Here is a 71,181-nt window from a genome sequence, read left to right as displayed (position 1 = left end):
AAGATGATTAAAATCCCAGGCCCTTCACGACTGAATGTTATCTATACTTAAATGCATTTCATCACCATATTGGGGGGTTATTCCTTTGTTTTACTGCAAATATATCCAACTGCTGTAAAAGGAAAAGGCAATTTGTTAATGAAGCTTCTTGGAGTGTCTCAACAGGCCTCCAGGCAGGATAAAAGGCAGGACCTCCTGGCAGAAACGCTCAGCTCTGTGGTCAGGTGGAGTTCTTGAGCACCAACCAAGGCAAAATAAGGTCGAAGACCACACCACACTTTCCTCAATCACATCTTCATTCCACCTTTCCTTCTATTTCTCACGACTTCACTGGCAGAAATTGTGCTGAAAGAAAATGGAAACACACACATACATAGGAGACCCTACAGATGCTGAGAATGGGTGCAGCCGTCACAGTCCGAATGTCCTTTCAGGGCCATCTGACCTGGCTGGGATCCAAGTATCCAAGTGCAAGATTGTATGTTAGACCCGTGAAGCCAGGATTAAAGCTACTGAACGGCAGTTTTCCATCCCACGGAAACCGGCCTTGCTAGGGGCTTCCTCGGGGACCACCGACCTCACGCCACCACCCCTCAACTACTTCAACTAACCTACATCATGGCAGAGGCCTCTCCAGGCAGATCAGCCCTGCCCAAGTCCTGCTTCACGGCAAACCCTCCAGACAAACGTCCTTGGCCTCCTCCGGGAGGCTGTGCTCGGAAGGTGCCCTCATTTACTTCTGTGGCTCTGAGACATTTAACTAGAGCCCAACACATTTCTTCCTGTTCACATAGTATTGAGTTAAAAGATTTTTAGGAGTAAACTTTCACTGGGAAAAATACCATTTCAGGAGCCCCAGTGACCACAATGAAAATGTTTTTACCTTCCCTTACGTGACATCGGCAACACCAGGTCCAGTAAACGTTCTGGATCTCAGATAATGACATATCCACTCATAGTAAGTCTTGGTCTTGTTTCACAAGCTATCAAATGCTGCCCAGAAGCAAGAAAAACCCCACAATGTGGCAGGGAGGGGCGACCAGCGTGAGTTCTAAGGCCAGACCACCCGGGTCTGCTGACAGCGTGGCGAGGGGCAAACAGTGCAGGGTCTAAGACCAGACCGCCCGGGTCCCGCTGACAGTGTGGCTTCAGGAATTTCCTAAACCCTCTGCTCTCCAAGTTTCATGTCAGAAAAATGCAGTGATAACCGTGTCCACCTCGTTTAAATATATATATATACACACACACATATATACACATACATACACACACACACACATATATATACTCCAAAACTACAGCCCTATAAAGGCCATTAATCCTAGTTATCCTCAAGGCATTGAGTGATCAATAATGAGCCGTCCTCCTGCTGCTGACCTGCCTCAGCCGCACCCTCCAGAAACCCCGCATCCACACCAGCCACACAGGATGAGGCCAGGGAAGGAGCAGGACTGTGTCTTGGGAACTTAAACTCTGGAAGCTGAGTTAAATCAGTGCCGCTCAAATCTTGTCACCAACTATCTTGTTAAATTGGGAGATTCCATCTCTGGGGATCCTGAAGGAACCTGAGGCTCTACATTGAGTGAGGTGAGCACTCGTGCTGCAATGAGACGGCAGGGAAAGCAACCGAATCTGGGGTCGCAGCTGCCTGAGGCTTGGGTCCCACCGGGAAAGTGGCACCAGGGCCCTCAGGACAGTGGCGGAGGTCCCAGGAGGCAAGTCCCGGCGCAGAGACTCATGGACCCAAAGATTGCTCCAGGGCCAGGAGGGGCTGCTGCGCTGACAGCCACGAGGCAGGCAGCCTTCAAGCTCCTCCAGCTGCCATCCTGCAGGCAGGGAGGACAGTGCCCAGACCACCCCGGGGCTCCCCCAGCCTGCCAGGCTGGTACTCTTACTCCAGGCCACTGACAAGGGTACCCATGTTGCAAGCTAGGTTGAAACAGTGCCTCAGGCCTCGGGGCACATGCACACCCCTGCAGGGCCACTCCTACCCAACACCTGGGGATGGCTATTCCCACACATCCTCAACTCACAGCAAAACTTAAAAATGAAAGTCGGAAGATACAGCCAGGAAACCAATGCTTAAGAAGCAACTCCACGGTGACTCTTCCTAGAGCTACTGCTATTGAACATCTTTAAAAACATTTCCAGGGTGACTTTCTAGAGCTATTGCTATTGAAAATCTTTAAAATTCTTCATTTCAAAATTAGTTTTTATTACACTGTCTTCCCTATTCCACCAAGACTCTAGAAAACAAAACCATTACAATTTCCAATTCTATCTTATAGCGGTTAGAAATACACGTTTCCTCAAAGGATTCTACGTGTTTCCTTGGCAATATCCTTTCCATGCCCCATACTACTGCCCGCAACAGGGAAGGCTTTTCCAAACAACCCAACCCAACCCAACCCAACCCAACCCAACCCAACTCAAGGGCCCTGAGACAGGCCCCTAACGAATCGTCTACAAACTCTTGAGACAGGCTTGCCCTGACAAATCATCTGCAAACTCCATCTTCCATTAAAAACAGTACCGACAATAAGCATATTACCACCTTTTAAAAATTACTGTAAAGTGGACAGTGTTCAGTTCTGTGAATTTCGGCACAAATATTCCCATAATCATCATCACACAAGCAGAACAGTCCAACAGCACCAAACACACTCACGGGGCCTCATAAGCATACCCTCCCATTCCCAGCAACCACCCTCTCTGTGTTCTCCCATCCCCCGGGTCTGTCTTTTGCGAGTGTTGTCGCAAAACACTCGCAAAATCACGATTTCCTGGGCATCGTGCTTGGAGGTGCACCCGGGGTGTCCTGTGATCAACAGCCAGGCCTCGGGGCTGCTGGGTATATATTATTCCACGTATGGCTGTGGCACTTTGTAACCTGTTTTGGGCAACTATAGACAGCGCTATTAACATCTGGGCACAGTTCTTCTTAAACATCAGATTCTGTTTCTCTAGGGTAAATACCCAGGATTGGGGTCACCGGGCCCCACGTTTGTGTGAGTTCAGTTTTGTAAGAAACCGCCAAGCTGTCTGCACCGTGCTGAACCCCAGCATCGCACAGGAGTCCCGGCTGCCTGTCCTCACCAGCACCTGGGGCTGTCGAAGACCTTAGTCAGGCGCTCCACAGGGGTGTGAACACATTCACTGCGGCTTCAGTGCACATCTCGGTGCAACCAGACACGCTGAAAGTCATTTCAGATGCTTTCGGGCCATCCTCCGTCCTTCTCAGCGAAGCATCTGTTCATGTCTCTTCCGCTTTTAAGTCAGGTGGTTTGTTCTCTGTCATGAGCCGTGGGAGTCCTGTGCATTCTGGATATGAGTCCTTTGCCGGCTGCATGGTTCACAGAAATCTTCTTCTCGTCTATCAAAAATGTGTCTCTTCAATTCCCTAGGGGTGTCTTTTATATTAGAAGTTTAATTTTGATGAGTCTTACCTACTTGTTTTCTTCCTTGATTATGGATCACGGTGTGGCTAAGAGCTCTCACCCTCGGTCTCCACAATTTCCCTTTCTTTTGTAGTTTGGTATTTTACATTCAGGGCTATGGTCCACCTTAATTTTCATACAGGAATTTCTCCCTGTTTTCACTCTTTTGCATATGGCTGTCCCATAATTCCAGCACCATTTGTTGAAAAGACTCAAATTCCACTGAACTGCTTTTGCGTCTTTGGATCTGTTCTGGACTCCACTCTGTCAGCTGACTCGTGTGTCCATCCTGAGCATAATTTGTGACTTTAGTGGCTGTCTCTGTGAAAAAAGGAATTCTGTCGGGAAGCAAAAACCACATTAGAAATGCTCTAAATAAGATTTTTCCTGTTGTCAGGAGAGCAAAGCCACTGCCCTAAGCAGAGGTGAGGCCTCAACAGCTCCCGGGCACAACCTTAACACACAATGGGGAAGGGAATTCATTTCAAGGGCCACAACGTGAGACCAGCATAGCCATGAAAACTGCAATAATTTCACAGCAGAATGAAATTCATAAAGAACTGCTGAGAAGCGTGTGATAAGTTACATAAATCACTGTTCCTTAAATTCTGACGGTTGACTAGAACAGAAATAGCTTCACGGTACAGTTCAAACAGGAGAAAGGTAGGTAGGGGTGGTTTCCACACCACACAGGGCCTGCAGGAAAGAGACACTCTTCCTCTAAACGGGAGATCCCGGGAGTGATGTGGTAAGCCATGGTGAGAGGCAAGGAACTGTGCAAGCCGGAGTCGCGGCCTTGGCCCCACCGCGGAGCCTGTGTCCTTGAATGACGAGGCTCAAATGTCAGGCCAGGGCAACCAAGGCAGTTATCAGGGGACAAGAAAACGAGCGCACGGTGGAGGCAAAGGTCTGAAATTGCGCAGCAACTTCGAGTCAAGTGGGACAAACTGACTCAAAATACAGGTTCCAAAAACCATCACAGAGAGCTGTTCCTCGGCTCTGGAAAGGCTAAGTGTCTAATGCCCACACTGAGCATCTGCTCCCAGAGACGACCCTGGTGACCTAAGGCCCAGCTCTTCCGAACCCGCGCCAAACCTCAGTGAGGAACTTTGTTGGTATCTTATGGCACATTGACATGTTCCCTTAAAATCTGGTATTTCATCAACAATGCAGGCGCCAGCTTTGACTCGTACACATTTCAATTAAACAAGATAATTTACACCCTGACCATGCCAGGTAAGAGGTTTACTACAATCTTTAAACAGAGCCAGAGGCTACAGTCTGCTCCTACACAACACCATGTCTCTACAAGTTCAATGGGTTTTTACTTTCCATGTCTTCACTTGCCTAGTGCTAGAAAGCAGATTAAAAACAGAAGGAACCCAGAAGCACTATTGAATGAGACTCAAATATCTTGCAGTCATCATCGTGATGAGACGTTTATTAAACAGAAATGTTCTCCCCTGTAGAAAGCAGCACATATCAACACACCGATAACTGTCGCCAGTATTCCAGATCATCTTCCCTCCCATGGCCACAGTGCAGGGCAATGGACCACGCACACCTGCAGACCCACGGAAAGCGGGGTGACACGGCCGATTCTTGTAGCGAGCAGGCCAGGGTGCACTCAAAGTGCATCTCTTTCCAGAGGTCCGCCATGGAAAGTTACACATTTATTCCACGAGTTAATGGCACTGCACTATACATTTCTGTAAGATTCTCTTAGCAAGCTTTTCCTTCTGCCTAAAATGTCCTGACACAAACTGAAAAAGCTCTTGGAGCTGCCAAAGACTTCAGTATCCCCTTAACTATTGTCATGCACGCCAGTGTGAAGAGACCACCAAACAGGCTTTGTGAGCGCAACATGTCTGTTTATTTCATCTGGGTGCAGGCGGGCTGAGTCCAAAGAGTCAGCGAAGGGAGGTAAGTGTGGGGCCGTCTTATAGGATTTGGATAGGTAAAGGAATATTACAGTCAAAGGGGGCTTGTTCTCTGTCGGGCAGCAGTGGGGGTCACAAGGTGCTCAGTGGGGGAGCTTTTTGAGCCAGGATGAGCCAGGAAAAGGAATTTCACACACAAACAAAATCATCGCTTAAGGCAAGGACCGGCCATTTTCACTTATTTCTGGTAGAATGTTATCAGTTAAGTCCAGGCAGGGCATTTGCACTTTAGTGATTCTTCAGTTACTTCAGGCCATCTGGGCGTATATACGTGCAAGTCACAGGGGATGCGATGGCTTGGCTTGGCCTCAGAGGTTTGACAACCATAGTCTTTACTTTTAAGGTGTGGGGTAAGATCATATAATCCCCAACTAAGCTCCTGATGCTGTGTGCGGCATCCAGCAACAGCACATTCCATTCCTGGATTACATTTGACTCAGGAGTGCACAGTGAGAATGATTTGTGGTGAATGAAACACCAGGCAGGAGGTTGATTCCGCTGGGCAGCTCTTCACACACAGCCCAGTCGCTGAGGGGAGAGGAAGAGGCCCACGCGCGTCCACCGTGCTCACGCTCCCTTGGAGTGCACCCCACTCCTAGAGACCTGGACCCAAGGGAAATCTCACCTAAAAATGGGCAAACCCTCACTTTGGCAGAGGGACAGGGACTCGGGGCCACAACTTGACCTCAGAGCAACACAAGTGCAGACACAGCACCCCAGGACACCCTCCCCACCCAAATTCAAGGAGGAAAACCAACCCCCGCCCCCTTGCAGAAACCCCCGGCTGCTGGAGCAGACGCCTGCCGGCGTGTGCAGCCTCTGCCGTCCCACATTCCGGGCTCAGCACCTGTGCCTCAGCCCTGGCACTGCTCGCCACACCCACAGGTGTGCCAGTAGGGGCAGGTCCTAAGGTCTCCACTGCACCAAAGCCCGCAAGGAAAAGGGGCAGCTCCCTCCAGCAGGAGTCCAGAAGCACACACTGCACCAGGGTCACAGCGTGAGAATTCTCCCCTCGGTCTCCGAGTCGCCAGTCTGTTGCCTGCCACGGTCTTCTGCCAATGGCAAGGCCCAAGCTGGGCGCCACGTTTGGTTCTCACCATTTCCCTTGTCAAGATCAATACTGCAAACATATCCAATTCATCCTGTCACTAAAAAGGAAATAATCCGCCATCTCCATCACAAATGACGCAACCAGGTTTCCATTACTGCGGTGTTTTTTTCCCCCGCCTCTATTTTGAGATGGAATTTCTGCTCTGTCTCCCAGGATGCAGTGCAGTGGCGCGATCTCGGCTCACTGCAACCTCTGCCTCCCGGATACATGTGATTCTCCTGCCTCAACCTCCCAAGTAGCTGGGATTACAAGGTGCCTGTCACCATGCCCGGCTAATTTTCATATTTTCAGTACAGACGGGGTTTCACCATGTTGACCAGGCTGGTCTGGAACTCCTAACCTCAGGGGATCCACCTGCCTCCTCCTCTCAAAGTGCTGGAGTTACAGGCGTAAGCCACCAGGCCCAACCATTACTGGTGTAATTTCTAAGCCACTCTCTCACACCCACTCCTTTTTTTTTTTTTTTTTTTTTTTTAAAGAACCAGCTTTATGCCTATATTTTTTCCCAGAGAACCAGTTACCCATTTCAAGTACAAATAAGACACCATGTTTAAAAACCAAAAATGCCAATTTGCACAGAAGTCTCCAAATACCTAGTTGATTTGAGCCTTGAGAATAACATCAAGCTGTTGGCTGAATACAACTTCCCTTTCCATCTGTCTGCTTGTGAGTTAGACACAAGGACGAAGCCACGAGCTTGGGACATAAAGGCAGGAACCACCAAGGCAGCCGAGACTCCAAATAAAAACTCGAAGGACCAACACAAATGCACCACACCCTGCACACCCTCTTCTCCTTCCTTTTCAGAATTTCCAGAGGATGAAACAGGGACCTCCTCAGACGTCCCACGGTGCAGGTGGCCAGAGGGGAAGGCGGCAGCAGCCTGAATGAGGTGACCAGGAAATCACATTCCACAGACAGAAATTCTCCATGTGCTTTACATCCTCTGTCTCTGAAGAACTATGCCAGCCTAACAGTTGCTAGAAAACCACCTTCAAGTATCATTTCCCATTTCAAGCAAAGAAAACAGTGGTGTGGCATGAGGGAAAAACATAGCCATATGTTCTGGGGTATTAAATAAGGTTTTTTCTGTTATAAACGTATAATTTTACATTCTCAGATTTCTGTATAATTGATATGCTTCCTAATTGGCAGACATAGTAATAAAAAGTGAATTCCAAGTGTAAGATCAGAGGACCCGTTCACATGGCTTCAAGTTCTGCTACTGTGTTTCAACTTAAGAAAATGGTTCTGTGCGTTGGTAACAAGGCCTGAGAGTCTGTGTGTGAGTCTGTGTGGCTGTAATCAGGGTTCGTGTTGGCTCTGTACCAGAGGATGTTACACTGTTACATTATCTTCTACAAAAAATCCTGAAAAAATGAAGGCTGAATAGACATACACACCCTCCCAAAACAATCCAAATGTCCACCGATATGAAAAACGGATGAATTACGGTTTCCATCATGGAATATTCCTCAGCAGTGAAAACAAACTATAGCCACAGGTGCCAACTAGGATAAAGAAAACCTTTTAAACACGTTTAAAGTGAACTGACTAGGTGGAATTCCTCGATTACAGGCATCTGCTCCAAAAGGGTACTGTTCTGAATCCTGTGATGTAGAATGATATTTAGCAATCCTGTTTTGGGGCACATCTAGAAAAAAAGCAAAATAATGACTACACAATTTTAAATTCTTTGTAAATTATAACTATTACTATGAAAATTCTAAAAATGTGAAAATCTTCCCAACTGTTGTTGGACAAGCTTCAAAATAAATACCCTGGCATTGCTTGCCACACCCACAGGTGTGCCAAAATAAATGAAAATATAGCCTAAGTTAGTAGAATCGAAACCTGAAGATGTACGAGCCGTCCCCCTGCCTCGCTATCTATACATCGTGTAGAAATTTAAGAGCAGGTAGTGACACTGCAATGCAAGGCTCAAACCAACTGGGTATTTGGAAACTTCTATGCAAATTAGCATTTTTGGTTTTTAAACACGGTGTTATTTGTACTTCAAACAGGTAACTTTTTGATTCCCTTGGAAAAAATATAGCCATAATCCTGGTCTAAAAAAAATAAATACGGGAGTGAGTATGAGAGAGAGTAGCTTAGAAATTTTAAAAGTATCAGCAGGGAGCAGTGGCTCATGCCTGTAATCCCAGCACTTTGAGAGGCAGGCCCAAGGGACCTTTGAGGACACTGGTCTCCTCTGCTGCCTTCCTGCTGGACTGACCCCAGGATATTCACTGGATTTCCACCCCTGTCTCATTTAACATCCCAAGGGTGGTCTTCATCCTCATCTGGGGCTCAGCTCTGCCCCAATTTCTTAAATCTCTGCCTTCAGAGCCTGAAAACACCCACGCCCAGGGTCACCCTAAGTCCATGTTTACCCCAGAGAGTCCCAATTTTATGTTTTCCCAGCATCGCCTTAGTGATAATTTATCCTGTCAATTCCAACTGCCTTCACACCTCACCCCTGCTGTCTCCCAGCAGACCCCACTCAGATGCACATGCCCCAGACCCCACACCCAGGTCTGTGCATGCTGCCCTGCTCTGCCCATGTGGGGACCACCTCTCTTTCTTGAGGAATCAGCTGGCGATCATCTCCTTGTGGAGGGCTGCCCTGACTTCCAACTCTCTCCAGCAAAGGCAGAAGCCATCCTCGGTACTTCCCCAAAACTCAGGCCAAGTATGAAGATGGCGCAGATGCTAGCTGTGCCTGGGATGCCATGGGCAGGGTCCCCAGATGCTCTGCACATGGCCCGGAGCACTGCCTGAACATAGCAAGTGCTGAAGAAACAAAACTGACATGCGCTGACCTCTGATAGGGCCTCCTTCACCATCCACATCTGTCTCCCCTCTGGACAGTAAAATCCACAAGACACGGAGGGCTTGTCTCACTCATCTTCAAACTCCCAGAGTCACCCTGGTAGGTAAAGGGGACTCAAATGTCTTCTGAAGGAAGCGGCTGGTTAGCTGCCAAGTTAAAGGGCCTCTGAAATTCAGAGCTCTGCATAGGAGTCCAGCACACTTTATTACGAATGACTCCAACCACGGCAGAAGTGGCCGTGGAACCAGTGCTAACCAATTCAGGGTTTGTTCACTGTTTCTCAGTTAATTATCACAACTCATTCTCACAGAGCAGCTGCGAACAGATCCTCAGACGTCTACACAGAGTGGGACGATGGCGCCGAGTCACGTGAACGTCCTGTTGCAGACTGGGAGACACCGGTCAGACATGGACCCAGGCAGAGCACAGACCTCACGTTAAATCTGCTCCCTGTAAACAGCGCTCCCTGCCAGGCCCTTTCCTATCCGCACAGCTTCTACAAATTCAACTCTCACACCTGACACCTAACAATACTGCACACCCCCATGTGAACGTGCCATTTACCTCCCAAAATGACCCGGCATGGCCGAGTACAAAAAATTTCAACATAAGGGAACTGGAGGGCATGTGGGGCTTTCTCGAGTACCTGCTGCCTCCTGATGGGAGGGTCCAATGCTTCACACCCCTAGTGAAGGGCGGGTCTCTTCGGCCCCCCGACTTTGACCTGGAGCTTAAATCAGCATTAACTAATTTCACTTTCCAGGACCAACTTCAGAGGCCTGCAAAGCCAGAGAAGGGAGAGGAGATGGAACACGCCCTCACCTCAGACCTGCCGCAAGCACGCACTTCTCAGATGCGTCCCAAGGTGCACAGCGTGTCCGATGCCTGTTTCACATCCACCGACCTGCAGGTCTTCTATGTGTCATCAGCCTCTTGGGCACTGGAACCAAGAGGTATAATGGCAAATCCCCTATGCAGCAAAGGTGAGGCAAAGGGACCCAACGCAATGGAACTGACCTTTTTCTGACAGTCTCAAAACAGAAGGAAAATACTGTACAGCCAACTTCCCCTCACACAGGTTTATTTATCTGTGACTCAGCGGCCATGACAGACAACTTCAGGTTCTTACCGATTCCCATTTTCCCCATCCAGGAAGCCTTGGTTTTTAATATCGTACGCACTTGCCATTTTGTAGGCCAAAAACAGCAAATACTGGCAGTTTCCTACAGTTCAACTGAATAAAATATGATCATGGCCTTTTGTGAAACCATGAAGAAGAGGTGGATATCTCAATATGTGTTTCCAGACTGGCTTTGTTCCTGAAGCGGTAACTCTGTTCACTCAGGATTTTAGACACTGAAGAATAAACATCAATATCCCACCAAGAAAATCAAAACAATGAAATAATTTTGCATCCACCTTGGAGCCGTTTTAGGATAAGGCAGGACACAAACTTTTAAAAAGCTGCAGTTGTCCCTCTGTATACACAGGGACATGGATTCCAGAACACCCCCCGAGTTTACCCAAATCTACGTATCCACAGGACTCCACGGCCACCCTATGGAACCGCATGTAGGAAACGTCGGCCCTCCACAAAGCCAGGTGTTTTCAGTAAGGGTTTGGTTGGAAAATAATTAACGTAAGTGATCCTTCGAAGCTCAAAACCTATGTGGTTCAGGGTCAGCTGCATTTATTACTTGTGTCATATCTGAGGCCTGAAAGCCATCATTCTCGATACCTTAACGTGATGGTTAACAAACTAACTGTTCTGATTAGAAAGAGGAAAAAGCTTATTTTTAAGCTGACAATGAGAGTGGATGCGGCTACGGTGAACGAAGAACAGACCTAAGCAAGCACCAAGGCTGGGGTGACTGCCTGTGCTCAGACCCACCAGGGCCTGTTCCTCCATCTCCCTCTGCTGAAAGGGATAACCGCTTCTCCCCCACGACTAAAGGGCCTTTTTTAAATACTCACACGAGAAGTGCTATGAAAAGCTAAAAGGTCACAGATAACATTTTTAAAATATGGTAATAAGTTCTTGGGTGTGGTGGCTCATGGCCGTAATCCCAGCACTTTGGGTGGCCGAGGTGGGTGCATCACCTGAGGTCAAGAGTTTAAGACTAGCCTGGCCAACATGGTGAAAACCCTTCTCTAACGAAAATACGAAAATTAGCCAGGCATGGTGGCAGACGCCTGTAGCCCCAGTTACTTGGGAGGCTGAGGGAGGAGAATCACTTGAACCCAGAAGGGAGAGTTTGCAATGAGCCAAGATCGTGCCATTGCACTTCAGCCTGGGCGTTGAGTGTGAAACTCCATCCCAAAAAGAAAAAAAGATTATAAAGTTTTCTTTCCAATGAACCTATCATTCAGCCACTGAGGTATCCTATAGCTACTTATTCAGCCATGAGATACACAACAGGAGATATAGGCGAACAGGACACAGTTCTTCCCTGAAAGGCGGCGGCACCCTCAACAGAAGGGAGGCACATACTCCGAATGGAATCGGCATAGGGAACAGATGCTGCTGCAGGTGGAACTGGCTGCACAGAGCACCCGCTCAAGTGTCTGAGAAACAAGGAGCCGTTGGTGCCATCACCTTTCATACCTGAGCTGGGTGGTGATGACATCACTACCACTACCACCCGGGACAAAGAGCCCCAGAACCACACAATGAGCTTACAAACTCACCAAGGCGACGACCGAGTAATGTGCGTGGAGTGATGCGAACACGCAGACGTCAGGGCCACGCGCGGAGTTGGTTTTGTGCATCAACCTGAGCGTGCCTAGGGTGCCCAGATGGCTGGTTCTGCATTATTTCTGTGTGAGATGCATGTTGGCCTCTGGACTGAGTGGAGACCCATCCTTGCCGGTGTGGGGGGCACCACCCTATCCACCCAGGGCCCGAGTAAAACAGCAAGGCGGGGAAAACTGGGTTCACTCCACCTGTCTGGCTGATGGGCCGGTGACATTTGTCTTCTGCAGCCCGTGCTCCTGGGTCTCAGCTCCTCAGACCCGGGTGGGATCTGCACCCTCCGCTTCTCAAGTCTTCAAGCCACACCCTCCCAGGACTCCAGCTTGCAGGCTGTGGGTCCTGGGGCTTCTTGGACACTGTAGCCCCTGCAACAAGCCTCGCCCTGGAGACACACGCACACCCGGCTGACTGTCTCTCTGGAAGCCCTGACTAAAAGCCGCCCCTGAAAGTGGTCTTCAGAGTTTCTTTCTAGCCCTAAGATCCCAGTGCCCCTCCTACAATTCTAGGCGGAAAGGTGAACGGAGACCAATGGACAGAGGTGTGTGCGAGGACACACCAGGCAGCAGCACTGGGCAGGAGGGCACTAACGCTCACTAAGCAAAGAATCAATGCTGCTTGCCACAAAAATGAGAGCAGTAAAGATTTCTTCAAACAGAAATGAGTTTGTTTCATGATTTGCTCTTAATACATAAGAAAGCATAAAATTAGGCCTATTAACAATTACGTAAGTCTTTAGAGGCCCTTGAACTACTTCTGTCCCTTTGTGTTTTTATAAAAAATAAGCCTGAGGTTAAAGAGAATAACGTCACTGGCCACAGCTGGGGCCACGAGAGGACACAGCTTATACCCCTGAGGTCCCTGGGTGCCCCTGAGTCCTTCCCTTGCTATTTATGGAAATATGGGAGAAACCAGGAGGTCTGAGCACAGACCTGGCTGTGCTCCTGGGGGCCGAGGAAAGCACCCATCTGTCCAGTCTTCCCTCCACACCCCAAGGTTCCCTCTTACCCAGACTCTTGGGCTGACGCGGCTCATGCACTCAACAGCGCCATCATTAAACGTTTAGCTTCGCATCACGAGGGCCTCCTCTGGCCTCCTCTGACCACTCCTGAACCTGCAGTCAGCACTAGTCTGCAGGACACGCGTGGAAAAAGTTCATGGATCACGGTCTCCAACGAGGAAGGTGCCAGGCAAGGAGTCGGAGAGCTGGGGATGGAACAGCACTCACCCAGGGAGGCGAAGGCCAACAGCGGCCACCACCGAGGGCCTCCCTTCCCACCTTGAGGGCAGCTCACCCAGGAAAGCGAAGGCCGACACCGGCCACCACTGAGGGCCTCAAGGGCTCTCCCCACCCTGAAGGCGGCTGCGATCACATTTCCCATCGCACCAAGAGACCCCTGTATTGAGCACAAACCTTTCCAACCTTTGAATCTATAAGGAATCACAACACAGACATTCCCTCAATCCAAATGGCCAGCCCACAAAACAGACACGCAATCATGCACATTTCCTGTGGGAAAATCAGTCAGTCCCTGGGGCCTCGCGCCAGGGGTGGGGGAGCATCATGGGGAGATGCCCCAGCCCCAGCCTGGCTCTTCTCTCTACAGCTCCTTGCCTTTTCCCTCCTCTTCCCCCCGCCCCTTCCCACCCCCTCCTAGCCTCAGAGGCTCCTTCCTCAAATTCTTTCCCCTTGATGAAGTCATTCATGCCCAAAATACAAGGCAAAGTCATGGGGGCTCAAGAGAAAATCCATACCGTGCCTCGCGTTTTAGATTCTCATAAGTTTGAGAATAACCAAGCAAGAATCTTTGGCATGTGAATGCGGTCTGAAGGCATCTGAGCACAATGCCCGGCACTGGCCCGGAGTGGATCATGGGTGTCTTGGACATCTTCGTAACTCTACGCCAATTATTTTGAAACATACCAGCAGAATAGAACCATGTGAATAGCTGCTTCTCAGTTAAAAGTAGGAAAAGACTTCAAAAGCTGCCCTCAAGGAACATCCTTCCCACCAGGAGTTTTCTGCATCGGGTCCTTCAGGCATAGTCAAGGCCCCTGGGCCCAACTCCCTCATCCCTGCGTCATAAAGCAGCAAAGACAGTGAGGAATAAAGCAAGTGAAGGAGTCAGTACCGCACAAAACGGGCTCCAGAAGCCACAGCCACTCTCCCAGTGTGGGAGCCAAGTTCAGAGACCTGGAAACACCAGCTTTCCCAGGGAGGAGGGCAGAACAATGCCATTTCCCCCTAGTTTAGGGAGACACCACCCCACGTCCTCTGGCCTTAATAGAAGAGACACTTCACATAAATGATTTCAATGACTCCACCACACACAGAAAGTGGGCTAAGGGCTAACACACCCAAATAAATGCCAGGCAAAAACACATTAAATGAACACACAGATAACCAAGGTTCTCCTGTTATCCACAAAATATTCAGAAACAAATCCAGTAAGCAATCTCTTTGCAATCAAAAGACCAATTCAGAGGTGCAGATTAAAAATAAACATACAACTGAACCCTTAATACACCAAGAACCAAATTCCACGGAAGTGTTATCACATCACCACCTCCCAGCTGAAGGAAGCAGCACTGGCCACTGACCAGCTGTTCACTCGTGGGTCAGTGAACGAAAGGCAGTGCTGTCCAGGACAACAATGAGATGTTAACCTGAAAAGGGCAAAATTGCAGAGGCTGGAGGGACCTTCCAGGTAACCCGGCCCCCTCAGTGGACAGAGGACCCCCGTGGGGCCACAGAGCCCAGAGCTCCAGTATGTTCGGGGCAAGGACTCAACTGCAACCCTGATGATGTCCGAACGCCTTCTGCCCTTCTGTATCTCTGCCCCACTAACGGAGAATCCGTGAATGCTAAGGAAATGTAACGCATTTTACAATACACGTAGATTTTTAGCAAATTAAAGATAAACAGCGACAAACTTTGAGAATTAACCAAAATATAGTTCAATGAATGCCCAAACTCAAAGCTAGTCTCCAAGAGGTGATAAGCTGTGTGTGGTGGTTAACGCCTGTAAATCCCAGCCGTTGGGGAGGCTGAGGCAGGAGAATCACTTGAGCCTAGAAGGTTGGGGTTGCAGTGAGCTGTCATTGTACTACTACACCCAGCCTGAGAAACAGAGTGAGACTGTCAAAAACAAACAAACAAAAACAAATTAAAGGAGTTCAAATGAACTCGCCCATACCCTTTAAATTTTCATTTGAGTACATGGGGTGATCTAGTTCCTTTTTCCCTTGCAATACATGAATAATCTAATAATTCAATATAATCTAACAATTACATGGGAAAATTTAATTATTTTCCCATTTCATTATTCCCTATCTCAGGGAAAAAGTTAAAAGTATTCCCTATTTTAGGGAAAAAGTTAAAAATCATTTTAAACCTTCCTTCCACAAAACAGTATACTCAGTCATCTCTATCTGCTTTATCATGTGGACTTCAGCTTCACATGTCTATAATACGGTTTTTGTTAAACAGCGTTTATGTAGACAGGCAAGAGAAAGAAACACTTGGTCTATGTAGAAGCAGCAGAAGACACGTTTTAACAGAAAAGGGAGAAGATACCACCGTGTGAATCTGGAAATTCTGTCCTCATCTTGTCCACACACACAGAAAACACCCAAGCACGTGCCTAGTGTCCAACAGGAGCACAGAAAGGACGAGGATCCCTCCAGTTGTTTGATGACCAGCCCCACTTGTCACCGCCACATAACAAAATCCGCACGGCAACTTCAGCAGGTTTCCTTCATGATTCCACAGAAATCAGGCTGAAGAACATACAGATGTTTTGCCCACATTTAAAAATCCAAGTGTGGGACTCATAGAAATAAAACACATTATGGGTTCACTTAACTTTTCCAAATTTTTACTTGGAGAAACCTATAAAGTTCTTGTCAGTTACATGCTTAAGTTTTTCAATAATTTTTAAATGCAAAGGTCGGGCAAGACTTGTAAAGAGGTACACACATACGGCCCGGCACGGTGGCTCACACCTATAATCCCAGCACTTTGGGAGGCCGAGGTGGGCAGATCACGAGGTCAGGAAACCGAGACCGTCCTGGCTAACACGGTGAAACCCCGTCTCTACTAAAAATACAAACAATTAGCCAGGCGTGGTGGCGGGTGCCTGTAGTCCCAGCTACTTGGGAGGCTGAGGCTGGAGAATTGCATGAACCCGGGAGGCAGAGCTTGCAGTGAGCTGAGATGGCACCACCGCACTCCAGCCTGGGTGACAGAGGGAAATAGTCTCAAAAAAAAAACACAAAGCAGGTACACACATACATGCCACGTTCTTCTCTCAAAGAGACAGGCCCTTTTTTAAGATTCCAGAAGTAAATGTGGTTGTCACCCTGCTTTTGAGAGGATGGGCTGTGTTTTAAGCATGAACACACTTTCCTCCATGCACCAAGGATGCACCATGGAGGCAGTGCTGCCGCCACCTCCCTAGTCTCTGCTCAGGGTGGGGCAAGGGGAGCTCAGTTGTCTCCCATATACACCGTTAACAGGCCAGGTGCTCAGAAGGAGGCTTCCAGGACTCGCTGTAGGCATTTGTCAGCAGGGCAGGCAGTGCCTCGTGCTGGTGGGCATCCAGCAGTAAGGGGGTCTTGCACTTCACTCCCTGGGCCCAGCCCCAGAGGAGAAAGAGACACCTGTATCATAACTCACATGTATTTATAGATACACAGAGACACTGCAGTGCAAGGTGCAGAACTAGAAGGAATCATGGAAATAAGAGGGAAGACATTTGGTTACGACTGGCAGAGCCACCTCAAGCCTCAGCACTTCCTGCCGGAGCCCTCCCTGACCAGACTCCTCCAGGGTCACTGCCACTGCCTTGCCCAGCTCATGACAGGGCAGACAGTGACAGAGCCTCAGAACAACCTCCCACTCCTTCCTCACCAGCCCAGGGGACGAGCTGTTCATGAGTGTCCCAAAGCCTGAATGCGGGAACACAGAGGTGACTGAGCAGAAAGGGGAACAGCCACAATGGCCGCGGGTGTGCAGATATTGCGGGGCACCCCAGCAGCCCTTTCCGTCTTAAAGAGGATGGCCACGGGTGTGCTGACGCTCCCGCGTGACCCAGCCGTCCTCTCCACCTTATAGGGGAATGGCCACGGGTGTGTGGACATTCCCGGGTGCCCCAGAGCCCTTTTCACCTTAAGGAGATTTTCACAGTCTCATATCAGTCTCCAAACTATTCAGTGAGGTTGGAAGAGTATCACTGTGGACCAACACTGATTGGCACCAAGTAAGGGCAATTTTATAACCATGTCTCAACCATGAAACAATCAGGTCTTTGGCTATCTGGTCTAAGCTTTTTCTGTAACAAAGTTGGATAATTAAGTTGAACTTTGGTTTTCCAAAGCTTGTTACAGAAACCACATCTTCCTAGGTGTGGCTCTGTGGTGTCACGTGCACACATCAGTAGCCAGGCTTGCCAAGACTCACGGCACGTTACACGTTCACCTGAGAAGGCTGCTCAGTCACTGAGGGCTCTGGCATGCTCTGAAATGAATTTGCCACTTCAGTCTACACTCTATTCCCTTGTTTGGTTAAAGAAACCCAAGCAGAATGTGTTTTGGCCAATCGCGTGCTGACCCAACTGCAGAGGTTTTAACTAGAGTACTTTCATTGCATCATAGAAAGCAAAGTCATATAGATCAACTCATTATTACCACTCCAAAGGTTTAGTAAATCTCTAGATAATCAGGCAAACATTTTAAGAAGCTACATTAAGGTTTACAGTACTCAAAATTTAAAACTACGTCCATGCTTCCAAAAACCACCATTCCCATTTTAGATGGCCAAATGCATATGAGAAAGAAAGAAACGTGCTGAGCACATTTTTTGGGTAATCTTATGGAGAAACTGCCACTTTAAAAATGGCTCTAGTTCCTGGCTCCAGATGGGTGTGGTGGGTTGCCTCACTCAATTTCAACTCCACCTGAAGCTGGGACACTAGAAATCCATTCCCAGACTCCAGGGCCCCAGAATTCCCAGTTCTGGAAACAGCCTGGAATGCAGACCTGTAGCAGAGAATTCTTTCCTGCCCACCCTAACTGTCGTCTGTGGAAGGCGACAGTCAAAGACAAGTCCACCCCCCTAGGCGCAACCGCACCACGAAGAACCATTTCAAGGTGGGAGGTGATTGATTAGTGGGAACAGGCAGTTTAGCTAATCACTCATAAGGCAGAGAAGGGGGGTTTGAAGGCCTGTATCTGGCCTTGCCCTCGGTAAATGGTCATCCGCCAGTCAGCCTAAGCCACATGGGAAGGGGCTTCTTGCAGTAAAAGTGGGGGCGCAGTTGTGGGGAGGGGGAGTGTCTTAACCATCACTGTTTTACAGGATCACAGGGCTCAGGCAATGTTCAGTATTGTCACACACCAAGGTTTTTATAGTCTGAAGAAAACTGCAGTCCTAAAGTGTCAGTTCTCAAAGCCCTTAAGTTCCTCCTGCTAAGATTCCCAGAGGGTCTCCACTTCTTGCACCGAACCCCAACTTGCACAGGCACCTGTGCCTTCCTCCTGCAGCAAATGCAGATAAGCAGCTGTGGCTCTGCTGCAGTAATGATGCCATGCAGCCCTAACACCACAGCAGAGCAATGGCTGTGGCCTGAATGTCCCCAAAACCTCATGCTGAAACCATCTCTGATGGGATACATTAAGAGGTGGGGCCCTTGGGAGGTCGTGCTCTCAGGACTGGGGTTGGTGTCCTTGTTGGGAGGCCTGGAGGAGCCCTCCTGCTCCTCCACCACGTGAGTTCTGACGAGACGACCGCTGCCATGCAAGACCCGGCAAGATGCTGCCCTCTGTGAGCCACAGGCCCTGGGGCACCAGATGTGCAGGTGCCTTGACCTTGGACTGCCTTGACCTTGGACTTTCCAGTTTCCAGAGCTGTGAGCAATAAATGTCTCTTTACAAATCACCCAATCAACAGCAACCGGACAGAGACAGTAATGTCACAACATGAGTCACTTTTCTCAGTGGGCCAGAGGACTCCCCATGAGCCACCACTGTGAAGCAAGAACTCCTTGGAGGTTGGAAAGGGGTTCACAAGGAATTCTACCCAGCACCAGGGTGTCTGTCCTTTCTTGCAGGAAGATAACTGAGCCATGGCAGGAAACTACAGGGTGGGTGGGGCTGGACAGTAATGTGTCACCTGCTCATCTAAGCCTCAGTCTCCTGCCTCTCATCACGACAGTAGGGATAACACCCCCCTCACCTGAGCTGTTGGGGGAGGTAAGAGTGCTGGGTGATTAACAATTGTTAGCTCCACAGAAATTAGGCAAAGAATCCACCCCATGTCTTATAAAACCAAACCAGCCCAGGAATTCCACATCACTACTAATTTGCATGGGAAAATGCCAGATTCTCCTAAGTTCTGGCATGTCTTTTGTATTAATAAAGTTTGCAGAGTTTTCACATACTAGTAAATAAAACAGGAAAATAAATCATACAATTTGGAGGCTGAAGCAGGAGAATCACTTGAGCACAGACAGTGGAGGTTGCAGTGAGCCAAGACCTCGCCACTGTACTCCAGTCTGGGTGACAGACTCCACCTCAAAAAATAAAAGATTTTGCTGCTTCATACTAGTAAAGTGGGCAGATTCTACATGCCAACTCTTATTCAAAGGTCGCCTAACACTGACTTAGGAACTCTGGCCCTGATGTGCTTGGAGTTTTAACCCTAACAGTGTTAAAGACCACCCCCCAAGGAGCTCTGAACAAGTACTCCAGGTATACACTGAACAAGACCACACACTCTCTGACCGAAATCTAACTTCACAGACCCAAACTACAGAACCGCAGAAGACACTACTTCTGTCCAACTTTTTGTTCTGCCATCGTTTGTGTCCATTATTTCCTACAAACCGTCTCATTAGAATTTAGGGCACACAAAAGGCCAATACAACAGGGTTACTTTTCAAAGGTTTGGAGGTGAAGAACAGATACAATGCATTAACTTCCTATTGCTGCTGCAACAAATTACCACAAATGCAAACCTCCCCTCAGCCCTGGAAGTCAGGAGTCCCAGGGCTGAAGTCAAGGGGTCAGTAGCTTGTATTCCTGCCTGGAGTCTCCCAATTCATAGAGGCCACCATGCAGCTTGACTCACAGCCCCACACCCCTCCTACCACTGCCCCAGCCTCAGCCCTGCACCCCTCCGGCCCCTGCCCCACACTCGCCCTCAGCCCCACAGCCCTCTGGCCTCTATCTCGTCCTCAGGTCTCCTCCTCTGAGGCAGACCCTCGTACTCCCTCTCATCAAGGCACATGTGAGAACACTGCACCCACCTGGACAACCCAGGGTCCTCCCCATCTCACTGTCCATTACACTCACATCTGCAAAGCCTCTTTTGCCATGGAAACTTCATTATACTAACAATCATTTAACAAGTGCATTATAATGATGTGAAAATTGGCATCGTTTTCCTCCTAATGAACAGATCAGTCACCCATGTACCCATGTAACCTATAAATATTTGACTATTAAATATACAATACTGTAGGAGACAGAGATGAGGAAGACGGTTCCTCCCTGAAAGACGACTGGACCTTAGACGGAGGGATGAACATTCTGAACAGGATCAACGTAACTCAACATTTGAGTCGGAGAGGCCAAGCAATGAGACTTTCAAAAAAGCAACCAGAAAGTATGTACTTTGCCTGTAGTTCACATCTGTGCCTGGCATCATGAGCACGAGCGTGCGGACACGCACACAGGGCCCAAGTTTAAGATCAAATATAAGGAGCTTTCCACTGTAGTATTTAACTAGATCTTGTTACAAAATAGCTTCCTGATTGCAGTTTTTATCCAAAAAGTTCTGTGTAATTAAGGAAATTAATTTTCCCCTAAAAGACATTTATCTACCTATCATCCCTTATAAACTAAATGGGCGTATTAAAGAAAAAAGGCAAATGTTTGACTTCGGGGGTTTGCCTACGACTTGGATAAGCATGATTTTCTTCTGGCCAACCAGGGAGCAGCTGGACCAGACTGGAGGGAAGGAAGAACAAATTTCCACTCTGACCTCAGTTGGGCACCAGAGTCTTCCCTGTCAGAATGTGGGTGTGGTGCTTCCCACACACCAGCCTCTGATGAAACTCAGCCCAAGGGTGTGGGAAAATGCTGTCTACTTCTGAAAAATCTATAAAGTACAGACACATCAAAAGCTTCAGAAGACTGTAAAGGGCCAAGGAGACCACTACACCCTTGGAAATTACAGAAAATGCTCAGCATCACACGTGCCTGAAGTCCAGGGTCAGCTCCCAGCTGCTGCAACAGCTTGAGCACAGTCCTGGCTTCCCCTCTGATGCAGAGAGCTGGTCACTCTGCCAGCAGCACTCAGAGCTCAGAACATTCTAGATGAAAGCAACGTGTTCCTTTTAAAATGGGGAACCAGGGCAGCACAACTGAAGCTCTACGACTGTCTCAACTACTGGGTTTCGGGGTAGCATTAGGAAATCGTGAGAATCCAAATCTCAATTTCATACAGATTCCAGATTCACTGCAGGTTCCAGAATTTCCTGAAACATTCTTCCAATTTATCACTCAGGATTCCCTTGCCAAAGCTAATAAAGTCTACATTCCTCACGGAAAACCCACCATAAGCACCACCACAAATAAGATCAACTGACGCCCGCCCTTCGCACCAAACATAGAAACTGTTACTCACACAAGACTGTGCTGGAGGCAGCTCTCAGCTGAAGCCGAATCCGTGAGACTTCATTATCCCCATTTTGGATTGAGTGTGAAGACTCTCAGCAAACCAAGGCCCTAGTGTGAAGCAGAGAACAGATCCTCTGATGCCTGCCTGAACATTTCCTTCCCACCTCTGTCTTGCATATTGAACACCCTCAGAGCTACTGAGTCACCCACATTTGCAGGTCATTTATCCAGCCACCAGGATAACACAATTATGCGATAAAAATGGTTCTCAGGGCTTTGTCATACTCAACAAGGAAGCTCAGAAGGCTAGGTAAGCGCAAGAAGGGGGGAAGCGTCCTCCAAACAGACAAAAACCAAGGAAAACCGTGCAGAGACTCAAGAGAGAGAGAGCAGAAACAGAGCCCGCTGCAGCCTTTCAGGTCCTGCTAGCCGCAGCCCTGCGTTAGGTGGCACCATTTCCACGGATGCATCCTACTGGGCCCATTTGAAAGGTCCCACTTGCGAGACATTCACCCCCACTTCCAGCTCCTGCAAGACCCGCTGCAGCCCCACTCCACCCTGGGGGCCGACTGTGCAAGTCTTCCCGGCGAGACCCCTCAGAGCCTGCTCAGTGTCTGAGACTGGGAAGCACCAACCATCCAGAAAGGCACAATCCCGTTCTCCTCGTGCTGCTTTCTGGGTTCCAAGTTGTCTAACGAGTGCTGCATAAACCCCGGGCTGGGGAGCCAGCCAGGGCCCAGCAGCACCCAGCTCATGCGCTCCACTCACCCCACAGAGGACCACGGAGGCCCCAGCACGCTCTGTCCGCGGGGCAAGACACCAGGAACAGCCACAGTTCAGGGTTCTGCCACCCACTCCGCTGCCGTAATTACCTGCTGGGATCTGAATTCTCATTGGTTGGAAAGGTGATCCTATAGCTCCGCTGCCTTAATTACCTGCTGGGATCTGAAATTGCATTGTTTGGAAAGGGGATCTCACTGCTTAAGCACTCCCTGCTGTCTCCTTGCAAACAACATAAAAAATCCAAAACCCTTCGTAAAGAACGTTTACTATAACCTCAAAACAAGACCCATCACGAGACCAAGGAAGATACACACGCACATCTGACAGCTGGTGGGTGTCAGTGACCGACGCCACGGCTTCCGTGTGGCGTGTGAAGCAGGAGGCCTGTCACGGTGACTCAGGTTTGGGTCTGAATAGGGGTCTTCCAAGCAACTAGGCAACCAGGACGCACACACCAAAACCCAAGTCCCCGCACTCATATACCTGGCAGAAATGCTGCGTGGCCATCGACACCAGTTGTGAACCAAGATCGATCTGTGTCCTGTGGCCCTCACAACGTCCGTACATGCCTGGGCCCAGCACAGGCCCGCACGGCACCCTGCTCGCCTCCAGTGGGGCTCTCTCCTGCCAAGGGGGATGGCCCTGAAGTCTGTTGAGATTTCCAAAGCTCTACAAAGTCGCCCTTCCTCCTGCTTGTTCAGAAGGCCTAAAGCCCTGAAGACACCAGTGAGAATTGACCTAGCCTCTTAAGGCAGCTCAAACACCTAAACACAGGAACGCTGGACCACTCTGCCCTCGAGAGCAGCCAATAACACACTGGGCTAAGCAGAAGGCACAGATGTCACATCCAGAGCCAGTGGCGCTCAGGATTGCATTCCAGGAACCGCCCATGTGGGTCCCTCCAAGGCTTCCAAGTCCCACTTGATTGTTTTCATCGTATCTCTATAACATCAGAGACATTATATCTCACGGTATCTATGAGATTGTCTCTACTTTTATGAGCACATATGCTCTCTGACTTACCACGGGATGAAACTGTTCCAATAAACCCAGCGTAAGCTGAAAATATCCTAAATAGAAAGTTCATTTGACATAATAGTTTCAACTTACAACGGGTTCATCCAGAGGCAGCCCATCTTGGGCCAAACAATGCATTGAGTGTGACTAGTTCACATCATCACAAGGTTGAAAAAAAACCACAAATGTAACCTTCGGGAGCCAGGGACCATCTGTATTACGGCTCCTGTCTTCAGAGACAACAAAAACCTCCTCTTAGACAAGAATCACAATTTATAATCCTCAAAATGTTAAACTTAGTTTAACAATCTACAGGTTCAAACAAAGCCAAAGTAGGCCCACAAGGCCGTTTGTGCCATTCACTAAGACACACGACTCTGTAATAACCCTCACCACAGCCCCTCAGGGTGGGTCCCAGAGGTGGCTGAGGCTTGTGGCTACGGACACTAACGAAACCAAAATCAGAGTACGCAGGTGCTGTCAAGTCATATGACTTCTCCACTAGCATATGCACAAATGTTCATCAGCAAATCTCATCTTTGCTTTACCTCCCTCCCATGACCTAAAAAGAAGTCCACCACACACACACACACACACACACACACACACACACCTCACTTCAAAAACATAATTAGTACTTGCATTCAATTCTGGGCATTCAGAATAGACCTAATGGGTGATTAAATCTCTCCTCCAACCCATTGCTTAGTCTTCTTAGAGGATGAAGGATTTTGCATAACACAAGTCAACATATAAAAGATCTGGTATAGAAACAGACTTTCAAGTGGTCCTCATTATAGTGATTCAACTAATATACAAAGGACCCAACACACAGCACAGTGTACATTAGAAGAATGATTAATTTGTTCCCCTAAAAATCCTAATATCTACATAGAAAAAATACCCAATACACATTTTATCATTCTTTACCAGTATAGTCATACAAAGGAGTATCACAAAAGCAAAGGAACACATTTGGTTTGACTTACAGTTCTAAGTTTAATATAAAATTGCTAAAACCACCAAGACAAACATGACTATGAAATATTTAATGATCCTAACCTAAATTCAAGTCACCATTCAACCACCAATACCTCTGCTCTACTTACGGGAACTTTCCAAAAGTAAATTCTGGAATTAACAGGACAAAATTTTCTGGTGATAGAAATTAGGAAGAAATTGGTTGAAGGCCATTCCTTGGCTGTCAAACTTTTTCTCAATAATATTTTGTAAAATAAAAGTGTCAAACAGATCTTTACATTAACTTACAATCTATCAAGCAATACTGGAGCAAGCTTTAAATATTACCCACATTCTGTCAGGGCTGACTAACATTAAATCAGTATCAGTCTCATGTCTTGCAGCATCCACAGCTCATCTTCTTAAAACCACTTAAGATTTCATAATTAACTCAATTAAACAATGTAAGTCATCTCCTTGATCTTTGACATGAAGGGGTAATTTTCCCCCAAAATAGTACCTCTTTCCTTGACACGATTTAATCTGTGGTTAGAGTATTTAACAGGATTTCTTTCTTTCTTAGAAAATAAAATATACACCTTTCCAATATAGAAAAACTCTAACTGATAATGCTATAGCTTAACCAGGTCAAAAGCATTTTTTTTTTTTAAGTTAAAAAAAGAACCTAACTGCATCTTTGGACCTTATGTGAGGTAGTGTCCAGGGTCACTGGGACCCCTGCTTGGCCAGTGTAGCTGGGTACCAATTAAAGACAGAAACCCAAGCATTCACTCAAAGCCGCTTCCCAGCTGTGCATCCTAGTGGAAGAAGCCATGGGTACAAACGAATGCAACATTCTACGGAGGGCTTTGGGGAATGGCTGCTTGAGAACATCAAAGTGGCTCACGTCCCCCGAATATAAAGCCAGTGACTGCTCTCAGCTCCCATCCACAGTAGCCAAGGTCTGGAATCACCTGAGTGCCCGTCAACAGTGGACGAAGGGAATGTGGCCCGAACATACACAGGAGCAATACTCCACCACACAGCAGAGAGCCCTGTCATCCGCGGCAGCATGGATGGAGTTGGATGACATTACGTTAAGCAAACGAGCCAAGCAAGGAATCGGCACATGTTCTCATAAGCAGGAGCTGAGAACAGATCTCGTGGAGGCCAAGAGTAGGTGGTCAACAGGGCCCAGCAGAGTCCACTCATAAACAGGATGGGCAGAGGCTGGTAACGGGCACAAACACACAGCCTAATGGGAACACGAGACCTACTATTGATATATCAGCAGGGGGGTGGCAGTGGGTCATCTACTGTGTAATTCAAAACAGCTAGGAGAGAATAACTTAACATAACCAGCACAAGGAAAAGAAACTATTTAAAGTGAAAGACATCCCAAGTACACAGATTTCATCAATATAGGGGTGAATCAAGGTATCACATGCACTCTGAAAATATGTATTTTTCAGATACAAAATAAAATATTATGTAACAACAGAGACAAAAACCAATGACAGAATCATTGGCAAAGCACGTGCAGGAGAAGAATGGGAAGCCTGACATGGTGTGGCTGTGTGTCCCCACCCAAATCTCATGCTGAACTCTAACTCTCTGTTGGAGGTGAGCCCTGGTGGGAAGTGATTGACTCATGGGGGTGGTTTCTAATGCTTTAGAACAATCCCCCAAGTGCTGTCCTCATGATAGTTCTGAGATCTGGTTGTTAGGAGGTGCATGGCACCTTCCCCTTCACTCTCTCTCCCCTTCCAGCCATGTGAAGACATGCCGGCTTCCCCTTCACCTTCCACTCTGATTGTAAGTTTCCCCAAATGTAGAAGCCTGTACAACCCACAGAACTGTATGCCGATTAAACCTTTTTTTCCTTATTACCCAGCCTCAGGTAGTTCTTTATAGCAGTGGAAGAACAGTACAGTCCTCAGGACCAGCAATGTTTTCCTTCTACCCAGCGGCCAACAAGGTCCCACACCCTAGCTGGTTTTCCAAAGCTTTGCCAGAATGCTGAAGCCGTTTTGGGGATACTAACTTTCCCCATCTCTGGCAAACCAGATGGGGCATCCTATTTGCTTCTTACCACCTTTCTTAGAGAAACCCCACCTCTGAAACAGCCTCCACCAGGGGCCTCCTTCAGCAGCAGCAAAGCTGAGTGTTCCTTGTACTTCCCTTCTTCTGAACAAGTAAACATCTTAAGCTTGTTTTTCCATCTTCCCAGCTCATTGAAAAAAATATCTTGTGCTTTCTATTTTCCTCACACACACACATGGAAGAGAAGTGCCGTGAGGGCAGGAGCTCTTGTTTTCCCGGATCTGAGCCTGGACCTCAAACGCTAGCTGAATACTAACACGATATCCAGAGGCAGAAATGCAAATATCCACATGACTTCAAATACCCTAAGGATCTAACAGGCCGAGTGGCCCATGTAACTATGGCGTGCTGGGCCATTCAACTGGTGTCCAAATCCCTGTCCAAGTGAGCTCTTTAATTTCGAGACTTTTCAGACAGCTGTTTTGTTGTTGTTGTTGTTGTTCTGTTTTGTTTTTATTAAAGGGATATGTTACAGTTATAATCAAGAATATCCCAGGCCGAGTGTGGTGGCTCGTGCCTGTAATCCCAGCACTTTGGGAGGCCAAGGTGAGCGAATCACCTGATGTCAGGAGTTCAAGACCAGCCTGGCCAACATGTTGAAACCCCATCTCTAATAATACAAAAATGAACCAGCCATGGTGGCAGGCACTTATAATCCCAGCTACTCAGGAGGCTGAGGCAGGAGAATGGCGTGAACCAAGAGGTGAGGCTGCAGTGAGCCAAGATCGTGCCACTGCATTCCAGCCTGGGCAACACAGCAAGACTGTCTCAAAAAAATAAAAATAAACCAATACTCCCAGTTAGTTCTTCACCAATGTCAGATACATCAGTTTAAAGAAAAATATGAAAGCATGTTTTTAAATTTCAGTGTTGAATTTAACCATATCTTTTAAGAAGATATGAAGATAGAAGTTCCCTAAGGATCAGGGGAGAAAAAAAGCAGTTAAGAAAATTTTAGAACCACAGGAGAAAAGCAAATATGGGTTAAGACCTCAAGGCAAAACTTTTTCTTTGCACTTTGATTTCAAAAGAACAGAGATGCCCAAATTATGAACTCTCCCATCTGCATTTTATATTTGTCTGTGTCCTTTGAAAGGCTGGAGATGGGATCCCGGGTTCCAAAGTGCCTGGCCATGGCTCACATCAGGCGGCATCTTTCACAGCCGTTTACTCCCCTGACTGTGCCTAGAGAGCTCTGTGGCCCAATTTCCAAAAAAAAAAAAAGGTCCTAATTTACTCACATTCATCACTTTGAGCAGTCTCAAGAAATGAGACAAATATTGACACTCCACAGAAGCAAGTACTCTCTTCCAAAAAGTCAAGTGCCAGGTTCCCATGAGCCAGGCAGCTTGCTTACAGAAAGCACTGGCTGACTTGCTGGTTTAATGTTAAATGCATTTAAAATGTTAAGTGATCAAATCCCCCTCCTAGTGGGTGTACGCGTTGAGCTGGCTGCAGTAGTGATGCAGACCACGTTCTTTCCTTTGGTTTGGCTTCAAGCAGAGCACCCCACACCCAGGAAGAGGCCAAAGGACAGCATCGAGGTCTAGGACAGATCTAAGGAGAGCTGCAGGCTGACTGCCTCATCTGCAAATAGTCTCTCATTTCAGAGAAAATCACTGAACAGAGTTCATAACACATGAATTTTTAAAATTTGTATTTCTAATTTCATCCCATTAGAACTTTTGAACCTCCACCTCCCACCTAGAGAACGTCAGCTCAAGCCGATCACAGCGCATTGCGATTTTCTATAAATAATGCGCACGCCTGCATCTGAGCGGAGATGTGAATGTCTGGAATGTGCCTGCCAGGCCCAGGAGGAATTGCAGCAAGTGTGGGGACACAAGCCGCTAAGGAATCTGATTTGGAGGGAACTGGAGGCAACTAAAACTAGGTCCACTGGTTTTTCTTGGTAAGGTTTGACCAGGCAAACTGTTATCACTGTTGCTAATTTATGGTAATTGGGATGGGGACTTAACAGTTAGTAATTAGAGCAACTACAGAATTTGCTACTCAATTACAATGGCACAGATTCCTGAGAATGGAAGAACTGTTGCCCAGGAATAGAGTTCAAGAGGTCCTCCCCATGCTCTGAGGAACATGGCATTTCCACGCACCCCTGCTTTTGTCCCTGGCCACCACCATCCTGATCTCGGCCATCTGATGGCATCAGTCCCCAAAGCTGGAAACACCTGACACCTCTTGTCACCCTCCCATCTGCCCTGCCTTCCTCCAGTCCGGGATATTCAGGGATGCCCACATACAGGATCAGGAAACCAGGGTTATCCCAAACCAGTGCCTGCATTCAAAGTCCTCCATGGCAGCACAATCACCAATGGCCAATACTCCCAGAACCTTCCACCTCAAAACGGGAGCACATCTGGATTCAAGCTGACAATGCTGCCTTCTCTTTGCATTGTACACATGGAGGCATGTCAGGTTCCACCTAAAGGTATCAGGTTCCACGCTGGTCAGAAGCCCAAACCTAGTCACTCTGCATGATCTCAATTCACCATCCACAGAGAAGCCTGCAGTTTTCCTCTGGTGCACGGTGTGGATGGTGGATGGTAGATGCATTTCCCCTGAAGACTCGGAGACAGGAGCCTGGCCAAGGAGGCCAGTCACCCCAGCCCCTGCAAGGCCCGGATGTGACCCTCTGCTGTCTGCACAGAGTACCACAAGTCTAGCAGTGCTGGCTCTGTGGTGGGATCCATCTGGGTCTGCAGAGGACCCGGGGCACAGGAACCGTGCAGCCTGGCTGCAGCCAGAGGCCTAAGGGATCCCCACGAGGCTCTCCAGCCTAGGTGCCCTCACCACAGGCAGAGCCATGCAAGAGAGTTGCCTGCTGAACTGGAAATGCCCCAATCTGCTCAGCCAACACAGAAAGACAACAGCCACCTACACCTGCTGAGCCCCAAAACGTGGCCACTGGCCTGAAGGGTTGAATCTGGAATTTAATCTGTGAAGTTCTTTTCAAATGTGTTTAGCTATATAATCAAATCTTTATTCTAATTAAATTTAAAGAAGCCTCTGGCTATGGGCTCCCTTGTCGGGCATCACAGCTTCAGGGAGTAAGAACGGGAGAGAGAGGCCCAGAGCCTCTCTGCATTCTCCACGTTAATTCAACAAGTCATCATAAGGAAAGGCACTCCAGCAGGAGAGGTACACACGGGAAGAACTGGGTTGGCCCTGACAAGCATGACCCCCATGACATCACAGCTCCCTCAGGCAACAGGCAAAAGACAATGATGCCCACCTGGCAGGCCACCGGATGTGATGATGCACCCCCAAGCCCTAGTCCCACAGCAGCCAGAGATCACCTGCTGCTCGCCCCGGGTAAAACACAAGCCCTGGTCCCACAGCAGCCAGAGACCACCCGCTGCTCATCCCGGGTGAAACAGGCAGAGCTACCCGAGCCCTCTAAAGTAGGAAGAATTAAGGAGGCGACTCCCACGACACACGTGATACTCCTTGGAGACGGACACAGGCTTCGCTGTGAAAGTGCAGAGGACGGTGCAGTCCCTAGGTGGGCTGCTTCTTCCAACGATCGGGAAGAAACCAGATCCATTTCCTTGTAGGAGAATCATTTGTACCGTGATTAGACAGGAGACAGAAGGTGGCTGATGTTATCAAATCATCAAGCACCTCACGGCTGCTTCTCCAAGGAAGGCCTGGAAACTTGCAGCCACCCGCGTAGGGGCCGCAGTGTTTACAATGGAGATACGGGTGACTGAGGTCTGGCTTCCTCAGGGAAGCTAAATTTGAACTTTCACTACTGAGGAATCGGTCATTTACAGTCACTCACCCTCAATGCAGAAGAGGGCTCAAGACACTGCACCAGACTTCAACACTCAGGGTTAGGGTCAGGGTCAAATTCACAAGTTTTACAAAATGTATTTCCTTGGGATGCCAGAAGAGATGCAGCTTCACACCCCCCCACCTCCATGGTTTGCTTAGCCCCTTCACCAGTGGATCTCACCAACAGATGACACATCCACACCTCATCCATGGCAGCACAGAAAACCACTTGGAAGACAGCCACTCCCACCAAGCTTCCTGACTTTGGTGTTTAAAATCTGCATCATTTAAAATCTGCATCTCATACGTGAGATTACACTTCTCCCAACAGACATTGCGACTGTCATTTCATCCAAAAGGGCTTTAGGAAATGACACGCGGTCCAGATGCCAGAGGTCGCCGGCCGCCTTACTCTAGCCTAATTCCTTTGTGCCTGTATGGAGGCTTCACAGATACAGCCCATTAATGACCGTATGAGAAGCTCAGGGCATAGACGAACTCAGTGCTGAATTTTTCCATTTATCACCCTTTTGTTTTGTCCAGAAGACAGCTGAGAAAGGCGGGAGCAGATCATCTCCTCGAGTGTAATGACTCTAGCCACTTCTCTTCACCCCAGGTCAGCACTCAGTCAACACGCTTTTGAGAAACCAAAGCAATTCTGTTCCCTTCACTCTGGGTTCCAAGCACTAAATTCCTCCATTTTATCAATTAGGTTATCAAGCAGCCGTTTGTAATCTGGACTGCAATCTGATACGAAATTTAAAGCTAATATAAGTTGTGGTAATAGCTCCTATTTACATTATAGATAAGGTATGAATGAAAACTTTAATCTGTTCATAGGACCAACTTTGTCAACAAACCAATTACTCAAGCAATGATTGTCTTCAGTTAGATGCAAATTACTTTGCTCATAAAAGATTTTCCAGTAGGAATTTTTAAATCCATGGTCTGTCTTTTCTGAGCCTGTCTCTGCACCTTCCCCTGAGCGCACAGCAGGACTTCTCAGGGCATCCCATCAGCAGGCCCACTGAAGAGAATAAGCCCGCAGCCCCCAGCCCAGGAATCAAGTCCGAGCCCCAGCAACCCCTCATCCAGCCGAGGCTTCCTCACCAGCACAGCACCCAGGGATCTTCCAGGTTTAATGCCATGTGTGTGTGGAAAGTAGAGTGCTGGAAAGACCACAGTGGACATTCTACAGATGCAAATTCCCTCCTGGAACAGCCCAGCAACCTTCTGTACCTTCCCCAAAATACCCATGCCAGACAGGCGTAGAGTCTAATGGGGTGCCTAGGAATCAGCATTTAACACGATTCTGATGAATAAGAGAGTTTGAGAGGTCAGTCAGCAAGAGGCTGCCGTGGCCTCCACTCATTTGCAGGCTCTGAAGAGACACAGATTCAGGTAACAGGCCAGACAGGACAGGACAAGGATGGGGAAGTGGAGGGCAAATTCCGTGAACCACCAACCACCCCGCCATCCCCACTGAGACTCCGTGATTTAGAGAGAGGCAAAGCCAGGGAGAAAAGATGCCCGCACTACATGAGGGACTGAGATTTCACCTAAAGCACGCAGCATGTGGCTGAGGGCCAAGGTTGGGCAAGCCAGGAGCACAGAACGGGGTTCACAGGCCCAGAGGTGCCTCCCACACCCACACTCCATGCAGATCTCCCAAGCACTGCCTGTGTCTCCTGCCTGGTTTATTTCCTCCCCCCCTTCTACTGTGTTGGTTTCTCAGCCACCACCCACCACCACACAACCCTCTCTACAAGCTGGGTGGACTGAAAAGAGTTGGGGCGGGTAAGATCTGGGCTCTGGGGCCAACGTCCTGCCTGAGACATTAGTTCCAACCCACCTAGCTGTGATGTGAGCCCCCGAGATTTCTCAAATGTGAGATGGGAAGGTAACTGAACCCACTCACCAGGACGGCTGTGCAGACTGAGATTACATATAGCCACACCTCGGCATCCACCACACGTGGGACCCCAGTCGTGTTGCCCCTGATGGGAATCCCTCTATCTATGCCCCTTCTGCTACCAGAGCCAACTGCCAGCAGTAGCTGTGGAGGGTGCATCCTCTATTCCCACTCCACTCACCTCCCATCGCTCCACGCAGTGACCTGCCATGCAGCGGCTACCAGAAAACCCGGCCCCACTGGATAACCGACCACCAGCCTCCCCTCACTTTGGGGCGTCTTCCACTTGCAGTTCCGAAGCAGACTGAGAAACCGCCCTCAAGGGCAGTCACCTGTACCTTATTGCACGTAATGACCTGCCACGCAGGACCACCAGCAAACCCAGCTCCACCAACCAGGCTCCTGTGGATAACCGAACCCCCACCCCCCACCTTGGAGCGTCTTCCACTTGCGGTTCTGAAGGGGGCTGAGAAACCTCTCAAGGGCACTCACCTGTTTCTTATTGCACGTAATGGCCTGTCAAGCAGGGCCACCAGCAAACACGATCCACCGTCCATGTTCTGGTGGGTAACTGCCTCCCACCCCGCTTCCTCCTGGGGTGTCTGGGAGGCTCAGAAACTGCCCTCCAAGGGCACTTATCTGTTCCTTATTGCACTAATACCTCATTTACAGAAACCCACTTTGACTTCCAGCACTGCAGGTGTGACAATTTAGGAATCCTGCTTGCAAGCTCCAAGAGCTTGAGGTCACGTCCACCTCACCAGCATCCCAGAGACCCAGCACTGTCCCACTGTGTTTAAAATTCCAAAATACTCCTTCAAAATGCTACTGGCATTTGGTTTGCGCATAAAATGCTAAAAGCCTTCAAGTGAAACAAATACCTTCAACAGTTTGATATAACGACATGTGAGTTACACATCTGCCAAATTGTAAAGCCTCATGCATTTATAACATTTTATTTATGGTCAAATGGTTCATTAATATAAATTACAAGAATCTCCAATAAACGGTTTTTTTTTTGGCATTAGATGACCAAAGGAAAACTGGGTTCTGGCTGGCTTTCAGGCCTGTAGAAGCAGACATATCTGCTGACACAATCAAGCTCCTTCCCACTGATGTGGCCTCATCCCAGGCCCCTCACCCGGATGCCCGCAGGCCCCTGGAGGAGCAAGCAGACCTGCCTACATTTCTCAAATGCACAGCTGTTGCTCACACTGCAGATGGAGCTCAAGGCATGAGCAGGCCACCACGCTAAAAATACCACTCAGCATCCACGCAGGTGACAGTGGTTTTCACTCCATCCCAAAGCCCCATGTATGAGTTTAAAGCCATGACTACTAAATAGGTTTTTAGACCCTCAAGACATACTTTACTTTTATGCAACAAAGTTAAAAGACTAACACTCAGGTATAGGCTCTGAAACTGAAGAATAATTATTTGGAAACAGAGCCTCTGCCAGATCAGGATAAGCACTTGGGACAACAGCCCGTGACCTCGGTCCACACAAACCCACCCAGACCAGCGGCCTCCCGCACTGTAATTTCTGTGGATTTCTGTAAACGAAGTATTACTGCAATAAGGAACAGATGAGTGCCCTTGGAGGGCATTTTCTGAGCCTCCCAACCACACGGCCACATTAAGGCTGAAGCCGTGCCACCTCCAGAAACACTGTCCCTCGCTGAGGTGTGCCTGGCTTCTCCCTTTTTCCAGAACTTAAAACCTGAAAGGACAGATCTGTGTAGAAAAAAACAAGCTACTTGCGATTCCTCTTCCCAGTTCAGGCTGTAGGAAGCTCATTTCAGCCCTCACTGTGTTCTGACTGTGGCTTAGTTCCCATAAGAAATAAAGTCAGAATTCCAGTCCCTGTCTCCTGGGCAGTGTGGCAGCCATACATACCTTCAGTTACATGAGGAAAGGAGTGGCGAACCCCCTTCCTTCAGTGAAACTGCACAGTTCCCAGAACGCTGATGCCATCCCCTTCACACCACTGTGAACACCTGGAGAGAGCACATTTCAATGCGTGCACCTTTGTGGGCTAGTTTTCTATTTCTCCACTAAATCACCCCAAATTTAGCACCCTAAACACTGACTTATTTTCTCACATTTCTGGAAGCTGGAGTCCAAAACAGTTCCCACCATCTAACGTCGAAGCGTCGGCAGGGCTGGCTCTGGGTAAGCTACCGTCTCCTTGCCCCCCACAGCCTCTAGAGGCTTCTGCATCCCCTGGTCCATATGGCACCTACTGTCTTCAGGACTCACAGCGGCCCTGACGGCCCCCCAACAGGAAGACGCAGAATGTCAGGAGCCCAGGCTCTAGTGCTAGGGCCAAACCTCCCCACCCTCCCAGTTCCTCAGACACGCCTGTGTGAGCTAATATAGATTCCACTTTAACTAGTGTCACCTGTGTAAGGGGTAAGTGCCCAGCTGTGAACTGGTTAACCTCGCCCACACAAACCCCGAGAATAAACTCACAGGCCATGGACCACTCCACAAGCAATAAGTGACCACCTGCTCAGGGACCTCCATGCCCCAGCAGAGCCCTCCGGTACCTCCTTGTGAGCTCAGACTGGCGGCAGGGGTCTGCAGCGCCAGAGGGCCCTGGATAAAAAAGACAGCTCCCATGTCGGGAGGCACCCGCCCGCGGTTGGGTTCCCTGTACTTTAATAGCCCAGGTGGACAAGCCGCACCGCATGCAACCCCATCACCAGAATAACGGCTGCACGTGGCAAGTGCACGGGTGGCCACCACTCAGCCCAGCTGTCTGCGATAAGCACATCACCACCGTGACGCCCAATCAGACTCAACTGCTGGAACAGTCCCAGCATCGGCCCCCAAGAACATTCTGGATCAAAATTCAGACTAGTGATTGCAATCAGGGCCACATGTGGCTGAATGTTTTTACAGGAGGACACCACAGCTGGACTGACGTCACAGCTGGATCTGGCTGGACTGAGAGCATTTCCCACTGTACATTCTTACAACACCATTTGTGCTTTATTAAACTTCTATGGCTTTTTTTCTGCTTATCTACTTTATGGGAGTGTTTCTTGTTCTTATGACTGTGGTGATACTTCAAGCTACAACTATCAATGTGTAAATTAGTTTTGAAGTCGCCTTATCATTAAACATTTCACAAGCAAGCAGTCAGAGGCAGCTAACCCGGAGGCCTCTTTTCTTCTCTGAGCCAAACCTGCCTTGGACTCAAAGAAAACGGCACATGGAGAGGGGCTGGATCTCCAGCTCCCATTCCTAGGGAGCCTCCTGGGGAGCAGATATGGAGGGAGAAGCCCTGGTTATGGCACTGTGGTACTAAAGAAAAGTCTATTTGGGTAATGTAAGCACCAGACTTAAGAGATTAAGCAAACCATGAAAAGAAACCACTAACCACAGCTTCTCCAAAACAGAACTAAACTCCCTTTAGTTTGAATTGGAAAAGCAGAAGTGATGATCAGTATACAAAAAAAAAAAAAAAAAAAAAGGAAATGACACAGTATCTGAACACAGGAGAATAATCAAGGGCCACTGTCTCTTCCTGTGTCAGTGGGAGCCTCGCATCTAAGCTGGATTTAGAAGGTTGCTACTTTGGACTGAAAGGTATCCCCAACCCTAGTTTGTAAGCAAGTGGAGCAGAATGCTTCAATTATTTCAAGGTTTAGCGGTAAAGGTCTGCAACTCTCACAACCATTTTAATTGGTGTGAATTTTAAAGTGACTCAATCTGTTGGCTGGAGTATCTAACGGCTTAACCACGGGGTCACGTTGGAAAATTTTTCCAATTGCTTTTGTTTTTCCTACTGAAGATGCATTTGAACGTTCTTGTAGTTTGCAGTTGGCTGGTTCTGATGTTTGGTCCTGAGGAGGCCCAAGTATCCGTAGAGGAAGAATCTGAAACCTCAAGCCACTCGAGTGCTGTCTGGGCAGATGGAGACCCCAACCCGAGGGCCACTGACGGACTCAGCATGGGCGCAGGGCCGCCCGACGCAACGGACCACATATTTGCCGGTTACAAAGCAACATAAGCACACACCCCCAGGTGTGCACACACGCTCTGTACACATCTGTCCCTATCAACACCAGCACACACCCCGAGGTGTGCACACACGCTCTGTACACGCTCACATCTGTCCATGCCAACAACAGCATATACCCCGAGGTGTGTACACACGCTCTGTACAACCTCACATCCCTCCCTGCCAATATGAGCACACATTCCCAGGGGTGCACACAGGCTCTGCACATACTCATGTCCGTCCCTGCAGCCTGAGTCAAACAGTCACAGAGAGGCAGAGGAGGAGGAGGAAGGATTTGATGGGCACTAAGGTCCTGGGCCGGTTCCCCTCCCTACCTCGGGAGAGACCCCTCATGTGATCCTGCCATCACTCACCCTTCCGCCTCCATCCCCCATCCTCCCACAGGGATCAGGAGGATGCCCACTGCACAGAGCTGTGATGAGCATGAATGAAAGATGGCAGGAGCTCACGCCAAGGTGCTGAGCACGGGGCCTACGGAGTGCTTCTTTCTGCTGTGGCTGACATCATCAAACAAGAGACTGACACAGCTTCTGCAGAGAATGTCACTTGCTGAGAAACTGAAACGTGTGACATAGGAGCCTGTGAAGGTCTAAGAACAAACCAACAAACCAAACGGTTTTGTTTGTTTTTCAAACACCATAGCCTGTTTTTTCTTTTTTTTTTCATGCTCTACCTTGGGTATCATTTAGTTTAATTTCAAAGTAAGTCCAATAATTACACAAAATCACAGGACTGAGCATGGAGCATTGTTTCACTTCATGTCCTCCAGCCTTTAGGACACATTAAGGAAAGACACGATTCCAGGATTCCCATCAGAAAGGCTGCCCTGAGGCACCTGCTGGGGCAGCCAAATTGCAGCTGTTGATGCTGCCCCCAAGCTGCTTGGATGAAGCAGAAGATTCCGGAGGTCTCCTCTCTTCTACCCCTTGTCCAGGAGAGAAGGTGGGGGGAGAAAGGTGAGAGAAGATAGGAAGAAGGAGAGGGGAAGGAGGGAGAGAGGAGGGGAGAGGGAGGGAGAGAGGGATAGGGAGAGGGAGGGAGGAGGGGCATGTTCCATCCACCAAGGCAGCTACACTGCAGAGAGAATGGAGGGTACGTTGCCTCTCAGGACAGCAAGTTCGAGCTGTTTATAATTGTTAGCGTAAACAGTGACCAGCTTAGGACAGGGCTGTCATTGGAGTTGACGTTTTATTTTCATAGTTGATATTGGGGACCTGGACCTAAAGCACCATGCCTTGCCCTTTTGCCAGATGGGCCTATGCTTCTCTATACTTGAGTCTATTTGACTAAATACCCGACATTGACTAGGAATTATGACGTGTAGGATACCCCTTACCACAGTAACGTCAAACTCATATTCTAAATGCAATTTGTTCAGGGACTGGCTTCTAACTCTGGGTGGGAATGTTAAGCTCAGTACAGTTCAATTCAGTAAGCATTTATCAAGAAACTCCTAGACCAAGAGCTGTGTTAGACACTGGGTATGGGGTGATGGGGATACGAAGATGTGGAATTAGAACTCGAGAAGCTCAAATGCTTCCATTTAATTCCCTAATGCAATTACTAAGCTTCAACCTGATGGCTGTAATGTCTAAATTCACTTTTTCTTTATTCCAGTTCTACATAACAAAGCATAAATAATCACAGAGGAATGATTCTGTGTTGGACTATTCAGTGGACAGAGAAGAGCATTCTGACCGGCATGAGACACTGTCTCCGTTCCCAGGGAACCCGTGAGGTGGCTGCACAGAGCACACGCGTGAAGATTCAGGAACACGAGCGTCAGGTGATGGGAGGGGCACGGAGGCAGCACCAGAAAGATGCCTGCCGAGAGGCGGCTGCAGCCAGGCTGGCCGGGAAGGTCACGGGAGTGGGCACAGGCATCTCCCTCCAGCCGCACCTGGTTTTCATGAGGACGCGTGCACGGAAGGGGATGACACCGAAATGCTGTGGCGCTGAGAGGAGGAGGGGAGGGTCACAGGGCCAACGGCTGACCCCCACCCCTTCCGTCCCTGCCCCTATGAACGCTGCCAAAATCAGCCCCAACGGGGAGAAATGAGGCGGGTGAAAGAGGCGGACAGACTTGGCTTCCATGGAATTCACAGATTCCAGTCATTAAAAATCCCTTCTGAGTTTTCATCTGGAAAACTTTGCCAATGTACTTAGGGACAAGAGGCGGAAGACGAAGCCAACACAATTGGGCTCAAACTGCCACCCTTCTCCTTATCTCTTCATCCACCACCCTCCCTGGGCCCCTGAGTGTGAGAACCAGGAGGTGCCCAGCCCAAGGGTGCAGCCCCTAACCAGAGGAGGGAGCCGCACAGCGGGGCCCCCAGCACGTGGATGGCAGGATCTGTGCTATGTCAGTCCCAGGGCCCCAAGCAGAGAAGGTCTGGGGCTCCCAGCTGAAGTTTTGCTGTCTCCTCTCTCACCAAAGTCAAGAAGGACTGAGTGGGACCAAGGCCGCACCTGGCGGCTCCTCGGTGGCTGCCGATGTGGTCCTCAGGCTGCAGGTGAGACCCTCTAGGGAAGCCCATACAGTGGCGAGAATCACAGCCACGAGTGCTCCAGTTGCCCCAAAACTTAAGCATAGCCTGAGGAAGGCAGCGCCCGCTCAGATCCCGGTGCAGGCTTGTGTGGCACACTGGTGAGGCACACAGCACCAGAACACGGCACTTTAAGTGACTTTGTGGGGTGTAGGAACACAAAGTGTGGTCTGGAGTGGCTCAGAAGTCACTCCCACCAGCCTGTGGGACCTGGACGGCCCCTTAGGACGTGGCTGGAGTCTCTCCAGGGCGGGCTCCAAAGTCCCAAGGATGAGGTAAGCGTCGGTCTTGCTCTGAGGAAGGCCCCTGACAAGTATCCTGAACATGCAGGTACACAGCTGGCTGACTCATCTGAAGGGACCTGCTGAGCTACGAGCCAGGGACGCCTAGAGAAAACTGCGTGAACCTTTGTGACTACTTACAGGTAGGTAGCTACTGCCTGAGACCCAAAGGTAAAGAATTAACCTGAAACTGCATATTATAAAACTTATTTTTAAATGATGGCGCTTAATTGAAAAGACTCCCAAAGAATACTGCATTAGAAAGTGACAGAGTGAAACCGCGAGGCTAACCACAGGAGTCCCTGGAAATTTCACCAAATGTTGTGTCAAAACTGGGAAACAGAAGAACTGCACCTGATGAAACATTCGATTAATCACTCGAGTCCTCCCCACATACGAAGCTATGTAAAAAGTGTTCCCAGAAGGTAAAGTGAGCAGGAGGGCTGTGAACACACAAAGAGAGAGCCACTTCGTCCACGGACCACAACAAGAGAAACGCTAATGAGTGCCGACGACACTCTGGAGTCCAGGGCTCTGGGCGCAGCTGGGACGGGGACACTCAGGGTCCCACTGTCCAGATGGGAAACCAGGGTGGAAACACCAGGGAGCCTGTCCCAGGGTGCAGAGCTAGTGAACAGTGGTTCATACTGCGACAATCCCAGCTGCCAGGCTGTGGGGCTCCTCGGGACAGAATCCTGTTGACTTCACTCTGGGGTGCCAGAGGCGGCAGCATCCCCCAAAGGCACCTGGAGAAGTGGTGTAACCCTCCATCCCCTGTCCCCGGCGTTACCCTCCATCCCCTGTCCCCGGCGTTACCCTCCATCCCCCTGTCCCTGGTGTTACCCTACGTCCTCTGTCCCCAGTGTTGCTCACCATCCTCCTCACCTCCAGGCCCCTCTCCCTGTCCTCCCTCATTTTCCTGTTCAGCCAGAGCACATCACATGTCTCTTCCCTTTTCAAGAGGCTCAGCTGCACCCAGAGGCATTCCAGCCTATTCGGGATGGGGCACACACCCTGGGGAAATGCCAGCACAGGGTCGGAAGGGCCTGAGACCCTCTCAGTGTCGCCCAGGAAGGATGGAACAGCCCACGGTCAGGCTGATTGTCAGGCAGGGTGAAAACTTCTGTGTCCGAAATGTTCTTTTCTCTGGAACTGTTCGGACCATTCGTGAACGAATCAGTTAAATACCAGCAAGTGCCACTCCCACTTATTCTCTGGCTACAGTTTTCCACCCACCAGCAACCACACTCCTAGGAATTATCCCTAACGCAGAATCAGCGCTTTGTGCCTTTAGAAAAACCTCTTTCTCTCCAGCTTTGTCCTCCTTCCACAAAAGGTGTCTCTGACTGCCTCACTCGCCGTACCAGGATTTCACTTGGCTACGGAGGAAAATCTGCATGGGGCTCAGAGGTGGGTGGTCCTTGCATGGGCAGCAGGTCTGTGACATCCTCCGAGGAGCCTGGCCCAGGCCTGCCTCACATGCCAGGACTCTGCCTTCTGGCCCTCGGGCCCCCGAAGCTGCTTTCCTTCCTGGTGTCATGCCCCAGGCAAGAAGGCCGGACAAGGGCCCAGGGCTGCTGTGGGTCGGGAAAGCCTCCTGACACCTCCCACTCCAGGACCCCCCATCAGCATCCCAGCATCTGGACCTGTGTCACCAGCCGCTCTGCCGTGCAAGAAAATTGGATTTTCAGCTGGGTGCACTGCTTCCCTAAACAAAGTAGGGTGTTGTTACTGAGGAAAAAGGAAAAAATTGGCATCTTCTTGGCAACCCCGCGACATCCAGCCACCGGTTCTCACCACCCCAGAGATGTCCATCCAGGGCAGATAGTGTCTTCAACCCAGCGCCACTGACCCAGAAGTGCAGTAATTAGTACACTTTCACCAGAATCACCCGCTCCTTCACCTTTACACCCAAGAAAAACATGTTTGCCAGGCAAATTAGATGTCCAGGAGGTGTAAGGAAACCCCAAGCCTGCTTTAAGCCTCAGACTTTTGAGACCGTTGAGGGCTGTGCGCACAAGAGCAAGGCTGCACCCGAAAGCTCTGCTCCTGCCGCACGTCATGGACAGACCACACGGCTCAGCCACATGGACCCTTCCAGGACTTCACGAGAGGGACCTCCGTGGTACATGCAATGATGTGCACTTTGTTCAGCCTCGAACAGACCACGCCCTCGTTACAGGGTCGGTGGTCCACCTCCTGCCATCAGCCCCCCACCTCACCGAGGGTCTGTGTCTGCATCTGAAATAACTTTTCTGTTTTACCTGGGTACCAAAATGCGGCATCGCGATGTTTAAAGGTCTTTAAATATCAACACTCCGGGTGCAGTCCTTGTCACTTTAATGCGGTCACTCGATGCAGGCCTCACTCACAACTCTGAGGTAGCTCATACCTTCCCTACCTAACCAAGGAAGAAACGAAGGCGTGGAAGGTGCAGCTCCTAAGGAGCAGATTAGGATTCAAACCAGTGAACTTCGTCACATGCTGACCTACCTCTCAGGCTGAGATAACGTTGAAAATTAACCAGGTAGAACAGCGTTCCATAAATTAGCTGGAAATGGTCCTTGTGGATGGGCCTGTGGTTACTCCCTGAAGAACAAGACCATTAGCCCAAAAATCCACCTGTGTCACACTCAAATGTTTACATATACAATTATTTTAAAAATAACCCAATCAAGCATGTTCACAGCCATTTAGAGCCATATAGATTGTCTGCTTCACTGACAATCAACCCAAGACCTCTGTCGGCAAAGGCCACGGTGCCAGATCCAGAGAAGGCGGGACAGAGACACAAGCAGACACAAGCAGAAACCTCTCCATCCCTGGGAGCCTCGCTCTGATCGGTCCGTGAGGACACGGTACAGACCGCGGGGCATAGGCAGACGGCAGGCCAGGAGAAGGGGCTGCATTGCCGGGAGGCAGTGCTTTGAGCTCTAATGGATGGAACACTGCTAACCAGTGAAGGTGGAGAGAGGGCACCCGTCTGAGAGCATGTAGAGGCAGCAAAGCACAGCCAGCCTCGGGGAACCAGAAGCCACAGGGACATCAGGTTGGGTGCTGCTGTCTGCCGGCCACCAGCTGGGGGACTGTACTGGGCCTGGAGGGACATCCCTGACACTCCCCACCAGATGCCAGGGGCACCCCCAGCCCCAGGTGAGAACCATGGATCCCATGGCGAATGAGGCCAGCCTGTGGGAAGTGGGGCTGGGACAGCTCTGTACAGCTTAATAGGAAAGTTGGGTTCTATTTTGTGGGGTTTTGGTCACGTTGATGGCTAGTCAGGGCTGTCCGTCAGGAAGTGATTTGAGGACAGACTAGAGAAGGGGCTGCCAAGACCAGCGGAGCATTCGCTGTCTGGGTCCAAGGAAAAGGAAATAAAGGCTGGCGATGTGACAGTGGGGGGGAGCACAGAGCAAAGGAACTGGTGGAGACACAGGGCTGGCCCCACACAGGGCTTTGAGCAGCTACCCGGGGGTCGTCCTATTAATTCTCCTCACGGCCCCAAGAGGCGGCTGTGAGGATCCATCTCCTGAGGACAGAACTGTTCCAGAGCCACACAGCAAGGATCCACAGAACCAAGATCCGGGCCAGCTCCAAAGCGGGTGAACTTGTCCCCTCAGCCATGGTCCTAAGACAGGGATCGGAGCCCCCTGGACACGCAGACACAGGAACTGCAGGAAGGGGAAACGGATGCCCTGAACCAGTGGCGGGACCCAGGGTTTCAGCCCTCCAGGGCCACTGGGACCAGCCACTGCACAGGTGGACACACCATGCTTTAACCCGCGCTGGGGGAAGGAGCCCACACTCTCAGGGTGGAGACCGCAGCTTGATCGGGCCGGCCTCCCTGCTGGGCACAGCCTGAGCTGCCCCAACCTGTACTGAGGTGTCCCAACGTTGGGGTGCTCAGAGCCACTCAGCTGAGATCGTGGTGCTTTCTGTAACCACCCTCGTTTCTTTATGGTATAGATCTGGACTCCATCCTTTGCAATGTGTGGGGTTCTAGGAAAAGGCTGGCCAGCCGGGGAAGTGTCCTGGGCTCTGTCCCAGTGATGACGAACTTGGCTGCCCACAAGGGCGGCCTGTTCACCACAGTGACCCCCGGGGACCACGCCTGCACCCACCTTGCTGAAGATAATTCACTTCTCATCCGTGAAAGAATAAAGCTAGACTAACTCAATTTCACACTCACTTCCAACTTTAACAACTTGTGTTAGGAAATCAAAGACAAGGACTCTGACCATGTCACAAACCCAGGAAGCAAAACCCGAGACTAACGGAATGATGCCACCTTCGCAGTTCCGAGCTCTACTAGTTGTTTTTCTTTTCTGGTCTGTTTTTCTCTTTTGGTTTAAATTGTCTCTGTTTCTCCCTCTCTGTGTCTCTCTCCTGGTTGCTCTGTCTCTCTGTGTCTCTTTTTAAGACTCTGTGTGTCTCTGTTTCTCTCTTCCCCTCATCTTTCTCTATCTTTCTATGTCTCTCTGTGTCTCTGCTTCTCTGACTTTTTCTGTCTCTCTCTCTCTGTCTCTCTCCCTCTCCCTCTCTTTCCCTCTCTCTCTCTGTGTGTGTGTGTGTGTGTGTGTGTGTGTGTGTGTTTGTGTGTGTGTGTGTGTCTCACTCTCTTGGTTTCTCACTCTCACTCTCCATCTCGCAGCTCTCTTTGGTTTCACTATGCAAGCTGACTCTCCCCACCTTATAATACAGTGGGATTAGCAGGAACCGAGTGGACGCCACAGCCCCCGTGGGCCCGGGAAATCGCAGCTTCGTCATAGCTAAGCCCGCCGCGCTCAGTTTTTCCCACCACCTGGAGGATCTACTCTCCGTTCGTCCTTCCCGACCTCAGACTACAGAGAATACCTGGGGGCGAAGGTCGAGGAAGCCGCGCCCGGAGGCTCCCAGCGCAGCCCCAGGAGGAATCCTGCCGGCAACTAGAAGCTGTGCGCGCAGCGGGGCTCTGCGCCAACAACAGCCGGAGCGGCCGGGCCTGCTGCGAACTTCCGCATCCAGGTGGGGTCTCCACGCCCCAATTCCACCCCGCCCCGCCATCGGCGCTCCCTGCAAGTGCAGGGCTTCCCCCCGCCCAGACGTTCGCGCCCACTCAAGGTCTCCCTCACCCGGCCTGGGAGATGCTCCCCGCGTTCTATCCCGCCCCACCCTGGCGCGCCCCGCAAACGATGTGACCCCCGCCCCGCTGTGGTCTCCCCTCCCCCGGACGCTGCCCCTGCCCCCACCTGTGGCGCTCCGGGCATCTCTGAAGTCCCCAACCAGAGCCTTCCAGCCCATCCGCGAGTCTTGAGCACCAGAGACGCGGCCCCACCCGCAGGGACCCCGCCTACCTGTGGCGCTATCCCCACGTCTGCGGCCCACCTCACCGCTAGCGCGGCCCCCACCTACGACGACCCCGGCGTAGGTGCTCCTGCCCACTCCCGCCCCCCGCCCGCACCTGCCCCTTTCCCTGCACCTAGCCACGCCCCCGCTCCCGCAGCCCCTCCCGTGCGCTCGGGCCCCGCCCGTCACCGCCCATTGGCCCTGGGGCGGGGCGGGGCAGCAGTTCCGACTCCCGCGCGCGCGGGCAGGGTCCACATTGCCTACTGCGCACCGGGACTAGCGGCTCCTCTCGACCTCCTCGCCATGGACACTGACGACTCCCAGGCCCCTAAGGGCTCCTTGCGGAAGTTCCTGGAGCACCTCTCCGGGGCCGGCAAGGCAGTCGGCGTGCTGACCAGAGGCGAGGATGCTCAAGGTGCGCGCCCCCCTTCCGGCGGCGAGGGAGGGACGGACGGAGCCGAGGAGAACAAGGCGAAGGGGATTTGGGGGATGGGGCAGAAGAGGGGGGAAGCGATGGGAGGACGCGGGGAAAGGTGGAGAAGCGATGGGAAGAACCAGAGAGAAGAGCGGGGAAGCGATGGGGAGAACTGGGGAGAAGCCCTGCCCGGGAGCGGCAGGGGTACCTGCGGGGCGGCATGAGCCAGCAAGGCAGCCCCCGGGTCCTTGCCGGGTGGTGCGGAGGAGGAAGGGACATGGCGGTAGGAACCTCCATCCAGAAGATAGTGAGCTTTCCACCCCCTCTGGTTTATGTTTTAAATTGAGCCTGACAGAGGGGGTCGCCTGGAGGACCCTCGGGAGTCGTTCTGCCTCTGAGCTGTAGGACCCGGCCGGGCTTCCCCTCCGAAGCGTGGGTACAGCGCGATCACTTCCTAAGTGGCCCCCCGCCCTTCAACTCCGCCCCACGCCGCCCCCCAGCATGTCGAGGAAGAAACGGCCGGGTCCCCGCGCGCCTCCTGTTGCCTCGTGCCCCGCGCGGCGTGGGCGGGGTCCCGGCTGCTGCAATGCGGGACGCGGAGGGAGTGCTCTGGGTTCCCGCCTGGCGTCTCCGAGGCGGTCCGGCAGCCCCTCGCGTTTCCGCTGGGAGATTTTAAAAATGGGTTTCCTGCCCTCGCATGTGCTGTTGCCTTTCGGCTCGTGAGAAAACCGAAAACTAAAATGGGTCCCAGGCCCTCCCCGCAGACCTCCGCGGACGAGAAGGACCAGGAAGCGGGGACTCCGGGACGTCAGCGGTGCCGCGGCGCGGGCTCTGGGTTTTCCCTGCCCTGCAATGTGGAAGCGGCTCTCCAGGAGGGACCCGAGTCTGGGTCCACGACGCGGGCGCGCCAGGAGGACATTTAACATTGAAGAGCCGGAGGTGGTGGAGACTGCGCGCCCCAGGCCCCGGGTGCACGTGAGGGCGCCGGTGCCCGGACGGTGGAGCGCCCCAGGCCGCGCAGCCCCTGGCGGGTAGATCGGCGCTTCCCAGGCGAACGCCACCTGGGAGCCTTAGTGATAGCGCGGGCTGGAGACGCGACGCGCCCGGAGCTGGGTTTTGATTTTTATTTTCCCGGTTCCTCCTGCCGCAGATGCGTGGAAAGGCGCGGATGGCGGATTTCCTCCCGTTTCGGGACCGCGCACTGCACAAGGATGGAGCGGGAATGGGCCCCCGCCCTCGGTCCCGGTAACCTTCCCTTCGCCCTTGAGCGCGCGGGGCGGCACGGGTGCTGCATGTTGGGGCGCTGTCAGCGCCGCCCCGCCCGCCGCGAGCGCCTACGTGATGCCCGGCCCGTCGTCTCCATGCGCCCTGGCCCTGACATCCGTACGCCGCGCGCTCCCCGAGCCAGCAGCGCAGCCTCCCTAGGCCCAGCGCCCCCGCCCCCGCGGGACACCCCGGTGGCAGCGCCAGGCCCCGCCCCGCAGCCCGCCCCCCAGCGCCCGGGGAAGTGCTCTGGCGTTAGCTTTCTAGTTAAAGGACCCCAGCATCAGCGTTCCTCCTGCAGGGTTGGGTTCTCAGAGAAAGAAAAGGTGATGCAGCAGAGGATGGGATTGGAGAAATTAGGAGAGTGAAGTGGAAATAGCCTGGCCAGCGTGACTTAAACCGGCCGGGAGATGTGCGAGTACGAATGGAGCCGCCTTGGGGTCCTAATAGGACCCAGAGTGGCTTCTCAGTCAAAGGCCTTCAGAAGCAGAGGGAGCACCTGCAGTGACCTTACCTGGGCCGCGAAAGACAAGAAACCTTCGGCACGGGAAGAGGAACTGACCTCTGGAAGCCACCAGGGCAGGTGGAAGGTCAGGGTTTCAAGGTGATTTTGGAATTTAAGTGCTGTGGGTCCTGCACAGTGGCTCATGCTTGTCATGCGAGTGCTTTCGGAGGCTGAGGCAGGAGGGTCGCTTGAGCCCAGGAGTTCCAGAGCAGCCTGGACCACATAGTGAGACTCTGTGTCTACAAAAAATAAAAAAGAAAGAAAAACACATTAAGATGCTGTATGTATTGGAAAGTATTTATGGGTCATTCTTTTGAGCTCCATGTCCAAAAGCTTGCTAAAATGCTTGGGAGTTTGTGTACAGGTACGTGAAATTAGGATACATTGGCAGAATCTCCGTGTTCTCTGTTGCCCTGGTTTTGCCACCTGGGAGGAGTTACACATATTGGAGGTTAGTAAGTGCACGCCTCTTCTCTTCTGGGGAAAAAGGTACTTTGGAAACCAGTATTATGTGGGAACGTGGCTTGGTTGGTACAGCCTCGGGTTAATGGGAGACAGCTGCTCTCAGCTCTGCAGATGGCATCAAATACGGTGGCCTCAAGCCCACGTGGGTCACACCTGGGCTGTCCCTGGGGAAGCCCGCCATGGCGGGTCGCCTGGGCTTTCTTTCCCTGGCAGAGCCGAAGTCACAATTTTTTTGTGGACTCTGTAAAGAGCTTTACCCTTCCCAGGTATGATCTTGAACCTGTTGGAGCATTTGGACCCATTTCTTTTGAGGAAGTTCACCTCCAGATGTGCTTAGAGGGCCTGGTCTTAGCTGCCACAGATTTACAGATCCTTAAAGTAAGTAAGTTATTCCTCGAGAATTTATCTGTTGTGCCCCCATTCTTTTGCCATTTTATTTTGATTCTATATTAGTACTTGATTTTCCCTGACATAGAAGACTATTGCCTGTAGCTGGAGATCAGAGAACACATTCACATTCAAGTATCAATTTCAGGGGAATTATCTGTCAGATGTGAAATTATGGTACAATTCAATATATTAAAATGACCATAGCTACCATTTGTTGAAAATATTTTGTATACTAGGAGCTTTACAATTCTTATCTCCAAGCCTAGATACATGGTCCCAAGAGAGGCATGCCCTCATTTTGGAAGTGGTGAGAAAGACTCACAAAGAAAAATAACTTAGGTAAGGGAGTGAGGTGCATACGCGATTGTGGTAGGAGCAAAACAGATCCTAATTCCAAATATTGTACTCTCCCTTAGACCACGAAGAGTACTTATGTCTGGCTCTGTCACCCAGGCTGGAGTGTAGTGGTGCCGTTACAGCTCACTGCAGCCTCAAACTCCTGGGCTCAAGTGATCCTCCTGCCTCAGCCTTCTGAGTAGCAGGGAAGACAGGAATGCAGCATCATGACCGGCTAATTGTTATTATTATTTGTAGAGACAGGATCTCACTATGCTGCTGAGACTGGTCTTGAACTCCTGGCCTCCTCTAGTGAGCCTCCTGCCTTGGCCTCCCAAAGAGCTGGAATTACAGACCTGAGCCGTCATGTCAGGCCTCCACCATGCTTTTCAGGGGCCTTTCTTGGTGAAGCTCCTTATTCTAGTTAATGCTCAAAAGTGAGCAAAACCCAACTTGCTCAAAATTACACAGATATTATTTGGGTGGTTTTGTAAGGGGAACAGAAAATAACTTTTTATAGCGATAGGCGTCAAGGTGGCAAAAATGATATTAAGGCTTAATACCAACGCGATGGGCTGCTTTTCTTCTCCCAGTAGAGTTCATATTATTTAATTATAATATAAAATTGAAAATGTCTTTCCTGTATTCCTGACTCCCCAGGCCTTGAATGAAGAAAGTATTTCTCAGGCGGGTTTTTTTTTTTTTTTTTTTTTTTTTTTCTTCTTTGGGTATCTTCTGTCTTAGGCTGTGGGTTTTTGTTTTTTATTTTTTTTTTCCCTGCTTCTTTGGGTATCTTCTGTTGTCCCAAGACATATCTGGAAACTTAAATTGATTTTCACCCAACCTAAAATAAGCTCCACAGCTCTGGATCGCGGACTGACCATGACTAAGTACCCACCGCCACATCACGCTGTGCCACACACCAAGAGTGACTCATTGTCTTCGTCACAGGTTGTGGCTTCTGCAGGGCCTGGTGGAGCTGAGTGTACTGGGAAGTCCAGGGGCATTCTTAGGGTGGGCTGGATGCGAAAGCGGCGTCCTTTTTGCCTGTGGTGATGTGAACATCAATACAGTATTTATAGAAAGTTCACAGAAATGTAGTAAGTTTCAACCTTTCCAATCCTAGTGAGAATAGCTAGCGTTTAGTGACTCTGTTATGTGGCAGGCCCTCAGTGATCCTGGGCACTGACTTATCCCCACTTTACACATGAGCAACGGATGCCCGAGGTGTATTGGCTTCCCTGAGTTCACAGGGCTCCCTGGTGTGGCCAGGCCCTGTGGCTGCTGCAGGGATGTTCAGGGCTGCGTGTAGCTGTGTCTTCACTGGTGTCCATCCCGCGCCCAGCACCACGCCTGGCGCTTGACAGGAACGCAAGCGTTTGCTGCCTGCCTCCCGCCTGGAATCTCCACTGAGGAGCAGGAAACCAGGGGTTCTAGCTGTCTTCTACATTCATGAAGTCCTTTAGAGGAATTCAACCCTCTCTAATCAAAAGTTTCCAATATCCTCAGGTCAATGCGTATAAACTGTTAAGACTTCAAGATTACAACCTCAAAACCGAAGTCAGAAGTGTGAGGTTTCAATTGACTGGACATGCATTAGGTCAATGACACACATATTTATTGGACACCAGGCTTGAGCCCCACATGGGCACCTTTGGTGTCTGAAGCAATATTCCTTGGGTGGTTTTGTGAGGGGAACAGAAAATGACTTTTTATAGCGATAGGAGTCAAGATGGCAAACATGATATTAAGGCTTAATACAAATGTGATGGGCTGCTTTTCTTCCCCCAGTAGAGTTCATATTATTTAATTATAAGATAAAATTGAAAATCTCCGAAGCAATGCTTCAGAGCCCAGTAGGATGGAAGGGGAAACTGAGAACAGTGCCATTTCTCCTCACACAGCTCTGGCGCCCCTCACCATCCTGTGCACACACATTCTTTGATGGGATCTTTTCAGTGTAAAGTGCAGTAATTAATTTTGCAAAACTTACTGGGTCTGGGAGGCAGATGATGAGTGATGGTGTCACCCCGTCACACAGTGGGAGATTTATATGATGGCATCATTTTCTATGAATGCAGACCACCTTGTGTGCCATACTCGGATGACCCTTCGAAGCTAGACATTTTGTCATCTTTCAAAAGAAGCATGTTTTCCCCCTTGGTTACAGAAAACTAAAAGCTTTTGATACGGGACTCCAACCTTTTATCAGGGAGAATCAGGGCTCTTTAAATAAGCTCGACCAGTCGGATGGGCCGTCAGAAGCAATTAAAATTAGAAAGATGAAGATGCGGTAACAACCTGGTCAGGGCAAATGTCAGGATACCAGATTGCATGTTCACAGTTGCGTTTCTGTTAAGAACGTGCGGGTGAATATGGAACAGAGGGCCATGTGTCAGTAGTTGGGTTGCATTTTATGTTTCTTTTCTACAAGCCCTTTCTGGTGTTGTGTTCGTGTTTATTAGAGAGTAGCTGCCCAGAGGCTGCCGTTTCCCTCCCCACTCCTCCGTTCTCTGCATCTTCACCCCCAACTCCCAGTACTTTGGAATTACAGTCATTGTGTTTGTCAGGATGGAAGAGGCAGCCAGACACATGGCAGATCAGAGCACTGAGAGGCAGAGACTTAATAAGTCCCGCCGTGGCCCCACTGTCTCGAGTGCTGAGATAGGGCCTCGGTGTTTTTCTCTGCAGAATGGAGGCATCACTCAGTCTCTATCTTCTCTCCCTGTCTCTTTCTTCACTCCCCCCTTCCCTAACACACATCCACAGTGAAAGTCTTCAGGAGGCAAAAGAGAAAAGGCTGGACTGTGCTGGGTCCCCCCAACCCCGGGGCCCATTTGCTGTCTTCCCAGCTTCCGTGTGCCCAGAGCCGCCTGGGGGAGCCTTTGGAGGTGCAGATCCTGACTGTGTGGGTCTCAGTGAGGCTCCGACTCTCACGGGGAGGCGCCGGTGCTGCGGGTCCCCCTGGGGGCAGTGCCGCGGTTTGCAAATCCTGCAGATCAGCTTCTCCACTTCTCCAGGTTTCTCCAACATCAGATGCTCCCAGGAGTCCGGTGGGATTGTTTTCTGACTTTGACCAGGATTTTGACGGAGAAGATTCATTAATATAGGACCCCTTGTCTTAACGTACATATGTAAATGATCTGATCTGAAGTTTTCTGAATGGAAAATGATTGAAGGAGTGGCATCCAGTAGCCTCGGGGAGTCATTCCGTCATATCTTTTCAGCTGTGTCTTACTACGATTAAGATTTTGTTTCTGTGTGTGGCGGGGCGGGTGGGGGACGTTGAGATGGAGTCTCGCTCTGTTGCCCAGCCTGGAGTGCAGTGGCTTGATCTGGGCTCACTGCAACCTCTGCCTCCCGGGTTCAAGTGATTTTCCTGTCCCAGTCTCCCAAGTAGTTGGGATTATAGACATGTGCCACCATGCCCACCTTTTTTTTTTTTTTTTTTTTTTTTTTGTATCTTTAGTAGAGATGGGGTTTCACCATGTTGGTCAGGTTGGTCTCGAACTCCTGACCTCAAGCGCTCCACCTGCCTCGGCCTCCCAAAGTGCTGGGATAACAGGCTTGAGCCACCACCCCCAGCCTTATTTCTGTGTTTCTGTAATCATTGCGCACATTAACGACCGCCTTCGGTGAGTCAGGGCAGGCTTTAGGCAAAAGAACTAAGCCCTCTCCGCCCCTGCGACTCTCACTCCTGCGGTGAGGTGCGGGTACAATGTACCTGTAGCCGGACCTGAGAAGAAAAGCTCCTGTCTTATGAAAGGGCCCGGGGAGCCTCTGGTTGGGGCCGTTTGACCTGACCGGAAGGTGAGGGAGGAGTCGGTAGAGGTGGGTGGGCCAGTGGAGGACTTTGGATTCGCCTTGGGGGAACTGGGAAGCAGACTGACTGTCTCCGATAAGGGTGGCTTTGTGGAGAGGAGAGGACAGGAGGGGAGGTCGTGAGTTTAGGGTCTCACAAGGAGCGGCCACAGATGGAAGGTTATGGGGTGGGGCATGTGGCAGGGCAGCCTTGTGCCCACAGACACACCCCGCCGAGGAGACCCAGGGACTCAGCTATGACAGCTGGAAGGCGGAGCATGTGAGCTGCAGCAGACACAGGCAGGTGGGGTAAAAGGAGAGTCTTCGCAGCAGTGCTTAGAATAGCAAAAAGTGGGAAAACCAGCAAAAAGCTATCAATAGGAGATTAATGAATCCATTATGGCACCTGGAATGGAAGGAATTTTTGTCAGCGTTTAATAAGGAGCTTTGTGCTGGTCGAAAGTCAGGAGGTGCCCAGTACACTCAAGGGCAGTATTGAAGAGCTGAGTCCAGAGCAGCTCTGCACAGCAGATCCCCCTGGGGCCAGAGGGGCCGTTTGCAAATCCAAGCAGATCCGCTTTTTTTTTTTTTTTTTTTTTGAGACGGAGTCTCGCTCTGTCGCCCGGGCTGGCGTGCAGTGGCCGGATCTCAGCTCACTGCAAGCTCCGCCTCCCGGGTTCACGCCATTCTCCTGCCTCAGCCTCCCGAGTAGCTGGGACTACAGGCGCCCGCCACCTCGCCCGGCTAGTTTTTTGTATTTTTTAGTAGAGACGGGGTTTCACTATGTTCGCCAGGATGGTCTCGATCTCCTGACCTCGTGATCCGCCCGTCTCGGCCTCCCAAAGTGCTGGGATTACAGGCTTGAGCCACCGCGCCCGGCCGCAGATCCACTTCTTGAAGGTTTCTCCAACGGGAGCATCTCCCAGGATTGAGGCTTGCATGGGTGGCCTGTGTTATATATGCAATTTTAAATGATCTAGTTGCCACATTAAAGAAAGGCAGGTCCGGAGGGGGGGACGCTGGGTGCCATGACTCACGCCTGTAATCCCAGCACTTTGGGAGCCCAAGGCAGGTGGATCACTTGAGCCCAGGAGTTTGAGGCCAGCCTGGGCAGCATGGCGAGACCCAGTCTCTACAAAAAATACAAAACAATTAGTTGGATGTGGCGGTGCACACCTACAGTCCCAGCCCCGTGGGACATTGAGGTGGGAGGATTGCCTGAGCCCAGGAGTTGGAGGCTTCAGTGAGCTGTGACTGCACCGGTTCACTCCAGCCTGGGCAACAGAGTGAGACCCTATCTATAAATAAATAAATAAATAAATAAATAAATAAATAAATAAATAAAGTGAGACCCTATCTATAAATAAATAAACAAACAAACTACATTTTCTATTCAGCCCACTATTTTGATAACAGTTATTGTGTTATTAATATTTTACACTGTTTTCCATACTAAGTCTTTGAAACCCAGTGTGTAAAGGATCTTCAAGTACATCTCCATGTGGTCGGGACACACGTGGCCAGCGGCTCCTCTGAGGGACAGTGTGGTCACGGCGATGGGTGGCGTGTGCTGCCTGTACATAGAAGGTCCCCGTGTGAGTGTTTCTGCGAAGGCCCTGAGGGATGGGCAGGGGAGGGCCGACACCGTCCCAGCCACACAGAGGACCCTGGAATGCAGCAGGCTGCCAGCGCGCCCCCACCCCAGCCCCTCTGCTGCCTGAGCTCTTTCCCAGATGTCCACTTAGCTAACCTCCCTCACCTTCTTCCCTTTCCTTCTTTCCCCAAACGTCACTCTCAGGCAGGTCTGCAGGCTCTCCGATTGTCAATGGCAGCCCATCTCCATCCTCCACCCTCTTAACACCCCCCACCCCACTTGCTATTTTTCTCCTCAGTGCTTACGGCCATCCACCCCTGGGCATCATGCATTTGTTCACTGTGTTTCTTGCTTTCGGGTCTCTCCTGATTGGAACAAGCTCCGCCAGGACCAGAGGCTTTCCATTTTGTCACCGATGCATCCACATAGCTCCCGGCAGAGATGGCGCTTGGGGCACCTGAGGTGGACAGTGGCTGGTGGTTGAGCCCTACAGATTTATCTCAAGCCCTCCCCTGACCCTACCGGAAGACACGGTGGTCTGCACAGTCCAGATAGTCAGAGAGGCCCCCCGGCTCGATGACTTTGAACCGGCGGGGGTGGGGAGGGGGGAACAGCACCGTCGACAGAATCCCCCCTTGGTATCCCACCTCCCCATGCCTACATAATCCCTGCATTATCAAAGGAGAGACCCCTAGAAGGAGGTTTGGCAGCAGGAGTGAGATCAGCGCAGTGAAAGCTCATTTTCTGACAAACCAGTGGGAGGAGTTGGCAAACTGACTTTCTCAAAAAGAATGTATGCATCGAAATTAGCAAGTGAGTGATCAGCAGTGTGGGAAAATTCAGGAAAAGCAGTTCAGTGCTGTGAGAGAGAGCGAGGCAGGGAGCTTTATTACTCCAGACAACGGAGGAGGTAAAAGGATAGACCTAGATTATTTCACTAGAGTTCATCTATTCTTTTTTTTTTTTTTTTTTTTTTTTTTTTTTGAGAGGGAATCTCGCTCTGTTACCCAGGCTGGAGTGCAGTGGCGCAATCTCGGCTCACTGCAACCTCCGCCTCCCGGGTTCAAGCGATTCTCTTGCCTCAGCCTCCCAAGTAGCTAGGACTACAGGCGCATGCCACCACGGCCGGCTCAGTTTTCTTTGTATTTTCAGCAGAGAGGAGTTTCACCCTGTTAGCCAGGATGGTCTCAATCTCCTGACCTCGTGATCTGCCTGCCTTGGCCTCCTAAAGCGCTGGGATTACAGGCGTGAGCCATCGTGTCCAGCCTATTCCTTTTTTTAAAAAAATACAATTTAGATTTTATCAGAATAGAATCCTAGGAAGCTGAGATTTGTAAACTGGGATATCCATCTCCTCCAAGTAGCCAGGAAATAAGCCAGGTGACCTAAGTCATTCTTGCTAGGCCCTGGTGTGGGCCTGGGATGACTGACTCAAGGAAGAAGCTGTCTTGTGACTGACTCTCTTACCTGCACTGTCGTTTAGTAAGAAGCTGTTAAAAAGTATATCATATGAAGAAAGTGATTTACTAATTGATCAGAGTAATGATCACATATTTCCTATTTAACCACTCCCTCATTATCTCCAACTTTATCTTTGGTTCTCATGACAAGATTATCACTTCCCAGAAAACTGGGTTTTTTTGCAAATTACCAGGAGGTGTTTTTCCAAATGGTAAGGTTCTTCTTTGGTGGGAAGATGTTTTCTCCTGGAAATCCTTAGGAAAGTTATTTGATTCTTGGGTTGGGCTCCCAAAACCAAAACAAAACAAGATGGATTATCCCCAGGATACCTGAGCTATAAGGACAATCTGTAGCTTGAGCGTGGAGTGAAAGACACTGAAACTGCCCTTTGTCCCAAATGGCTGTGTGCCGGGGCCCTAGAACAGCCCTAAGGAGGTGGTGAAACAGGTGACATTTACCTGTGAGGCTGAAAGCCCTCATTGCCAGGCTGTGAAAGTCCGCACTGCAGGTGTGCACGTCTTTATCCCTGTCCTGTGGGTGACAGAGCCTGCCAGTGAATGCTGGTGCATTTCCTTCTTCCTTTTCATCCACCCGTGTTCTCCTCCCTCCTAACCCCTCACTGAATGTTCCTGGGGCTTCATCAGGTTTCACCCTGCAGGGCCCAGCAGGAGGCAGCTGATTTGCAGTCCTCACCATTCAGAAGTTCAGAGGGAGGGCTTAGAACCAAACAGGCTCCACCCCCAGGCAATTAAATGAGCATCTGGCCTCAGCAGGCATTATTTTCCTTCAAGTTCCCATTGGTGACTCTAAGGCACAGGTATCGTAATAGAGGAAATCAGGAAGTCTTGAAAGTTAAAAGGAAATAAAACTAGGGTTTACCCTGTAGCTTCACCACTTCACTAAGGTCGTTACCTTCCAGTAATCAGTTTATCCCCCTCAGAGCCTCAGCTTTCCCATACCTCCAGGGAGGTGTCAGGAGCTCTGCGGGCTTCCTGTGAGAATCATCCGGGCCTGGGCTCTAGCTGTGGGTGTGCAGTCAGCAAGGGACGCCCTACTAGGTCCCACCAAGTGCTGCCAGCCCCTGAGCTCAAGGAGGACACGTGAAGAAAAGCCCTTTGCAATGTAGGGCTCCATCCCACCAACGTGCAAGTGAATAGAAGTCCTTTCAAGACCTAGTATTGTGTATTTTTAAAAGTGTGGTGCCCCGTCACCTGGAAATTGCTAGAAATGCACGTTCCCAGGCTCCCTCTCCACCTGTGAAACCCTGGGGGTGGCCCAGCTACCTGGGGTGCCGCGGCCGCTGATGGTGCTCCTGCTGTGGGGTGGTGTCACTGTTCTTTCCAGGTGGGTACAGGTGGACCCAGGGGTGGGGGGTGGGGAGAATCCCGCAGGGACTTCAGGGACTGAGTTTAGTGCTGGGGTGTGTTTCTACTCTGTACAGGAGTCTCCTGGGGTCACCTTGTGTACCATGTCCAGCTTTTTTTTTTTTTTTTTTTGAGACAGTGTCTCGCTCTATCGCCCAGGCTGGAGTGCGATGGCGCCATCTCCACTCACTGCAAGCTCCTCCTCCCGGGTTCACAGCATTCTCCTGCCTCAGCCTCCTGAGTCGCTGGGACTACAGGCGCCTGCCACCACAACCAGCTAATTTTTGTACTTTTAGTAGAGATAGGGTTTCACCACGTTGGTTAGGCTGGTCTTGAACTCCTGACCTCAGGTGATCTCCCCGCCTCGGCCTCCCAAAGTGCTAGAATTACAGGTTTGAGCTACCATGCCCAGTGGGCTAATTTTTAAGTTTTAGAGATGGGTTCTCACGGTTACTCTTGCTGGTCTCAAACTCCTGGCCTCAAGCAATTCTCCCATCTTAGCCTCCCAAAGTGCTTGAATTTGCAGGCATGAGCCAACACACCTAGCCAGAAATTGATCTTTCATTTTAAACTTCATCTAGAGATGTGACAAAAACCAAACGAAGTATTTGTTAAAATACTTTATAACCCTAGGTACAGTAATAGAGTAATCCAACTGACAATTTCACAATTTGGCAACAAGTTCAAGGTTATACATGTTAATAAAGATAACACATTTATTCAACCAGAAGAAAAAGGTTACAATGACAGAATTTATCTTTTTCTTTACTATGTTGTCTGAGCTATGGTTAAGGTTTGGGGAACTAGTATCTTAAAGAACCTTCAGAAATTTCTCATTCTAGAATTTAGAAACAAATTTCACACTCTCGGGGTTGAGAGAATCCAGGAGCAATCACCACCCCTAGTGTCCCGATGCTACTCTCCAAAGGCCCTTCCCCACTAGCCACAGAAATCAGAGCTCCCTGGGAAACAGACAGTTGAGTCTCTGGAGGAGGAAGGCCTGGCTGTGCCTGCGTTAGGGAGGTGGGGATGGGGGCATACAAACCAAAGAAGTGAGACCAAAATGGGCCAACAGCTGTGGCAAATGTCGGCATAAAAATAAATAAATTCCATCTGATCACATGGTCTCAAATATATACATATACAGAAATATTTGTGAGGTCACAGTGGTACTAAAAAACAAAACAAAGACGACTGGGGGGAAAAAAAGAAGAAAAGAAAGAACTCTTTTCTCCATGTTGGGCGCAGTGGCTCACACCTGTAATCCCAGCACTTTGGGAGGTCAAGGTGGGCAGACTGTTTGAACTCAGGAGATCGAGACCAGCCTGGGCACCACGGCGAGACTCTGTCTCTACAAAAAACATTAGCACTAGCTGGGCATGGGGGTGCACATCTGTAGTCCCAGCTACTCAGGTGGCTGAGGTGGCTCAGGAGGCTGAGGCTGCAGTAAGCTAAGACCATGCTATTGTAGTCCAGCCTGGGGGACAGAACCAGACCCTGTCTTTAAAAAAAAAAAGACAGCTTCTTCTGTCAACATTAGAGGTAGTTCCTGCACCACCCCTCCTCCTCAAACTGGACTTCCCAGGGAGAGCAGCCGCCCCTGCCTTTTCCACAGAACCATATTTCAAGATAACCCAAGAGCCCCAGCTGATGTGGAGCTCTTCTTTGAAGAAGTCCAGCAAACGAATGAAGAATTACAGAATTTGAAAACTTCACAAACTCTAATAAATGATTCAGGCAATAATCCTCAATGAATATGAAAACCATTAATAGGTTGATGAGGAATTATCACAGGACACCAGAAACTCAAGTGCACCAGATGGTCTGTGGCTGAAGGGAGAAAGCAGATCTTCACAAGACAGTGGCCGACTCTCAGCATGCACCCTGCTGGTGTGAGACCCCCCGGTGGAGGCAAGCAGGCCTCACACGATGGTAGGATGTGGCCATCAATGCAGAACTCCCCATGAGGGACTCTGCTTAAAAAGGCGCAGCCTGACTCAAGCTAAGGCTTTGGATCTAAGTTCCAGTTCTCAGGAAACACAGGAACATGGCACCCAACACCACACAGGAGCAGCCAGGACACCTGGAAAGTGAGAGGGCCTGGAGGAAACCCGGCCTGCACACTCCTCTGCCGTCCCCGAGAGGGTGCCCAGGAGAGACCCGGGCTGACCAGGTGTGATCTGTGGGACCCTGTGCAGCAAACACTTTGGGGCCAACTAGAAAATGTGAATATGGAATAAGAAATAGGCAGTTTTATGAAAGTATGTTTTATTCTATTAAAACTGAAAATGGCATTAGCTCATGTAAGAAAAAATCATGTTTTCAGGTCACAAATTCAAATATTTAGTGGTAAATGATGACATTTAAAATTTACTTCCAAAAACTTCACAAGGAAAAGGATATCTATTATGTGATAAGTGTTTAGGGGCTCATTATCCTAGTCTACTTTTCTGTATACTTGAAAGTTTTCATAATTGTTTTTATATAAACTAACCTTGCAAATATGTTTTTACATTAGCATTTATATGTAAATTATTAGTGTTTTATAGGATACGTATAACTATATTATTACTATAATGACCTTATACTAGTGACATAAGAAACAAGCGATAGATCAGAAAGTGAGGATGTGATGAAGGTTCTGTGACTGCATCCACTATCGGAAGAGCACTTCTCCATGCCAAGGAGAGGCTCGAAGCTAAGCATTGCTAAATGTGAGAGACGCCATGTCATGAAATTGGAAGAACACACACAAGTTAACTTTCCACAATCCACCATCAAACTTTTCCAACAAAATATTACCTAGCATTGCTTGGGTGATAGTGAGTGGTATGAAATTGCTTAAGCTGCTCCCACATAAGCTCCGGGATGCACAGTGGGTCACCCCTGGAGACCACTGAGTACGTGTGGTCGGGAAGAAGTCTATTTTGAAGGTGCTGGGGGAATATCCTCTCATTGTCTGTCTTGAAATGTGAAATAAATAAGAATACATACATTTAAAATAATACACACATACTACATTACTTACAATATAGCCAATTGATCACATTCTGGTGCATATGCCTGTAATACTTTGCAAATAAAACTGTTCTAATGGTAACAACAACAACAAAAAAGACACCCCTGCAGGCATTGTTTAACACCGTATTCAATCACTCATCACCCATGCACAGGACCCAAGGATTGAGAACAATGGACTTTTTGATGTGTGTTGCAAATTGGAGGGATCACCAGGTCTGCCCACCAGCCAGGAGGGAAGTGGGGAGAAGCTCTCACCCTAACTTGAGTTTTAAGAAGGCTCCTTGGAAGAAAAGACCACCAAATTGAGAATGAAAGGTAAGAAATAGTTCACCAGCTGAGGGGGGCTACGGGAGTCAGAGAGCAGGCCACCCACGAGCCCCAGGGACACCAGCACAGGCAGGTTGTCAAAGTCACAAGGGGACATGAAGACACGGGCCCAGGACAGCAGCTCTTAATCCAAAATGGTCTCAAGGCTCCTTTACACTCTGAAAAATTAACCCATTTATGCCTGAGGTTGCAATTTTTTTTGTAAAAATTCAGACCTTGGCAATGACCTTGAGCTGTAGGATATAAATAACTCCCACAAGCTTAGGATTCCAATAATGGAACACGAGGCACAAATAGGTTTTAATGAGGACCCAAGCAGCTTTTGAATATGTGGGCTTTTTTGCCTGTGTAGGTGCCTGTGTGTGTTTATATAATTTTTCTATATTCTAAATTAAAGCTGAGACATTTAAAAACTACTTATGCATTAAGGTAAGCCATCATTACATGATAATATAAATATGTTTGAAAAATATTTCTCATAACAAAGTAAAAAACTGACTACTTAGAGTGATGCTGTGTTGCCTTTTTTGCAAACCTCTGTAGTGTCTGGGTCAGAGGTGAAGCTGGACTCCCCCATCTGCTCTGTATGCAGCTTGGTGCGTGTCACACACCTCGCCACGCAGCCTCTAGAAAGTACACCATGTACTTGGGCAAGAATGAGTGAAAAAGACAATGTGTTGATAGTGGTATGAAAAGAGCTTTTCTCTCGCTGCAGATCATACACGGGGGTCGTCAGACATGGTCTGAGACAGCATCCTGGCCCCGCTAATCCCCTGGCTTCTGCTCACAGCACTGACCTAGCTAATCCAAGAACATGTCACCTATAATGAGAATATTGTATAAAAATCAACCACCTTCCAGATGTGTCTGTATCATGGTTCTGTACATGGGTAAGGTAAGCTGAACACAACATTAAAAAGAAAGAAAACTTACAAACCCTCCCTTCATCTCACTAAAGACGACTCCTTTAAAGACCAAGGGTGTCTGGGGTCGCTAGGATTCTCGTGTTCCAGCCGCCATCCTTCCTGCCTGAGGACAAATAATTATAAGCTGACAGTGACTCAAATACTAAAGTCTGCATCAACTAGTTAATCACTCATGACATACCAGAAATCCAGCTCGTGTAAACACGGGAAAAAGGTGGCGTCCAAATACACCGAGAGGAGATTCTGAAGGTCCTTGGGATTTTGTGTGGAAAATGGATACAGAGTATAATCACTAGCTGGGTACAAATGAAAAGTGAAATTGTAAAATATAACAGATTTCTACTAAAATTATTGAGTCTCAAGCTTCATTTCCCCTTTGTCCTAGGACAGTAAGTTGTAGCTATTCTTGAGATGGGGCAGTGGCTCCATACTCTGGCCCCCGACCTTACTTTAGGTAAGCCTCCTGGTAAGTGTCCATACTTTTCGGTATGAAAGAAACTGTCTTCTCTTTCAGTCATGCCAGCCGGCCCTCTCCCTCAATCACATACCACGTCCCTGTGATCACAACACTTGCCACCCACTCCGTCCGGGTGCCATGAGTCACCTGGCCAAGCACACACAGCAAGTCGCTGGCAGAGGTGAGACCTCGAGTCTCCTCAGCCCAATCTAGGGAGCCTGCCATCCAACCACCATGCATAAGTGGCCCACTACGACCTGCATCATCTACCGCTGTTAAATTACTCGTTTCCAAGCTTACCGTACTTTGTAACAGATGATAATGCATTTAAAATCAGCAGATACAGTGAGATGTCTGCTTTCTAACAATATATAGCTTTAATAATAATAGCGCTCATGGTAGCTATTTCTCAAACAAGAAACATGACTTATCGTAAGTTTCTATGGCTGGACACAGTGGCTCACACCTTTAATCCCAGCACTTTGGAAAACCAAGGTGATATGGTTTGGCTGCGTCCCCACCCAAATCTCATCTTGAATTGTAGTTCCTATAATCCCCACATGTTGTGGGAGGGACCTGGTAGGAGGTGATTGAATCATGAGAGCGGTTCCCCCCATATTATTCTCGTGACAGTGAGTACGCTCTCACGAGATCTGACAGTTTTATAAGGGGCTTTCCCCTTCACTTGTCATTCTCTTCCCTGCCACCCTGTGAAGAGGTGCCTTCCACCATGATTGTAAGTTTCCTGAGGCCTCCCCAGCCATGCAGAACTGTGAGTCAATTAAACCTCTTTACTCTTTAGGTCATTCTTTATAAATTACCCAGTCTTGGGTATTTCTTCATAGCAGTGTGAGATTAGACTAATATACAAGACAAGAGGATTACTTGAACCCAGGAGTTTGAGACCAGCCTAGACAACAAAGCAAGTTTCCACCTACACACACACACACACACACAATGAGCCAGGCGTGGGGGCACCTTGTCCCAGTTACTTGGGAGACTGAGGTGAGAGGATCGCTTGAGCCCAGAAGTTTGAGGCTGCAGTGAGCCCAGATCATCCCACTGCACTCCAGCCTGGGTGACATGGTGAGTCCCAGTCTCAAAAATAAGTACATTTCTATAAAATTTGAAAAATAAAGGAGTGAGTTTATAGTACTGGCTACTATTAATAAGGGCCTCACCCAGAGTGAGGTGTCTTTGCCCTCACTTTGCAGGATTTCACAAATGCTCTGAGTCTGTTGTCAGGACTCCCATGCCTGGACCTTGCCTGGGACCCCCTAGTCACTGTGCTGGTTCCCTTGCTGGAGCCCTGCCCAGAGGCAGCTGCTTTCTTACACCACCCTCTCCAGGAGCTCTTCCCTTTCCCCCCAGCAGCAGCAGCAGCAGCAGCAGCAGCTCCCACCCTTGTCCTTGGCCCTCCGCATGGCATCCACCATGTGCTTCCAGTCACAGCCGCATCAGTCTTTCTAGATGGTAAGTTGTTTTTTAAATTTGCTACAACATCAAGCATAGCACAGAGCCAACAGCTGGCCAAATATGTGAAGTGTGGTCATTTTTAGTTACTATGCTTAAAAAAAAAAAAAAAAAAAAAAAGGAAAAGACTTAAGCAAATAACAAAACAAAAATGAATCCATTTTAATATAAACCCAAGTAAGTATAAGTCCACAATTTCTTCTTTATAATTTTGAAACCCAAAAGGCTCAGAAAACTGAAAGATTCTGCAGAAGTTTAGAGCAAACTATTTGATGGCAAAACCTGACTGAACAGATCAGGGCACTGAGTCTTCGTGCTCACACTCAGCGAATCATCAGGTTTGGCTGCAGAAACCTGAGTGTGTCTGATGACAGACCCAGCTGGAAGTGTTACTCTCTCAAATCTGACAAGAATCAGGCTTCGCGGGATTCCAGGAAGGGACCGGGGGTCATTTCTCTCACAAGCTTTGTTCAGCCGAGTAGCCATCATGCAACAGGAGCTGGGCCAGGGCCTTGGGACATGAGGACAAGGCTAGTCTCCACCCTAAAGGGCCCGTACCTATGCCAGAAACCACACCTGCAATGTATGTGGATTTATGAGGAGGTGCCGAGAAGGACCCATACCTGGTTTATGGTGAATCCGTGGATCTTGTCTCCTAGTTGATAGTGTAGAGCCCTCTCACAAGCCCGGTTACTGTTCCATCGCCACGCTCTGTGGTGTGCATGTCTAGACTAAAGGTCATCTAAGTTAGATGAGCTGCAGGAAAATTATCTGGCTAACATTATTCAGCCACATAGTGAAAATACTCTTACATGATAAAGATCATTAATTAGATAAAAATTAAATACTGCATCTTCCAAAATCTTGCACATTCCAGAAAACTAATTTCTGGTAAGACCCTTCCCATTTTAATGACCTTTTATCTTACCTAAAGCTTCAGTGTTGGAAACCTTTTCTTTATACATGTTCAAAAATAACTATAATACAATCATGGTTTAAATTCCCCTTAAGAAACTCTTAAACAAAAGGGCTTCTTTTCCTCACAGAATCCTCACAAGCCTTCAAAATATTGGAAGAAATTCACACTACAGTTAAATCCCATTACATGCCTACCGAATTGGTGAAAACTTTTTAAAAAGCCTAATATTACCAGGAGCTCTCACACACTGCTAGTCATACTGCTCTTATACTGCTACGTACACTGCTACCTGTCCCACAGGGAGTACAGAGTGGAACAACTTTGGAAAAACACTTGGCATTCTTTAGAAAGCTAAGCAGGCAGGGCATGGTGGCTCACACCTGTAATCCCAGCACTTTGGGAAGCCGAAGAGTTCCAGACCAGCCTGGCCAATATGGTGAAACCAAGTCTCTACTAAAAATACAAAAATTAGCCAGGCGTGGTGGCAGGTGCCTGTAGTCCCAGATACTTGGGAGGCTGAGGCAGGAGAATCGTTGAAACCGGGAAGCAGAGGTTGCAGTGGGCCGAGATCACGCCACTACACTCCAGCCTGGGCGTCAAAAAAAAAAAAAAAAAAAAAAAAAAAAATCTGAATACTGGAAATCCGTTCACCTCTTGGTCTACATCCTCCACACCTTACACTGCTGCACCAGCACTCACAGACAAGATTGTCAGCACAAACTCTGATAGTCCCAAACTCAACTCACCTGGAGGTGTAACGACAGCGAATGGATAAACTGCAGACTAATCATTCAATTAAAAAAAAAACTAACCAACAAAAGTGCCTACAACTGCATATAACAAAGATGAAGGTCACATAATGTTAAACAAAAGATACACACGATACAGTATTATCCTAAACAGGTATTATTCAAACAGGTAACAAGATACTGTCAGAATGCATAGAGATGGTAAAATATTTTTAAAAAGCAAGGACATTTCTGTATGATAGTGCTAATCTAAGCGGGAGGGAGAGGGTTATGAGCAGTTAGGGGAAATCTTCAGCTTGGTCATGCGGACACTTTTTTTTTTTTTTTTTTGAGACAAGAGTCTTGCTCTGTTGCCCAGGCTAGAGTGCAGTGGTGCAATCTCGGCTCACTGCAACCTCCACCTCCTGGGTTCAAGCAATTCTCCTGCCTCAGCCTCCTGAGTGGCTGGGACGACAAGTGCTCACCACCACGCCCAGCTAATTTTTGTATTTTTAGTAGGGACGCGGTTTCACCATGTTGGCCAGGCTGGTCTTAAACTCCTGACTTCAAGTGGTCCGCCCGCCTTGGCCTCTCAACATGCTGCGGTTACCGGCGTGAGCCACCGCGCCCAACCTACTTATTTTCTAATTATTCTCACCTGGATGAGATGGCTTACGCCTGTAAGCCCAGCAATGTGAGAGGCTGAGGAGGGGGATCACTTGAGCCCAGGAGTTCAAAACCAGCCTGGGCAACAGAGCAAGATCCCGTCTCTTCAAAAAAAAAAAACACTTTATTTTCTCAAATTGTACTATATGTCTTACGGGCTTTTCTACATTAATATATCCCACCAAAATATTTTAAAGATATATACAGGGGAAAAGAAAACACCTATTCAGTCACTGTCAACATTATGAAGATACGCTGTAGTCAACATTTGCTTACTGATTTAGCAAATTTCAGAATTATGGGACAGAGACGCATTTTAAGAAGTTACTTATGAGCAAGGACATGATAAGAAACCCGTGAGCGGTAAGGCCAGGGTCTCCCCCGAACTTTCCAGTAACCTGCTGCCAAACTCACGCCACGGACGCCCCGTGTCTCCCCCCGGCCTGGGCCGGCAGCGCTGAACTGTTACATTAAATACTGGCTCGTGGATTACCATGAGCACTAAACCGCTTCGTCAATTTTTTCCCCCATAAACTGAGTCGTTAAAAAACCAAAAAAAGTTAAATTCCGGGAGGCTTCAGTTCTCTGAACACAGCCGGACTTTAAGAGTGGGCTGTGGGCGCCTCGGGTCTCTTAAGGACTCGGCCTCCAACAAAAATGAACTAGGAGCAAAGACACCAGCGAGAACCGCAACTGCCGGCCCCATTTACTACCCCCATTAAAGCCCACTCCAAAGGAGGGCCCTGCCGGGAGCGCCACGGGCAGACCCGGCCCCCAGCCCGGGGCATCGCCCCGGGGTCCTCCGGCCTCAGAACCCCGGATGTGGGAGCCCAAGGAAGGCCCCGGCAGGGCCTCGGGGTGCGGGGCGCCCACAGTGCGGGGAGCTGCAAGGCTTGGGCGCAGGGACCCCTACGTCTCCGGCCCGCCCTGGACCTTCCTCTCCCGGGAGCCAGCACGCCGAGCACTTCTAGCCGCCGACCGCAGCGCCTCACCCGCCGCTCAGCCGCCTCAGAGAACTCAACCCCCTCCGCGCGCCACAGCGCCACATGGCGTAAGACCAGCTCGGGGCTGGCGAGGGACCCCACTTAACGCGACGTAGGGCGTGGGGCGGGGCTTGCTGTGACGGCCACCACTCCTATTGGTCAGCGCGAACGGCAACGTCCTCTGCGATAGGCTGTAGATGAAAAGGGCGGGCCTCCACTGCTCTGGGACGGGCGGGAGGGCGGTGCAGAGGGCGATGGGCGGGAGGAGCGGGGCCGACATGCCGAAGGAGGCGGCAAGGGGAGAAGCGTGCTCACGGGTAAAAGGGGCGCGGCCGGCTTGACGAAAGGGGCGGGGTGGGGCCAGCAGCAGGATGTGGACAGTAGAAGGAGGGGGAAGTGGGCAAGGGAGCGCGGGTGAAAAGAGGGGCTCCTGGAGGGCGTAGTGCTATGTTGCGCGGGGCTGTGCAAGTGATGGGAGGAGCTTAGTAAGGGGTGGCTCTTTGCAGGTGAGGAGTGAAGCCTCGTAGGCGGGGATGAGCTGGGCCTTGGGGATGGGGCTTGCAGGCGATGGGGTGGAGCCAGTGGGGCGGGGCTGCAGGCAAGCTGAGCCTTGGGGGCGGGACTTGCAGCGAGAGGAGGGGGCTTGTGGGGGCAGGGCTGGCAGAAGAGGGTGGGGCTTGGTGATGGACCGGGCTGTTGGAGTGAGGGTAGTGGCCTGGTCGGGGGCTGCCGGAAGCTGGGCCAGGTGTACATTGGTAATCCTCTCTGGACTTCGTCATGTGGCTCAGGCTGTGCCTGGCAGGGAGGCCAGCCCGATCGAGCTGCCGTCTGCACCCTGAGAGCGAGGGCTCCTTCCCCCAGCGCGAGTTAAAGTAGGGAGGCCGGTCCCCATCGAGGGTGGGGTCTCCACCCTTCCATCCTGACAGCGAGGGCTCCTTTCCCCAGCGCGGGTTAAAGCACCGTGTGTCCACCTGTGCAGTGGCTGGTCCAAATGTGCCCTGGAGGGCAGAAACCCTGGGTCCTGCCGCTGGTCCGGGGCGTCTGCTTCCCCTTCCTGCAGTTCCTGGGAGGGTCTGTGTGTCCAGGGGGCTCTGATCCCTGCCTCAGGACCACGGGTGAGGGGTCAAGATCCCCCACTTTGGAGCTGGCCGGGATCTTGGTTCTTTGGATCTTCGCTGTGTGGCTCTGGAGCAGTTCTGTCCTCAGGAGAGGGATCCTCACAGCCGCCTCTTGGACCCTAAGGAGAATTAATAGGACGACCCCCGGGTAGCTGCTCGTGGCCCTGTGCGGAGCCAGTCCTGTGTCTCCACCAGTTCCTTCCCTCTGTGCTCCCCCACACTGTCACATCGCCAGCCTTTATTTCCTTTTCCCTGGACCCAGGCAGCGAATGCCCAGCTGGCCTTGGCAGCCCCTTCTCTAATCTATCCTCAAATCACTTCCTGATGGACAGCACTGACCGGCCATTGGCGTGACCAAAACCCCACAAAATAGAACCCAACTTTCCTATTAAGCCGTGCAGAGCTGTCCCAGCCCTACTTCCCACAGGCTGTCTTCATTCACCATGGGATCCGTGGTTCTCACCTGGGGCTGGGGGTGCCCCTGGCATCCAGTGGGGAGTGTCAGGGATGTCCCTCCAGGCCCAGTACAGTCTCCCAGCCGGTGGCCAGCAGACAGCAGCACCCAGCCTGATGTCCCTGTGGCTTCCGGTTCCCCGAGGCCAACTGTGCTTTGCTGCCTCTTCGTCCTCTCAGACGGCTGCCCTCTCTCCACCTTCGCTGGTTAGCAGTGTTCCATCCATTAGAGCTCAAAGCACTGCCTCCCGGCAATGCAGCCCCTTCTCCTGGCCTGCCCTCTGCCTGTGCCCCGCTGTCTGCGCCATGTCTTCGCGGGCCCATCAGAGCGAGGCTCCCAAAGAAACGGAGCGGTTCCTGTTTGTGTCTCTGTCCCACCTTCTCTGGACCTGGCACCGTGCCCTTTGCCGACAGAGGTCTTGGGTTGATTGTCAGCAAAGCAGACAATTTGTATGGCTCTAAATGGCTGTGAACATGCTTGATTGGGGTATTTTAAAAATAATTGGATATGTAAACATTTGAGTGTGACACAGGTGGATTTTTGGGCGAATGGTCTTGTTCTTCAGGGAATAACCACAGGCCCATCCACAAGGACCATTTCTGGCTGATTTATGGAACGCTGTTCTACCTGGTTAATTTTGAATGTTATCTCAGCCTGGGAGGTAGCTCAGCATGTGACGAAGATCACTGGTTTGAATCCTAATCTGCTCCTTAGGAGCTGCACCTTCCACGCCTTCGTTTCTTCCTTGGTTAGGTAGGAAAGGTATGAGCTACCTCAGAGTTGTGAGTGAGGCCTGCATCGAGTGACCGCATTAAAGTGCCAAGAACTGCACCCGGAGGGTTGATATTTAAAGACCTTTAAACATTCCGATGCTGCATTTTAGTACCCGGGTAAAACAGCAAAGTTATGACAGATGCAGATGCAGACCCTCGGTGAGGTGGGGAGCTGATGGCAGGAGGTGGATCACTGACCCTGTAACGAGGGCGTGGTCTGTTCGAGGCTGAACGAAGTGCACATCATTGCATGTACCACGGAGGTCCCTCTCGTGAAGTCCTGGAAGGGTCCATGTGGCTGAGCCGTGTGGTCTGTCCATGACGTCCGGCAGGAGCAGAGCTTTCGGGTGCAGCCTTGCTCTTGTGCGCACAGCCCTCAATGGTCTCAAAAGTCTGAGGCTTAAAGCAGGCTTGGGGTTTCCTTACACCTCCTGGACATCTAATTTGCCTGGCAAACATGTTTTTCTTGGGTGTAAAGGTGAAGGAGTGGGTGATTCTGGTGAAAGTGTACTAATTACTGCACTTCTGGGTCAGTGGCGCTTGGTTGAAGACACTATCTGCCCTGGATGGACATCTCTGGGGTGGTGAGAACCAGTGGCTGGATGTCGTGGGGTTGCCAGGAAGATGCTAGCTTTTTCCTTTTTCCTCAGTAACAACACCCTACTTTGTTTAGGGAAGCAGCACACCCAGCTGAAAATCCAATTCTCTTGCACGGCAGAGCGGCTGGTGACACAGGTCCAGATGCTGGGATGCTGATGGGGGGTCCTGGAGTGGGAGGTGTCAGGAGACTTTCCCGACCCACAGCAGCCCTGGGCTCTTGTCCGGCCTTCTTGCCCGAGGCATGACCCCTGGAGGGAAAGCAGCTTCGGGGGCCCAAGGGCCAGAAGGCAGAGTCCTGGTGTGTGGGGCAGGCCTGGGCCAGGCTCCTCGGAGGATGTCACAGAGCTGCTGCCCATGAGGGGACCACCCACCTCTGAGCCCCATGCAGATTTTCCTCTGTAGCCGAGCGAAATCCTGGTACGGTGAGTGAGGGAGTCAGAGGCACCTTTTGTGGAAGGAGGACAAAGCTGGAGAGAAAGAGGTTTTCCTAAAGGCACAAGGCGCTGATACTGCATTAGGGATAATTCCTAGGAGTGTGGTTGCTGGTGGGTGGAAAACTGTAGCCAGAGAATAAGTGGGAATGGCCCTTGCTGGTATTTAACTGATTCGTTCACGAATGGTCTGAACAGTTCTAGTGAAAATAATATTTTGGACACAGATGTTTTCATCCTGCCTCACAAGCAGCATGACCGTGGGCTCTTCCATCCTTCCTGGGTGACAGTGAGGGTCTCAGGCCCTTCCAACCCTGTGTTAGCATTTCCCCAGGGTGTGTGTCCTGTCCTGAATAGGCTGGAATGCCTCTGGGTATAGCTGAGCCTCTTGAAAACGGAAGAGTCATGTGACGTGCTCTGGGTGAACAGGAAAATGAGGGAGGACAGGGAGAGGGACCCGGAGGTGAGGAGGATGGTGAGCAACACTGGGGACAGGGGACAGAGGGTAGCACCGGGGATGGGGGGACGGAGGGTAACTCTGGGAACAGGGCGGAGGGTAACACCGGGGACAGGGGATGGAGGGATGGAGGGTAACACCACTTCTCCAGGCTCCTTTGGGGGATGCTGCCGCCTCTCACACACCAGAGTGAAGTCAACAGGCTTCTGTCCCCAGGAGCCCCAGAGCCTGGCAGCTGGGATTGGCCCAGTATGAACCACCGTTCACTGGCTCTGCACCTTGGGACAGGCTCCCTGGTGTTTCCACCCTGTTTTCCCATCTGGACAGTGGAACCCTGAGTGTCCCCGTCACAGCTGTACCCAGAGCCCTGGACTCCAGCATGTCATAGGCACTCATTAGCGTTTCTTTTGTCGTGGTCCGCAGACGAAGTGGCTCTTTCTTTGTGTGTTCACAGCCCTCCTGCTCACTTTAGCTTCTGGGAACACTTTTTAACATAGCTTCGTATGTGGGGAGGACTCAAGTGATTAATTGAATGTTTTATCAGGTGCGGTTCTTCTGTTTCCTAGTTTTGACACTGGGAAACAATGTCCCCATTGGTGAATTTTCCAGGGACTCCTGTGGTCAGCCTCACGGTTTCACTCTGTCACTTTCTAATGCAGTACTCTTTGGGAGTCTTTTCAATTAAGCACCGTCATTTAAAAATAAGTTTTATAATATGCAGTTTCAGATTAATTCTTTACCTTTGTGTCTCAGGCAGTGGCTCCTCACCTGTGAGTCGTCAGAAAGTTTCACGCAGTTTTCCAGGGCGGCCTTTGCATTTACTGGAACTATTAAGAGCTCCTTCCTGCTTCCCGTGATTGACACGCAGTGCACGTGAGGCCGTGCGTGGCTTAGCGTCTTCTGTGGGTTTACAAGGCACTTTCTGTTCTTCCCCACGCCGGCTCTGCTGTGCCGAGTATTCGCTGCGGGCAACGGTCACACTGTCTGGCACAGGCCACCGGGCAGACTTCACGTAGTGGAGCCTGCAGAATGGCAGAGTCCGGCCTCCTCGCCGCCCTTCACAGGGAGCAGAAAGCGCAAGCCTGTGATCAGAGCTGTGCTAGCCCAGAAAGCCTCCGAACAGGTTGAATTGAGGAATCGGCTCCTACCAACTGCCCATGTTTAGGATGTGTTTGAGTGTTTGTGATTTTTCCTGCACTGAAGCTACTGGGCTGGCTCTGAGTCACTGTCACGGGACTTCACTTGCCCCCAACGGGAAGCGGCGGGGGTGGAGGGCCGCACAGAGGCTTGCCGCCGTGATAATGAAGGGCTTGTCGCCTCTTGGGACAGCGAGTTCAAGATCTTTGTAATTGTCAGCGTAAAGAGTGACCCGCTGAGGACACGGCTGTAATTCAGGGTGGCATGGTTGATTATCATCGTTGATATCAGGTGCCTGCCTCTAAAATGACGGTACCCGTAGTGCGGCTCCAGGAGGGCAGCTCCTGCCAAACACACGTGCTCCTGGGCCCCTGCAACCAAGCTCGTGCTGCTAGCCACGCCTGCAGCTGTGGGTGCAGCGGGATCTTCATGGCACTGAGCGCCTCCGTCCTTTGCTTGTGAGGCCCAGCCCTCCGTCCCACCTGGTCCCAAGTGCGGCTCCTCCCTGGGTTCTCCCAGCCCTGTGCAGACCTCCGTCTTCACAGCTTCCCTAGTTTTCTCGTGGGCGCCCCAGGTGGGTGCCTGGGCAAGGTTCTTGTGTTAGTCGAGTT

General features: G+C 50.1%; 1 protein-coding gene and 1 long non-coding RNA gene across 8 annotated transcripts; one reads left to right on the top strand and one right to left on the bottom strand.

Annotated features, from left to right (window-relative positions):
- The first annotated feature begins 43,230 nt into the window (after positions 1–43,230).
- Positions 43,231–51,064, top strand: LOC140708974 (uncharacterized). Its single transcript, XM_073006221.1, has 6 exons — positions 43,231–43,330; positions 44,148–44,921; positions 45,673–45,952; positions 46,072–47,140; positions 47,421–47,532; positions 50,650–51,064. Exons 1-4 carry the CDS (start codon positions 43,231–43,233, stop codon positions 46,550–46,552), a joined length of 1,635 nt encoding a protein of 544 aa, XP_072862322.1. The 3' UTR covers positions 46,553–47,140; positions 47,421–47,532; positions 50,650–51,064.
- A 1,318-nt stretch (positions 51,065–52,382) lies between these two features.
- On the bottom strand, positions 52,383–65,717 carry LOC140708977 (uncharacterized). Of its 7 annotated transcripts, XR_012089274.1 has the most exons (7): positions 65,610–65,717; positions 62,928–63,035; positions 55,195–55,267; positions 53,581–53,732; positions 52,900–52,979; positions 52,719–52,813; positions 52,562–52,629 (listed from the first exon to the last, which is right to left on the bottom strand). It is a non-coding gene; the product is annotated as an uncharacterized lncRNA (long non-coding RNA). The 7 variants fall into 7 exon arrangements; XR_012089270.1 differs by having other exon boundaries at positions 52,383–52,813; XR_012089271.1 differs by having other exon boundaries at positions 52,383–52,813; positions 52,900–52,975.
- Positions 65,718–71,181: the final 5,464 nt, after the last annotated feature.

Source organism: Chlorocebus sabaeus, chromosome 18, assembly GCF_047675955.1.
Source record: "Chlorocebus sabaeus isolate Y175 chromosome 18, mChlSab1.0.hap1, whole genome shotgun sequence".
Lineage (NCBI taxonomy): Eukaryota > Metazoa > Chordata > Mammalia > Primates > Cercopithecidae > Chlorocebus > Chlorocebus sabaeus.
Note: the sequence above shows the minus strand (reverse complement) of the source record. Positions and strands in the feature narration are given on the sequence as shown.

What these genes read in the sequence shown, in the direction of transcription:
- LOC140708974 (XM_073006221.1), top strand. Translation starts at nt 43,231, where the DNA reads ATGACGAACTTGGCTGCCCACAAGGGCGGCCTGTTCACCACAGTGACC. An exon ending in AGATAATTCACTTCTCATCC is followed by an intron (nt 43,331 to 44,147) that starts GTGAAAGAATAA and finishes CGCCAACAACAG; the next exon opens with CCGGAGCGGCCGGGCCTGCT. An exon ending in GGCCGCGCAGCCCCTGGCGG is followed by an intron (nt 45,953 to 46,071) that starts GTAGATCGGCGC and finishes CTCCTGCCGCAG; the next exon opens with ATGCGTGGAAAGGCGCGGAT.